General features: G+C 42.4%; 1 protein-coding gene across 5 annotated transcripts; it reads right to left on the reverse strand.

Moving 5' to 3' along the window:
- Nucleotides 1-11,003: 11,003 nt before the first annotated feature.
- On the reverse strand, nucleotides 11,004-57,775 carry hyal6 (hyaluronoglucosaminidase 6). 5 transcript variants are annotated; one of them, XM_072552663.1, is made up of 5 exons: nucleotides 57,756-57,775; nucleotides 48,591-48,675; nucleotides 23,601-24,557; nucleotides 16,999-17,088; nucleotides 11,004-14,417 (listed from the first exon to the last, which is right to left on the reverse strand). In XM_072552663.1, the coding sequence occupies exons 1-5, from the start codon at nucleotides 57,758-57,760 to the stop codon at nucleotides 13,968-13,970; spliced, it is 1,587 nt and encodes a 528-aa protein (XP_072408764.1). In that variant the 5' UTR covers nucleotides 57,761-57,775; the 3' UTR covers nucleotides 11,004-13,967. The 5 variants fall into 5 exon arrangements, with proteins under 5 accessions (XP_072408764.1, XP_072408766.1, XP_072408767.1 ...); XM_072552665.1 differs by having other exon boundaries at nucleotides 23,601-24,561; nucleotides 57,756-57,774; XM_072552666.1 differs by lacking the exon at nucleotides 57,756-57,775 and adding an exon at nucleotides 49,182-49,244.
- Nucleotides 57,776-72,089: the final 14,314 nt, after the last annotated feature.

Consider the following 72,089-nt stretch of genomic DNA (forward strand, 5'->3'; position numbering starts at 1 on the left):
CCGAATCATTTATGTAAATGTCAAAAAGTAGAGGGCCCAGCAGCGATCCTTGTGGCACTCCACTGGTCACAGGCCTCCAGTCTGAAAAACAACCCTCCATCACAATCCTCTGTCTTCTACCTTTGAGCCAGTTCTGTATCCAAATGGATAGTTCTCCCTTTATTCCGTAAGATCTAACCTTGCTAACCAGTCTCCCATGGGGAACCTTGTTGAACACCTTACTGAAGTCCATATAGATCATGTCCACCGCTCTGCCCTCATCAATCCTCTTTGTTACATCTTCAAAAAACTCAATCAAGTTTGTGAGACATGATTTCCCATGCACAAAGCCATGTTGACTATCCCGAATCAATCCTTGCCTTTCCAAATACACGTACATCCTGTCCCTCAGGATTCCCTCCAACAACTTGCCCACCACCGAGGTCAGGCTCATGGGTCTATAGTTCCCTGGCTTGTCTTTACCGCCCTTCGTAAACAGTGGCACCACGTTAGACAACCACCAGTCTTCCGGCACCTCACCTGTGACTATCAATGCTACAAATATCTCAGCAAGAGGCCCAGCAAGCACTTCTCTAGCCTCCCACAGAGTTCTCGGGTACACCTGATCAGGTCGTGGGGATTTATCCACCTTTATGCGTTTCAAGACATCCAGCACTTGCTCCTCCGTAATATGGACATTTTGCAAGGTGTCACCATCTATTTCGATACTTTGTATGTCTTCCATATCCTTATCCACAATAAATACTGATGCAAAATACTCGTTTAGTATCCCCCCTATTTTCTGCGGCTCCACACAAAGGCCGCATTGCTAATCTTTGAGGGACCCTATTCTCTCCCTAGTTATCCTTTTGTCCTTAATGTACTTGTAAAAACTCTTTGGATTCCCCTAAACTCTATTTGCCAAAGCTATCTCATGTCCCCTTTTTACCCTCCTGACTTCCCTCTTGAGTATACTCCGACTGCCTTTATATTCTTCTCAGGATTCACTCGATTTATCCTGTCTATACCTGGCATATGCTTCCTTCTTTTCCTAAACCAAACCCTCAATTTCTTTAGTCATCCAGCATTCCCTATACCTACCAGCCTTCCCTTTCACCCTGACAGGAATATACTTTCTCTGGATTCTCGTTATCTCATTTCTGAAGGCTTCCCATTTTCCAGCCGTCCCTTTACCTGCGAATCAGTTTGCCCCCAATCAGTTTTTGAAAGTTCTTGCCTAATACTGTCAAAATTGGCCTTTCTCCAATTTAGAACTTCAGCTTTTAGATCTGGTCTATCTTTTTCCATCACTATTTTAAATCTAATAGAATTATGGTCGCTGGCCCCAAAGTGCTCCCCCACTGACACCTCAGTCATCTACCCTGCCTTATTTCCCAAGAGTAGGTCAAATTTTGCACCTTCTCCAGTAGGTACATCGACATACTGAATCAGAAAATTTTCTTGTACATACTTAACAAATTCCTCTCCACCTAAACCCTTAACACTATGGCAGTCCCAGTCTATGTTTGGAAAGTTAAAATCCCCTACCGTAATCGCCCTATTATTATCACAGATAGCTGAGATCTCCTTACAAATTTGTTTCTCAATTTCCCTCTGACTATAGGGAGTCTATAATAAAATCCCAATAAGGTGATATTCCCTTTCTTATTTCTCAGTTCCACCCAAATAACTTCCCTGGATATATTTCCGGGAACATCCTCCCTCAGCACAGCTGTAATGTTATCCCTTATCAAAAATGCCACTCCCCTTCCTCTCTTGCCTCCCTTTCTATCCTTCCTGTAGCATTTGTATCCTGGAACATTAAGCTGCCAGTCCTGTCCATCCCTGAGCCATGTTTCTGTAATTGCTATGATACCCCAGTCTCATGTTCTTAACCATGCCCTGAGTTCATCTGCCTTCCCTGTTAGGCCCCTTGCATTGAAATAAATGCAGTTTAATTTATTAGTCCTTCCTTGTCCCTGCCTGCCCTGACTGTTTGACTCGCTTCTGTTCTCAACTGTACCAGTCTCAGATTGATCTCTTTCCTCACTATCCCCCTGGGTCCCAAACCTCCCCTGACCCCCCCCCCCCCCCCCCCCCCCCCACCAATCACCACCACCCCCAGACATCTTACTAATTTAAATCTTCCCTAGCAGCTTGAGCAAATCTCCCTGCCAGTATATTAGTCCCCTTCCAATTTAGGTGCAATCCGTCCTTCATGTTCAGGTCACTTCTACCCCAAAAGAGATGCGAATGGTCCAAAAATGTGAATCCTTCTCCCATACACCAGCTCCTCAGCCATGCATTCATCTGCTCTATCCTCCTATTCCTGCCTTCACTAGCTTGTAGCACCGGGAGTAATCCAGATATTACTACTCTCGAGGACCTCCTTTTTAAACTCCTGCCTAACTCTCTGTAATTTCCCTTCAGAATCTCAACCTTTTCCCTTCTTATGTCATTGGTTCCAATATGGACAATAACCTCTTGCTGGCCCTTCTCCCCCTTGAGTACATTCTGCACCCTCTCTGAGAGATCCTTGATCCTGGCACCAGGGAAGCAACACACCATTCTGCTTTATCGCTGCTGGCCACAGAAACGTCTATCTACACCTTGGACTAGACAGTCTCCAAACACAATTGATCTGTTGGAACCCAACATACCCCTCGTTGCATTAGAGCCAGTCTCAATACCAGAAACTTAGCTGTTTGTGCTATGTTCCCCTGAGAATCCATCATCCCCTACATTTTCCAAAATAGCATACTTTTTTGAAATGGGAATAGCCACAGAAGACTCATGTACTAGCTGCCTACTTCTCTTTCCTTTCCTGGAGTTAACCCACCTATGTGACTGTATCTGAGACTTCCACCCCTTCCTATAACTGCCATCCATCACATACTGTTGCTGTTGCAAATTCTTCAATGCTTCTGTCTCTCCAACCAATCCATTCGATCTGATAAGATTCACAACCAACAGCATTTATTGCAGATATAATTCACAGTAACCCTTGAACTCTCTTTAAACTCCCACATCTGACAAGAAGCACATATCATTGTACTAAAGGCCATTTTTGCTCCTTCACAATCTACAAACCCAGAAATTAACATTGTCTTATTCCTCTACAAAACACTGCCCAGGTTAAATTAATAGTTATGGCTTATATTTTAAGTTTAATCGAGCGACATATCTCAAAACATATAATCAAGAAAGAGCCCACTCTATTCACTACTGCAGACTTCCTGTTTGTCACACTTAAAAACAATACACTTATCTGCTCCTGTGCTGTGAACTTCACCCAACAGTTCTTCCAAAATCAGTTGTGAATTTCACTGTTTGTTAATTTCCCCAGCCGCACTCCGATGTCCAGCGATACATGAATTCAAACAGCGAAGGCAGTAACTGTGCAGGTTCATTGCTGTGTCAGTTTCTTTCTCTCTCTCTCTCTTGCACAGACATCACCATGTGCCTCCTTTGTCTGTTCTTCTCCCTTTTAAAACTGCTGTTGTTTTGACTTTTCTTTGACTTGGGCAGCATGGTGGCACAGTGGTTAGCACTGCTGCCTCACAGTGCCAGAGACCTGGGTTCAATTCCCGCCTCAGGCGACTAACTGTGTGGAGTTTGCACATTCTCCCCATGTCTGTGTGGGTTTCCTCCCACAGCCCAAAGATGTGCAGGTCAGGTAAATTGGCCATGCTAAATTGCCCGTAGTGTTAGGTGAAGGGGTAAATGTAGGGGTGTGGGTGGGTTGCGCTTCGGCGGGTCGGTGTGGACTTGTTGGGCTGAAGGGCCTGTTTCCACACTGTAAGTAATCTAATCTAATGCAACACCATATACAACAGTAATTGCTGCTCCTGGAATTTGAGGAAATCACCTCCAGCACCTAAAATGCCTCAAAAAAGGAGCAGTTGTTACAGCCAGAAATGTTTCCTGTCCTCCATCTTGGATTACATAAACTTTTAAAAAGCATTCAATACAGTGCCACTCAAAGTACAACTGAGAAAAGTCATAGCACATGAAATAAAAGGAAAAGTAGCAATGTTGATGGAAAATTGACAAAGTGATAGGAAACCCAATAATGGTGAATGGACATTTGTTCAGGCTGGAGAAAGGTTTCTAGTGAACTTCTGCATCGTAGCACTTCTGTGATTCTGGCTACACTTACACTTCATATAACTTCAAAAAAGTATTTTCCCCTGATTCCCAATGATTTCATTTTTTGGATTAGTGGTGCTGGAAGAGCAAAGCAGTCTCATTGATTTCAGTTTGACTAGTGCCCCTCATACTGGATTAGTGGTGCTGGAAGAGCACAGCAGTTCAGGCAGCATCCAACGAGCAGCGAAATCGACGTTTCGGGCAAAAGACCTTCATCAGGAATAAAATAGATTAGATTACTTACAGTGTGGAAACAGGCCCCTCAGCCCAACAAGTACACACTGACCCGTCGAAGCGCAACCCACCCACACCCCTACATTTACCCCTTCACCTTTTTATTCCTGATGAAGGGCTTTTGCCCGAAACGTCGATTTCGCTGCTCGTTGGATGCTGCCTGAACTGCTGTGCTCTTCCAGCACCACTAATCCAGTATTTGGTTTTCAGCATCTGCAGTCATTGTTTTTACCTTAGTGCCCCTCATAGCCATCCTCACCCAAATTACTGTACAATGTGATGCTTCTGCCGAATTCTCTCCCTCATTGAATGTGCTGCATCCATTAGGTAATTTTGTGGCTTTTACAAGTCTGGTGGTTTTTTTTATATTTCCAGGAGAAGAAAAGCACAAAATGCCAAGAAAAACAACAGAACCAGAGGTAGCTGTCACAAATAGGCAATTCGCAGATGCAAACAAACACTTTGTGAAAATAAGTGGCACGTTTGTGTCTTTGAATCAAGTGGAGGCAGAAGGAATTTGCAGATAGTTGGTAACATTATTAGAATAACCTCTGATGCTGACTTTATTTCATCAACACATGTTGACTTTATTTCATCAATGATCAAACTATGCAAAGACCAAGTATATCATTTTGCCACAATTAATTCACATTGTTCTTCTCATCTCCCAAGGCCTTTATATGCAGAGAAAAAATTGTTGGTGATTCAAAGGAAGATTTCTCAGGGTTGTGATGTCACAGAAAATCCCTGAACTCATTCAGTAGTAGTGCAATGAAGAGAGGTTAAATAGCTATTTCCATGTTCCCGGAACCTCACTCATTCAACAGTCATGCATCAGCACAAATATTCACACTTGACTGGATCCATTTAGGTAAGTTGGTGTTTTCAACTCAGGAACAGTCAGAAACCCATGACAGAGACAGATGTGGGAGAGTCTGCACTGGGAGGGACAGTGCTCTCCAAGCTGTGATGATTGTAGAGGCACACTGGCAACTTTGTGAGGTATTGGAAGGGGAGCCACACTCAGTCTGGAGAGAATGGAAGTTCCAGGTTCAAACGTATTGAATTGGTGTGTCAAATTGTGCCGGTGTCTGCCATGGAACTTCTAGACTGGCTGTTAAGGGAATCAATACAGATTATGACCATGACCATGCAGTTTGAATAGGAACAGCGGTTGGAGTGGAGCAAACCTGGGGGGTGAAAGGAGCAATGGAGCTTCTCAGTAAAAGACTGAGGGTCGAAGCCTATATTGAGCTCAGACGGAGCAAGTGATGTCAGCTCATAGCAAAGAGCTGTTTAGTTGGCAGTGGGTAGGTTGTTCCAAATTGTCTTCAAAGATGCATGGAATAAAAGTTCTACCTTCTGCATTTTTTTTAAAAAATAGGCAACTTAAATAATTTTCTACTCAGCTTAAATTTTGTTATGTGTATTTTACGTAAAGGTATAGCAGGGGAACTCAGTCCCATATATTGCCTGCAGCATGTGGGAGGTCTTTGACACTCTTGGCAGCCTGGATGACTACATCTGCAGGAAGTGTCATTGTTTCTGCCAGCTTGACCACTGGAGCTTTGGAGTTTGCTCATAAGCTGGAGGCAGAGCAATGCATCCATGAGGCTGTGGTCACCTTGCAACTTAAAGAAGTACAACTAGGGATGGAATAGATGACCACTACTCAGAACAGAAGGGATGCAGGCAGGTGATCAGCAATGCCCCAGAGCACCCCTCACTTCAGAACAGTTAATATCCATTTTAGAAATTAGTGAATGATGGCTCCTTTGGGGATTGCAGCCAGTCACGTTACATATGACAGGGGGAGGAAGAAATGGAGGTAGAACTCTCAATAGTGAAGACAGCTCAATATTCCAAGGTAGAGAAACCTCAGGTGAGATGGGAAGTACAGGCATGTGAAAGAGAAGGTGGTGCTGCAATTTGGATCGAGGAAGTAATTAAATGCAAGATGATATCTTAGAATGTTTCTCAATTGAGGCCACATGGATAGAACTTAAAAGCAAAAATGGAGCATCCCTATTGTTGAGAGTGGACTACAGATGTCAAACATTCAGAGGGGGATGTAAGGACAGACATGGAAGCAATTCTCCGAAACCAATGATAATAATAGTAGAGGATTTCAGCTGGGAGAGACAAATTGTGAAAATCTCAGAGACCGTGGAATTCTTAAAATGTATCCAGAATAGCATTTGAAGTTGGCATGTAAAAGGTCCTATGGGACAGAGAGTGGATGATGCCCTGCATAACTTATAGGGAATTGAAGCCATGTAAGTGGTAAATGTCAGTGGAGGAACAGTTCAGTGACAGTGACCATAAACTCACTGGCAGTTGTGGAAAAAGGGCAAACAATGGACCAGAAATAGAGGTTTGGAATTGGAGAAAGGCCAATTTTAATATGCTAAGATAAAATCTGAATTAAGTTCAAGGGTCAAATTACCAGGGGTAAGCCATGGGGTTCAGGTCTCTGGCACAGAGTCTGTCCCTGTTGTTCAGAAGAGAAGGGGGAAGAGGAGCAGAGCATTAGTCATTGGGGACTCCATAGTTATGGGGACATATTGGAGATTCTGTGAGAACAAGACAGACTCGCGGTTGGTGTGTTGCCTCCCAGGTGCTAGGGTCCCTGATGTCCTGGATCATGTTTTCGGGATCCTTAAGGGGGAGGGGGAGCAACCCCAAATCATGGACCACATAGGCACCAATGGACATAGGTAGGAAGAGAGATGGAGATTTAAGGCAGAAATTCAGGGAGCTAGAGCAGAAGCTTCGAGCTAGAGTAAACAGAGTTGTTATCTCTGGTTTGCTACCTGTGCCACATACTAGCGAGATGAGGAATAAAGAGAGAAAGCAGTTGAACATGTGGCTACAAGGATGTGCAGGAGGAAGAGAATCAGATACTTGGACAATTGGGGTTCATTCAGGGGTAGATGGAACCTTTACAAATGGGATGGTCTACACCTGAACCAGAGGGGTACCAATATCCTAAGGGGAAACTTTGTTAATGCTCTTTTGGAGGGTTTAAACTAATTCCACAGGGGAATGGGAACTTGAATTGGAGTTCCATTGTACAGGAGGTTGAGAGAAGTGAGGTTGTGAATAAGGTTTCAAGTTTGAAGGAGTGTACTGGCAGGCAGCAAGGTGGTTTGAAGTGTATCTACTTCAACGTGAGGAACATCTGGAATAAGGTGGGTGAACTTGCAGCTAGGGTAGGTACATATGACTTTGATGTTGTGGCCATTTCAGAGACGTGGATAAAGCAGGGACAGGAATGATTGTTGCAGTTTTCAGGATTTAGATGTTTCATTAAGATCAGGAAAGGTGGTAAAAGAGGGGGAGATGTGGCATTGTTAGTCAAGGACAGTATTAAGGTGGCAGAAAGTACATTTGAGGAGGACTCATCTACTGAGATAGTTTGGGCTGAGGTTAGAAACAGGAAAGGAGAGGTCACCCTTTTGGAAGTTTTCTATATGCCTCCAAATAGTTCCAGAGATGTAGAGGAATGGATTGCAAAGACGATTCTGGACAGGAGCGGAAGCAAGAGGGTAGTTGCTATGGGGGATTTTGACTTTCTAAATATTAACTGGAAATGCTATTGTTTGAGTACTTTAGATGAGTCAGTTTTTGTCCAATATGCGCAGGAGCGTTTCCTGACACAGTATGTAGATGGACCAACAGGACGCGAAGTCACATTGGGTTTGATATTTGGTAATGAACCAGGTCAGGTGTTAGATTTGGACGTAGTTGAGCACTTTGGTGATAGTGACCACAATTCAGTTACATTTACTTTAGCGATGGAAAGGGATAGGGTATATACCGCAGGGCAAGAGTAAAAGCTGGGGGAAAGGCAAACATGAGGTGATTAGGCAAGACTTAGGATGCGTAAGATGGGGAAGGAAACTGCAGGGGATGGACAGAATTGAAATGTGGAGCTTGTTCAAGGAACAGCTACTGCGTGTCCTTGATATGTATGTACTTGTCAGGCAGGGTGGAAGTGGTTGAGCGAGGGAGCCGTGGTTTACTAAAGAAGTTGAATCTCTTATCAAGAGGAAGAAGGAGGTTTTATTAAGATGAGGAGTGAAGGCTCAGCTAGGCAACTTGAGAGATACATGTTAGCCAGGAAGGACCTAAAGAGAGAGCTAAGAAGAGCCAGAAAGGGACTTGAGAAGTCTTTGGCAGGTAGGATCAAGGAAAATGCTAAAGCTTTCTACAGGTATGTCAGGAATAAAAGAATGACTAGAGTAAGATTAGGGCCAGTCAAGAACGATAGTGGGAAGTTATGCGTGGAGTCCGAAGAGATAGGAGAGGTGCTAAATGAATATTTTTCCATCAGTATTCATACAGGTAAAAGACAATGTTGTCGAGGAGAATACTGAGGAACAGGCTACTGGCCTAGACAGGATTGGGGTGCATAAGGAGGAGGTGTTAGCAATTTTGGAAAGTGTGAAAATAGATTAGTCCCCTGAGCCGAATGGGATTTATCCTAGGATTCTCCAGAAAGCTAGGGAGGAGATTGCTGACCCTTTGGCTTTGATCTTTATGTTGTTGTTGGAGGATAGCAAATATTCCCCTTGTTCAAGAAGGGGGAATGGAGACAATCCGCATAATTATAGACCAGTCAGCCTTCGGTTGTGGGTAAAGTGATGGAAAGGATTATAACTGATAGGATGTATAATCATCTAAAAAGGAATAATTTAATTAGGGATAGTCAACACAGTTTTGTGAAGGGTAAGTCTTGCCTAATTGACTTCTTTGAGAAGGTGACCAAACCAGTGGATGAGGGTAAAGCGGTCGATGTGGTGTATATGGATTTCAGTAAAGCATTTGATAAGGTTCCCTAAGATAGGCTACTGCAGAAGATAAAGAGGTATGGGATTTAGGGTGATTTAGTGGTTTGTATCAGAAATTGGCTAGGTGCAGGAAGACAAAGGGTGGTGGTTGATTGGAAATGTTTATTCTGGAATTCAGTTACTAGTGGTGTACAGCAAAGATCTGTTTTGGGGCCACTGCTGTTTGTCATTTTTATAAATGACCTGGATGAAGGCGTAGAAGGATAGATTAGTAAATTTGCAGATGACTTTAAGGTAGGTGGAGTTGTGCACAGTGTGAAAGGATGTTGCAGGTTAAGAGGGACACAGATAAGCTACAGAGCTTGGCTGAGAGATGGTAAATGGTATTTAATGCAGAAAGTGTTAGCTGATTCACTTTGGAAGGAGTAACAGGAATACAGAGTACTGGCCTCATGGTAAGATTCTTGGTCATGTGGATAAGCAGAGAGATCTCAGTATCCATGTACATAGATCCCTGAAAGTTGCCACCCAGGTTGATAGGATTGTTAAGAAAGCATATGGTGTGTTAGGTTTTATTGGTAGAGGGACTGAGTTTCAGAGCCATGAGGTCATGTTGCAGCTGTACAAAACTCTGATGCGGCCGCACTTGGAGGATTGCGTATAGTTCTGGTTGGCGCATGATAGTAAGGATGTAGAAGCATTGGAAAGGGTGCAGAGGGAGTTTTCCTGATATGGACGGAAGGTCTTATGAGGAAAGGCTGAGGGATTTGAGGAGATTTTCAATAGAGGGAAGATTAAGAGATAACTCAGTAGGAACATACAAGATGCTCAGAGGGTTAGATAGGGTGGACAGTGAGAGCTGTTTTCCTCAGATGGTGATGGCTAGCACAAGAGGACATATCTTTAAATTGACGGGTGATAGATATAGGACAGATGTCAGAGGTTGTTTCTTTACTCAGAGAGTAGTAAGGGCGTGGAATGCCCTGCCTGCAACAGGGGTAGACTCGCCAAACTTAAGGGCATTTAAATGGTCATTGGATAAATATACAGATGATAATGGAATAGTGTAGGTAAGATGGACTTCAGATTGGTTTCATAGGTTGGTGCAACATCGAGGGCCGAAGGGCTTGTACTGCACTGTAATGTTCTATGTTCTATGGTCTAAGATTACTGAGAGCAGCTACTTGTAGGAATACCTACATCATTGCAAGTTATTTTAAAAAAATCATTTTTATCATTGAGGAATGTGGGTATCACAGGGTGGGCCAGCATTTATTGCACACCCCTAGTTGCTGTGGGGAAGGTAGTGAATGAGCTGCCTTTATGAAGCCGACTACTCATTTGGCATTGTGTCACTATAGTCTTATCAGACCATAGGGCTGCTTTCTCTCATTCATCGGAGACAACTGGTGGTGATTTAACTTGAGGGCCACCATACCTCAGACTCTGGGAGAAGTTGAGAAGAAGAGTGCTTCATGTTAACCTCAGCTGGTGATAAGAATTAAACTCATACTGTTGACATCGCACTGCTTCAGAAACCAACCAACCAGCCAACTGAGCTAAACTGACCCCCTCATTTGATATGTGTATACCCACAATGCCATTGGAGGGGGAGTTCCAGGTTTTAGCTCCAGTGATACTGAAGGAATAATGATATGTTTCCAAGTCAGGATGATGAGTGACTTGGAGGGGAACATGCAGCTGGTGGTGTTCTCATGTATCTGCTGCCCTTGTCTTTCTAGATGGTAGTGGTTGTGTGTTTGAAACGTACTGTCTAAGAAGCCTTGGTGAATTTTTGCAGTGCATCTTTTAGATGGTACACCCTGCTACTGAATGCCACTGGTAGAATGAATGTGAATATCCTTTATTGTCACTTGTACTCCAGTGTAGAAGTACAGTGAGAAGTTTCTACAATGGCTGCCTTTAATGGTGCGATCTTAGGTACAAGTATCTTTGAACAAATCTTACTGAGTAAAACAAAAATTGTGGTTATACAAAAGAGGATGAAAAGAAAAGCAGTAGCATTACTTATTGTGTCTAAGAGTAAGTTAGAAATGTGGTAGTTAAAACTTTGTGAAAAAAATTTACATTACGGTCCAGTAAAGGATTCCAAACAGCAGCAGCTCAGCATGTAGCGCCAGGCCCCAGTCCGGTGGCTCAATGGTTAGCACTGCTGCCTCACAGCACCAGGGAGCTGGGTTCAATTCCAACCTCGGGCGACTGACTGTGTGGAGTTTGCACATTCTCCCTGTGTCTGCATGGGTTTCCTCCGGGTGCTCCGGTTTCCTTCCACAATCCAAAGATGTGCAGTTCAGGTGAATTGGCCATGCTAAATTGCCCGTAGTGTTAGGTGCATTAGTCAGGGTAAATATAGGGTAGAAGAATGGTTACTGTTCGGAGGGTTGGTGTGGACACGTTGGGCTGAAGGGCCTGTTTCCACACTGTAGGGATTCTATGATTCCATGAACTGTCCCACACTAGTCCAGCCTCCAGTCCACTCCTCACTGTCACTCAGCTGCAACAAGATAAGACCTGCTGCACTGGGATTCACTTCACCTCACATCACACCGAGACTCAGGTTTCCCCTTGTGCTGCTCCGGGATCGCTCCAGCCTCCAGTCTGCTCCTCACCGACACTCAGCAGCAAAAAGAGTGAATGTTTATGGTTATGATGCCAACTGAGTGAACTATTATGTTCTGGATAGTGAAACGTTTCTTCAGTATTGCTGGAGGTGCACTCATCCAGGTAAGTGGGGACTATTCCATCAGAATCCTGACTTGTGCCTTGTAGATGGCACAAGTTGCTGTCATGTGAGATGCAACTTAAACAGTTATTGCCATGTGTCCTGAAACTCCGCAACAGTTTGCGGAGCAGTTTGTTACTGCCTGCCTCTCCCTCAAACTGTATTGAATGGTGTGACATTGCAGTATTTACACAATATATACAAACTAAATTCAATACAGAATATTAGAGACGATCTGAAATGAGGAAAGAAACAATTTGCAAGCATTCTGAAAATTAATCACTGTAAATGTGGAGAGTCATTCCTTAAGTCTTTCCCATCACTCTCTTCGTCCATGTTGGACTGGGGTATACAAAGTTAAAAATCACAGAACACCAGGTGATAGTCCAACAGATTTATTTGGCAGTGCTCTGAAAGCTAGCGCTTCCAAATAAACCTGTTGATCTATAACCTGGTGTTGTGTGATTTTTAACTTTCTAAATTCAATTCTTCGATTCCTCTTTTTATTACTTGTTAAGTATCTGATTGGTATTGAATTTTTATATTTTAATTTGCACTTCCTTTTCTCTGTTCATTTCTTGAATTGTCAGTCTGATAAAGAAGATAAAGTTGCTTTTACTGTTAACTCAGAATTTTCCTTTCTGTAATTATACCAGCTTGCATTTCAAGCAATATCCCATGCAGAAAAATGTAGAAGCGTCCTTGTGCTTTTAGATGCCCTAATGCAGGAACTTTAGCCCAACGTTATGCCATAGAATATACTTAGGTTTAAATATCATTCATGGAATAAAAGTATATTCAGTTTAGGAAGCACATTTAAGCCAGAAGTTTATAAGAATGAATGTGGTAAGTCATACAAAGCATGCTAAAATGATGACCAAAATGAATGTCAAATTGCATGATTTAATTGGATGGTTTTATTTTCAAGTTCTTGATTATATATCACAATTTAAATTGAAGTATTAGTGACTTCTGCCCCTAAACTCTTTAAGGATTCCCTGCACAAAGCCTGATTTGTAAAAGGCCTTCGGTCTTAGTCAATCTTAAAAACATCGTATTTCTTTAAAAACCTTTTTAAGTTTATAACACCCATTCACTACATATAGGCAGGAAAAGAAATAGACTTTGTTAATTAAAAAATCACCCCAAAAATTCTCCCAATACATTTTGGTTAAGCATATTTGCAATCTAAAGGAATACTTTAATTTATGTCTTTATGTCTTGAATATTAATGACATTTTGTGAACTACTTTAAATATCATATTTTTGAAAACCTTTACATTTTTAGGATTTCTTCTCTCTTCCTAAGCATGTTGATTCATTGTTGGAGACAGCTCTGTAGGTGTTAATTGAGCTCCAGCTCCTCACTGAGGTGAGCATTATTCAATTTTAAATAATACAATTCCAAGTTATTTTACCATACAAAAAAAAAATCCAAGCATGCACATCTACCGCAGAGCTTGCAGAATCCATTCAGTGCAGAAAGCCAGGTTAAGTAAATCCCTCACTCTACTAAATCAGGACACTGAGGCCAATTCCAGTACTCCAACCAATGTCTTGGCTGAGGTCTGTTAACTCACCAGAGACTGGGAACTGAGCCTTGGATCCAATATGATCCAATTGCTCATGATTTAAACTCACTGAGCCACCACAATGTCGCAGTCATATTATGAACATCTACCTGTTTAGAATTACTACCGTGGAGTAGCAGTGATCAAGGACCATAGTCCCTGTTCACTTGTTCTATCAGAACATGGTGTGGAGAACTAATGTGGGAAGAAAACATCCTTGCAGAAACTAATCTTAGAAACTAATTCTCCCAAATTTTCTTGCTCATTAGGTAGGATTTTCAAGCAGACCCTGAATTATTCAGGAATCACCTGATTTGAAATTGCCATATTGGTCGTTGCAAAGAGTGTGCTGGAGCAGATGTGATAGTTACGGTCATGTCTCTGGATGTAAATTGTTCCTAGAACCAAGTCTCTCAGTTGGATCATAGTTCACATTCGTTTGCACATATCTGATAAATCACATCTTTATTACATCATTCATGTGCACGTAGGCTTCTTCTAGTTTTGAAAATAAAAGGTTTGAAAGACCAGCTGAAAGACAACAGGAGTGGCCAATGAAAATGGTAGCAGCGGTGCTGAATTTTTTCTAACTACCGTGCTATGGACATTTTTATCCAAAGAAGGAATCTCAAGAACAGGTACCTCGCAAGATATCCCAATCCAGCCTTCGTAACACTGACATGTGAACTTTTTTTGCATGACTTTGATATCCCTCGTGTTCATTCTCCCTTTCACAGAAAATCTGGGATGCATTCCTTCAGGATTGGCTTGGATTTTGAAACTGTTTGAATCCAGGTGAAGGTAGGTTTTGGAGTTAATGTTCTGCCTCACACACCTGCCATGGCTCTTGCAAAGATGTTTGCTGCACAATTTTGCAGCAGATGTCACGTTAACAATATAATGTCCCAGGGGTCCGTCCACGTATTGTTTCACTTCTAAGCAGTGATTCTGTAAGGGAAGGTTAAAGACATTTCAATCCTAAAAATACATATATGAACTTAAATAACTGCCATCATCAAAAAATCCCAGTCTTCATTTTGATTTCCAAAACCAGCAGCCCATCGAATTGTTAATAAGACCTTACACAATGTCTCCCTGGTTATAAATATACAAAAAACAAATGATCAAATTTCGTCAGCAGAGTAGATTCTATGCTAAGATGCTTGTTGCAAGTAAATGTGATGATTCAAAAATTGAGAGAAATATATGAGCAACAGTAATTACTAAATCTCACTTCCTGCCTTTAATCACGGTAAATGTTGTAGAATACAATTGTACACAGTCAGAAGCTTTTCAACGACAAGTTGATAATTGTTCTTCATGTGTTTAAATCCATTGACATCAGAGAATTGTAAAAAAGTTAGGATCATATGAGAAATATAAACCTCACTTTAAGGATAAGTAACACATGTGAAATCATAGTAGATTGTTTTCAACATTCCATGATTTTTTTTGTTTATTTATTCACAGGATGTGGATATCACTGGATAGGTCAACATTTATTGCTCATCCCTGACTGTCCAGAGGGCAGTTAAGAGTCAACCATATTGCTATGGGTCTGGAGTCACTTGAAGGCCAAAATTATGAGGGGCACAGATAGGGTAAATAGGGTAAATAGGCAAAGCCTTTTCCCTGGGGTCAGGGAGTCCAGAACTAGAGGGCATAGGTTTAAGGTGAGAGGGGAAAGATATAAAAGAGACCTAAGGTGCAACTTTTTCACACAGAGGATGGTACATGTATGGAATGAGCTGCCAGAGGAAGTGGTGGAGGCTGGTACAATTGCAACAGTTAAGAGGCATTTGGGTGGGTATATGAGTAGGAAGGGTTTGGTGGGATATGGGCCGGGTGCTGGCAGGTGGGACTAGATTGGGCTGGGATATCTGGTCGGCGTGGATGGGTTGGACCGAAGGGTCTGTTTCCATGCTGTACATCTCTATGACTCTATGTAGCTTCCTTCCCTAAAAGATATTAGTGAACCACATGGGTTTTTCCGATAATCAACAATAGATCATGGTCATTATTAGACTGTTAATTCCAGATTTTTATAATACCACTAGATCATCACCTCCCACAATGATTGCAATATGCTAAGCTAATTAATAAGAGATCATTAAACTTAAGTTTAGCAAAGCTATTTTAGTTGCGTAAAAATGTCATGCAAATTCATCATATGATTACAATGATCATACTCTGGAGAAATCAATGCAATCATTGATTTTGGATTATTTTAGAATATTTTAGACTTCTCTGAAACAAAAACAGAAATTGCTGGAGAAACTCAATAGGTATGGCAGCATCTGTGCAAAGAAATTTGTTTTATTTTAGATTTCTCTATTGGTTTCCATCTGTGGATCTGAAGAATCCATGCATTTTTACAGAAAAATCTTTAAGATGGTCTCAGGGAAAAGGGGAACAATAAGTTTCTACTTGTATTGAAGGAATGATTGTCATTCCAGTACAAAGCTAAGTGGCAATGTGTGTTGTGAAGAAGATGTAAAGTGGATTTAGGAAGTTTTGGACAGGCTTAGTTCAGAACATGACATATGGAATATAATGTGGAAAAATGTGAGGTTGTCCAGTAGGAGAAATAAATGTGCAAAGTATTTCTTAAATGATAGCAAGTTGGAAAGTGTAGATGTACAAGAGGATCTAGGTCCTTATCAATAAGTCACTGATTGCAGCAAGGCCAGCAAGCTATCACAAATGCTAATGGAATGCTAGCCTTTATCATAAGACGATTTGAGGAGTGAAGTGTTGCTTCAGTTGAGTAGAAGTTTTGCTAGACTGTACCTGGAGTAACTGTGTGTAGTTTTGATCTCCTTACCCTCGGAAAATGATTATTATTGCCATGGAGGGAGTATAACAAATGTTCACCAGACCTGACCCAGGGATGATGGGGCTTTCCTGTGAAGAGAGACTTGGTAAACTGGGCCTGTAGCATTTTGGAGGATGAGGTGATCTAATTGAAACCTATGAAATAGTTAAAGAGCTGCACAGAGTAGATGCAGGTAAGATGTTTCCCTTGCCTGTGGAGTCTAGACCCAGGGAGCACAACTTAAAAATAAGAGAATTTTTTAAACTGGAATTCTCTAACAGAAGACTGTGGAGGCTCAGTCTTTAAAGGTAGGGATTGATAGATTTTCGGTTACCAGTGATATACATGGTTATGGAGATTGGGTTTTTAAAAGACATTAGAGTGTTCGTTCAGCCATGATTGTACTGAATGGTGGGGCAGGCTAGCCCACTCCTATTCCTATGTTCCTTCTTATCACTGAAGGTGAACTTTACAGACTTATGAATCTCTCGTACACTATAGGTAGAGACACTTATTAGGTGATCATTCAGTCAAGGAATTGAGGGAGAAAAGAAACCATCAAACCGAAATTTGAATGTAAATGACTTGGATTTACAACACATTAAGTATGCTGAACACAGAGTCCAGGGTACACCTCAAATCTCTCAGCTAAATAAATATGAAATTGGGCTGCATTTATTGGGATGGGGAAGAATATGATTAAAATAGTTATACCTTTGATCTTGCGTAATTGATGCTTCCCCAAAGAATGATGCCAGCAGTCCCCATGGCAGCACTCTCACCAATTGTATGAACCAAGTCAATCTGGAGGATGAGAAAGTATCATGTCACAGTTATACAAGCAATAAAGGAAAACCATGCTTTGTGGCAACTTTGGATTTTGTATTTAGCCGTGTACATGGGTAAAGCATCCTATAGAACAACCTCCATTCACCAGAGGGGGAAATAAAACAGGCTGAAGCTGTATTTGCGTTTAAGATGTTAATAATGATTATAAGGAAGAGAGACTGTGCAATATTCCCTATTAGTTATTAGCCAGTATACACAAGGGCATTTGCACAACCTGTCGGAAGCAATTAAATATCAGCCAAACAAGTTCCACTTTCCTTATTCAGGTGACCATTTCTCAAGGGTGAATTGAAAGTGGTCGGAGATGGTCACATTTAAGCTCAATCTAGTCCTCAGCTGTCATCTACTTTCCAGTTCACCTCCAGCAATGGGGTCGTGGTTAATTTTTATCCCCCTTTAGCTCTGGGGGCAACAGGATCATTTGAGATACATCACATTCTGCCCTGACGTAGATCAGTTGCCTTAGAGCCGAATTTTCTTTCTGGCTTATGGCAAGTATTTCAGGGTGAATTGGAATTCCAGAGATTAGTCTCCAGTTTTAGATTTTTAAAATTGAGTCTTGCCTAATACAATGCATGGCAACAAATTAGGTGTACACAGTTCATGATTTTCTTTCCCTAACAGTTGCAAAACTGGGGTGGCACGGTGGCCCAGTGGTTAACACTGCTGCCTCATAGCACCAGGGACCCAGGTTTGATTCCAGCCTCGGGCTACTGTCCATGTAAAGTTTGCACATTCCCCCTACATCTGCGTGGGTTTCCTTCGGATGCTGCAGTTCCCTTCTACAATCCAAAGATGTGCAGGGTAAGTGAATTGGCCATGCTCAATTGTCCATGGTGTTTAGGTTAGGTGCATTAGTCAGGGGAAACGTAGATTAATAGGGTAGGAGAATGGGTCTGGATGGGTTCCTGTTCGGACGGTTGGTGTGGACTTGTTGGGAGAAAGTGAGGACTGCAGATGCTGGAGATCAGAGTCGAGACTGTGGTGCTGGAAAAGCACAGCTAGTCAGGCAGCATCCGAGGAACAGGGGAATTTTCAAACATAAGGTCTTCGTCAGGATTGAGGCTTATGAACCAAGGAGGTGAAGAGATAAATGGGAGGGGGAGGGGGAGGGGGAGGAAGGGAGCTGGGATTATGATAGGCGAGGGTGAAGATGATAGCTCAGAGAGGAGGGTGGACCAGATAGATTAGATTAGATTACTTACAGTGTGGAAACAGGCCCTTCGGCCCAACAAGTCCACACCGCCCCCGCCGAAGCGTAACCCACCCATACCCCTACATCTACATCTACATCTACATCTACCCCTTACCTAACACTACGGGCAATTTAGCATGGCCAATTCACTTGACCTGCACATCTTTGGACTGTGGGAGGAAACCGGAGCACCCGGAGGAAACCCACGCAGACACGGGGAGAACGTGCAAACTCCACACAGTCAGTCGCCTGAGGCGGGAATTGAACCCGGGTCTCCGGCGCTGCGAGGCAGCAGTGCTAACCACTGTGCCACCGTGCCGCCCACTAGGTGGGAAGGAAGATGGACAGGTCAAGAGGCCGTTACCGAGTTGGAAGGTTGGATCAGGGATAAGGTTGGGGGAGGGGAAATGAGGAAACCGGTGAAATCCACATTGATCCCATGTGGTTGGAGGGTCCCAAAGCGGAAAATGAGGTGTTCTTCCTTCAGGTGTCGGGTGGTAAGGGTTTGGTGATGGAGGAGGCCCAGGACCTGCATGTCCTTGGGGGAATGGGAGGCAGAGTTAAAATGTTCGGCCACAGGGGGGTGGGGTTGTTTAATAAGTGTGTCCTGGAGATGCACTCTGAAGCATTCCTCAAGTAGGTATCCTGTCTCCCCAGTGTAGAGGAGACCACATTGGGAGCAATGGATACAGTAAATGACGTGCATCAAAGTGCAGGTAAATTTCTGATGGATGTGGAAGGCTCCTTTGGGGCCTTGGACGGAGGTAAAGGGGAGGTGTGGGCACAGGTTTTGCAATTCTTGCGGTGGCAGGGGAAGATGCTGAAAGCAGAGGGTGGGTTGGTGGGGGTCTTGGACCTGACAAGAGAGTCGCAAACGGAATGGTCTTTACGGAATGCAGATAGGGGTGGGGAGGGAAATATATCCGTGGTAGTGGGGTCTGTTTGTAGGTGGTGGAAATGGTCGAGGCAACCTGTTTCCACACTGTGTGGATTCTATGATTCTACTATGAGCTGCGTCTAATTCTTGCCAAAGTATACAAACAGCAGCCTTCATGCTAGGAGTAAGACATTGGGAATTGCATTTTTTTGGTCTGAGATATAATTTTTTTTAGTTTAATGTGTGCTAATGCTATTGGATTTTTAAAAATAGAATCCCTACAGTGTGGAAACAGGCCCTTCGGCTGAACAAGCCCATACTGATCTTCCGAAGAGTAAGCCACCAAGACCCATTCCCCTACCCGACTATCCTATATTTACCCCTGACTAATGTACCTAACCCATACATCCTGAACACTATGGGCAATTTTGCATGGCCAATTCACTTAACCAGCGCATCTTTGGATTGTGGGAGGAAACCGGTGCACCCAGAGGAAACCCATGTAGATACAGGGAGAACATGCAAACTCCACACAGAAAGTTGCCCGAGGTTGGAATTGAATCCAGGTCTCTGGTGCTGTGAGGCAGTAGTGCTAACCACTGAGCCACTGTGCTGCCATTGGTTATTTTTAATTTTAGTTCTTGAAGTAGAATATGCAATAGTAATCAAAATGCTAATATTATCCAAATCTCAAATCGATGTTAGCAAACTTGAAATATTTTGATTGGAATAACTGCATAGTTTAAGGATAAATGGTTAGCTTTAAGGCATGATCTGGAGCGTAACATCACAATGGTTATTAGAAAGATACCAGATTACAACAGAAACACAACAGTATGCATTTTCTACACTAAAGGAAGGAATGTACATGAGATTGATTCATTGTAACTTTTACTTTAATAATTCGTTCAGTAAAACTTTAAATCGGAAGAAGGATTCCAGCCATTTTGAAAAAATTGGGTTTGTTCTGAGGCAGGTATGGATGTGGTAAAAACCTAATAGAGGTGTTCAAATTTACAAGGAATTTTCATGAAGTAAAAAGTGGGAAACTTTCCTCTGATAAATAGGTTAGGACAAGAAGACATGGATTGAAAATGCTTGGAAAAATAATTAGAAGGAAATCAGGAGGTTTTTTTTCACAAGAGAGTTACTCAGATCTGGAATACACCACCTGAAAATATAGGAGAATCAGATTCCACGGAAATTTTTTTCAAAAGGTTAACACAGGTGGGACAGGCCAAATAACTTCCTTCTGTTCTCTCAGATTCTATGAAAGTTTGGTAACATTTAATGAAATATTAACCCAATATTTATACAAGCTACAGCAGTGTGTTAAATCTTATTGTACATGAGTATTGTAGCTTCACATTTCCAAATTCATCATGTATTATTAGAAATGGTACTCCTCAAAATCTATTATTGATTTGTGAATAGCAATTTCTAAACAGGACAGTAACTGAACTGAAATGATGTGCCTGGGCTTTGTTGTGCCTAAAAATATCACTTCTCATTTTAACTGAAATATGCATGCCAAGCACAACAGAGAAAACATTTATTAGGTAGCAACACTAGGACTGAAGAAACCTTGAAAGCAAATCAGTATTAACGGAAGAAACACACTAATTTACTTCTGTGAACAATTTGTAGATATGCCAGAATAAATACACTGAATTTTGTATGATTGCAGCAACAAAGCAGATTTCAATGTAGCTGCTGCTTGGATGGAAAATCACCTCAGAATACATCCTCTGCAAGACTATTCAAAATAGCATTATGGCACCTAATAGCAATGAAAGCCAGGTTACTGGTTCTGAAAGAAGGGGAAACTTTAAATCATTCATTCTCAAAAGGAAAGGAACAATCTGGGTCACTGGAACAGTGAACAGAAGAGAGGGATTGTCACCCGCATTTCCAATTAAAAATACTTTAGAATGCTCTACACCTTTGTTTGAATCATGGTAAGTCACAAATTTGGGCTTGCATGTCCCTGAAGGCAACATCAACTCAATATATCTAAGTACTGATGAGGCCAAGGAATGTCCAAGAAATGGTTTTGTTTTTAGAAACTGTAAACAACATTTTTAGCCAAGAACTACCAAATGCCAACTCACAATCTGCATGCCACTCATTTAGAGTCATACAGATCTACAGCAGAGAAAGAGGGCCTTAGGCCAATCACATCTGGGTTGGTCTAAAACAAGCACTGAACAATTCTAATCCCATTTTCCAGCACTTGGCCCACTGCCTTGTATGTCTTGACTTTGCAAGTGCACATCTAAATATTTCTTAAATATTATGAGGATTTCTGCCTTTTCCATCCTAACAGGCAGTGAGGTCTAGATTCCCACCACCTTGTCCGTGAAAAAGATTTTTCTCACATTTTCTCTAGAACTCCTGCCCTTTACTTTAAATCTACACCCAGGTCATTGATCCCTCCATCAAGTGGAAAAGTTTCTTCCTGTCTACTCTATAGATGTCCCTCATAATTTTGTATGTATCAATCATGCCTCCTTTCAATCTCCTCTGTCCAATCTCTCTTCACAACTGAAGTTTTCCAGCCCATGCAACATCCTGAAAAATCTCCTCTGCACTTTCCCCAGCGCTATCACACCCCTCCGATAATGTGGTTTTGGAATGTGGGGATTTAGGAACTTAGTAGTAACTCTTAGGGAGGATTAATGGCAGGAAAGGGTTCTGGCTGTAATCCCACTTGCCAGTTTCAAATGTTGCATTAAATAAATGGAAATGACACCCATGTTCAGGCTTACCTGTAAGCAATGTGCCGATGCGATGACAAAAAACTCAAAGACAGCAGGAGTTGAAGAGGACTGGGTGACTACTAATAAGAGTTGGTGAAGGGTAACCAATCAGCATTATGGTATTATTAAGTAAAGTGGGAAGTAAAAGCAGGAAATCTTAGATGTGATTTAATAATAGTTCCCTTGTGTTTTAAAATCATAAGACTTGTGGAACTGAAAAAAACAAAACATTTCAAATACTTGAAGTATCAGTGACCCAATAAATCAGTGAAGTTCAGTTGAGGGATCTTCCTGAGAGCTTTTCAGCAGCAGCATTCCCTAACTTATTCTAACTGATGATTTCAAGATTCCCACCCTTTGACAAAGTGAACAATAGCAGATCCATTTTTGACCTAAGAGTAATAAAGTAACATATTGAGGGATTGAATTCAAGAGTCGTGAAGTGATGTTGCAGCTGTACAGGACTTTGGTTAGGCCACAGTTGGAGTACTGTGTGCAGTTCTGGTCGCCTCACTTTAGGAAAGATGTGGAAGCTTTGGAGAGGGTGCAGAGAAGATTTACCAGGATGTTGCCTGGAATGGAGAGTAGGTCGTACGAGGATAGGTTGAGAGTTCTCGGCCTTTTCTTGTTGGAACGGCGAAGGATGAGGGGTGACTTGATAGAGGTTTATAAGATGATCAGAGGAATAGATAGAGTAGACAGTTAGAAACTTTTTCCCCGGGTACAACAGAGTGTTACAAGGGGACATAAATTTAAGGTGAAGGGTGGAAGGTATAGGGGAGATGTCAGGGGTGGGTTCTTTACCCAGAGAGTGGTGGGGGCATGGAATGCGCTGCCCGTGGGAGTGGTAGAGTCAGAATCATTGGCGACCTTTAAGCAGCATTTGGATTGGTACATGGATGGGTGCTTAATCTAGGATAGAAGTTTGGCACAACATCGTGGGCCGAAGGGCCTGTTCTGTGCTGTATTGTTCTATGTTCTATGTTCTATATTCATAATCTTATTAAACGACAGGGCAGGCTCAAGGGGACAAATGGCCTACTCCAGTTATTCATATGTTCATATATTGAAGATATAGATGCATCATATGAGAGTAGAATTAAGTTGTTGCCTTGCTAATTCAAAAGTGAACTTTGAGAGAATCTCTAGCCAAAACCTCTTCTTTAACGTGTTTGTGTACAATACATAATGACAAATTGTATTGTTAATAAAATAAATTATGATTTTGTATTATTTTTGTTGCATATATATCTTTGAGGCATAGATTCACAGGGGCATTATCGCCACACCCATTGGCCACTTGCTTTTTGTGAGCTTAATAACAATAATCTTGCTTGGGTTCGAGTCTTATGCACTCCAGAGGTGTGTGCTAACATCTCTGAACAGGTTGCTTAGAAAATATGTAGATAACGATTGTCAGTAGACTAAATAACTTTAGGAATGGCAGAACTGAACCAATCCCATCAGCATTCCCATGTTCACTGGAATCTTTCCAGCATGAATGGTTGGTTTGCAATCAGGAATGTTAACCTTGCTGGAGTAACCGAACGAGGATCAGCAAATTCATCACAAAGCTAATACAAAAGCTGGGTTTCTCATCCATTTTCAAACACAACATGCATCGTTTCCTACTTACCTGAGTGAGAGGCTCAAACTCATAGGCATAAAATGGACGTCCATATGCGAAGACGGGGAGAGTGTAATCCTTTATGGCTATGGAGGCTAATCTGATAGCTTCTTTCAGTCGGTAATGGACAAATTTCAATGCATTTGGGCTTGACTTCAATTCAAGTGGTAGATAGATGGAAGGATAGAGAGCGCCACTTTCTTCCCATAACCAGAGTAACTTGTCATTACGTTTGTACTCAATTGCAGGGCACTTCCCAGTATATTTCTTTGGGTCTTTCTTATAGTGATGGTTGTAGCAATCTGGGAAGAGATAGAACCCCCAGAGGCCATGCGGTCTAATCTTCTCTGCTAACCCCAGTGTATTATTCATCAATTTCCACCCAGCATTTTCATATTCTTTCCTGGCTTCTAACTTAATTTTTTTTTCTGGCCAGTCAGGGTGAAGCTTTCTTACAATTTGAATGGATTTTTTCCGATAGATATTTTTATGACCCCAGTTTCGGACCCACAGAGGTCTCCAGTCTTCCCAGTCAATCACCCCAAGACCACTGAAGTCATCAACTGGGATGACTTTCTTAATATCAGCCCTGGCCTTCTTCAAGTGTTCCTTAAGACTGATGTTCTGGGGGATTCCTCCATTTACAGGAACTTTATTTTTGGTGAAGTAAGGATATTTGCCTAGATGATCGTGATAAAATATGGTGATGGTTGACCCACTGAGAGTCTCATTGGAGTTGGAAAATATATCAAAAACACTGAGGTCCAAATTCACCTTATACCTGAGCCTGCACTGTTCTGTTGGAGCATTCCACACAGCAATAAATGGGTTGTGTGGAAGTACTGGAGATTTTGCTTGCTTAAAATACTGGCCACTTGTCGTCTGTAATATGAATACAAACACCAGTTGTTTTGTGACCAGCTTCTTGGGAATCACTGCAACAAGCATTGCTCTCAGCTTCCAACTCTACCTGAAACAAGAGAATGACATTGACAATTACTGCAGATTGCCAAACATTGATATATGCATTAATAGTCCATAAATATAGTAATATTTTATCATTAGCTTATTGATATAAATAATCTAGCCATATATATATATATATATATATGAAAAATCAGAAAACCATCACCTTATGATCTTTCTACAAGCTTCCTCGTGAGTTCAAAATCCATCACAACTTTACAGATCATAGTTTTAAAAAAGGCTGAATTGAATTGCTGTCATTTTCAGCTTATATTAATAATTTAATTCCCTGTCTCAAAATTAAGCATAGTATTCATTATGAATTTAAGCAGGAGATTGTTCATGTTAAATAGTCAGTCATTCCAAACTTGCTCAGACTTTTAAAACAATGTAACAACTAGGTAATAACTGGTTCATTTATTTCATCATTTAAAGTTTGTGGTCCCAAGGCTGAAAAGGGAGATTAGGTCATGTTAAACATTATTCCATGTTTTAGAGTCATAGAGATGTACAGCACGGAAACGACCCTTCAGTCCAAGCCGTCCACACGGATCAGATATCCCAACCCAATCTAGTCCAACCTGCCAACATCCAGCCCATATCCCTCCAAACCCTTCCTATTCATCTACTTATCCAAATGTGTTTTAAATGTTGCAATTGTACCAGCCTCCACCACTTCCTCTGGTAGCTCATTCCATACACGTACCACCCTCTGTGTGAAAACGTTGCCGTGTAGGTCTCTTTTATATCTTTCCCCTCTTACCATAAATCTATGCCATCTAGTTCTGGACTCCCCCACCCCATGCCCCTCATAATTTTGTAAACTTCTATAAGGTCACCCCTCAGCCTCCAAGACTCCAGGGAAAACAGCCCCAGCCTGTTCAGCCTTGTAAATCTTTTCTGAACCCTTTCAAGTTTCACAACATCTTTCCATTAGGAAGGAGACCAGAATTGCACGCAGTATTCCAACAGTGGCCTAACCAAAGTCCCGCAACATGACCTCCCAACTCCTGTATTCATTACTCTGACCAATAAAAAAAAGCATACCAAACGCCTTCTTCACTATTCTATCTACCTGCGACTCCACTTTCAAGGAGCTATGAACCTGCACTCCAAGGTCTCTTTGTTCAGCAACACTCCCTAGGTCCTTACCATTAAGTGTATAAGTCCTGCTAAGATTTGCTTTCCCAAATTTATCAAAATTAAACTCCATCTGCCACTTCTCTGCCCATTGGCCCATCTGGTCAAGATCCTGTTGTAATCTGAGGTAAACTTCTTCACTGTCCACATCTCCAATTTTGGTGTCATCAGCAAAATTACTAACTGTACCTGTGATGCTCCCATCCAAATCATTTCTATAAATGATGAAAAGTAGAGGCACCGGCACCGATCCTGTAGTCACAGGCCTCCAGTCTGAAAAACAACCCTCCACTACCACCCTCTGTCTTCTACCTTTGAGCCAGTTCTGTATCCAAATTGCTAGTTCTCCCTGTATTCCGTGAGATCTAACGTTGCTAATCAGTCTCCCATGGGGAACCTTGTCGAACGCCTTACTGATCACATCTACTGCTCTGCCCTCATCAATCTTCTTTGTTACTTCTTCAAAAAACTCAATCAAGTTTGTGAGACACGATTTCCCATGCACAAAGCCATGTGACTATCCCTAATCAGTCCTTGCCTTTCCAAATACATGTACATCCTGTCCCTCAGGTTTATCTCCGACAACTTGCTCACCACCAACATCAGGCTCACTGGTCTATAGTTCCCTGCCTTGACCTTACCACCTTTCTTAAACAGTGGCACCACGTTAGCCAACCACCAGTCTTCCAGCACCTCACCTGTGACTATCGATGATACAAATATCTCAGCAAGAGGCCCAGCAATCACTTCTCTAGCTTCCCACAGAGTTCTAGGGTAAACCTGATCAGGTCCTGGGGATTTATCCAACTTTATGCATTTAAAACATCCAGCACTTTCTCCTCTGTAATATGGACATTTTGCAAGGTGTCACCATCTATTTCCCTAAAGTCTATGTCTTCCATATCCTTTTCCACAGTAAATACTGATGCAAAATACTCATTTAGTATCTCCCCCATTTTCTGTGGCTCCACACAAAGGCCATCTTGCTGATCTTTGAGGGGCCCTATTTTCTCCCTAGTTACCCTTTTGTCCTTAATGTATTTGTAAAAACCCTTTGGATTCTCCTTAATTCTATTTGCCAAAGCTAACCCATGTCCCCTTTTTGCCCTCCTGATTTCCCTCTTAAGTATACTCTACTGTCTTTATACTCTTCTAAGGATTCACTCGATCTATCCTGTCCATACCTTACATTTGCTTCCTTCTTTTTCTCAACCAAACCCTCAATTTCTTTAGTCATCTAGCATTCCCTATACCTACCAGCCTTCCCTTTCACCCTGACCGGAATATACTTTCTCTGGATTCTTGTTATCTCATTTCTGAGGCCTCCCATTTTCCAGCCATCCCTTTATCTGCGAACACTGCCCCAATCAGTTTCCAGTCTATGTTTGGAAAATGAAAATCCCCTACCATAACCACCCTATTATTCTGACAGATAACTGAAATCTCCTTACAAATTTGTTTATCAATTTCTCTTTGACTATTAGGGGGTCTATAATACAATCCCAATAAGGTGATCATCCCTTTCTTATTTCTCAGTTCCACACAAATAACTTCCCTGGATGTATTTCCGGGAATATCCTCCCTCAGCAGAGCTGTAATACTATCCCAAATCAAAAATGCCACTCCCCCTCCTCTCTTGCCTCCCTTTCTATCCTTCCTGTAGCATTTGTATCCTGGAACATTAAGCTGATAGTCCTGCCCATCCCTGAGCCATGTTTCTGTAATTGCTATGATATTCCAGTCCCATGTTCCTAATCATGCCCTGAGTTCATCTGCCTTCCCTGTTAGGCCCCTTGCATTGAAATAAATGCAGTTTAATTTATTAGTCCTACCTTGTCCCTGCCTGCCCTGACTGTTTGACTCACTTCTGTTCTCAGCTGTATCAGTCTCAGATTGACCTCTTTCCTCTATCTCCCTGGGTCTCACCCCCCCCCCCCCCCCAACCTTACTAGTTTAAATCCTCCCGAGCAGCTCCAGCAAATTTCCCTGCCAATATATTAGTCCCCTTCCAATTTAGGTGCAATCCGTCCTTCTTGTACCTGTCACTTCTACCCCAAAAGAGATTCCAGTGATCCAAAAATGTGAATCCTTCTCCTGTACAGCAGTTCCTCAGCCACGCATTCATCTGCTCTATCCTCCTATTCCTACCCTAACTAGCTTGTGAACATACAGTCATATATAAAGAATGGGCAAAAAAATATTAGCAGGGGTCATCACATCCACAACCTGCTCCTGATTGCTGGAGAATGATGACAAATTCCAAACTGTGCTATTTCATTCCACCTCACAGTCATTTAACCTTCCCGGGGAGGCAACAAAGAAACCGATAAAATCCCAGAAAAGAAATAAAATTTCTGGGAAATTCCTGTGTAGCCCTCTCAGGCAATATGAAAATAAATAGGACAAATGAGAACAAGTCAGGATAACTTTAAAACATAGAACACAGAACAGTACAGCACAGGAACAGGACCTTCAGTGCACCATGTCTGCACCAACTGTGATGCCATTCTAAACGAATGCCATTTGCCAGCAGATGGCTTGTATCCCTCTATTCCTGCCTATTCCCTGTCTGTCTAAATCCTTCTGAAACATTGTTTTGCTTCTACCACTTCCCCTGGCAGCACATTTCAGGCACCTACCGCTCTGTGTAAAAGAACATGCCTTGTAAACCTCCTTTAAACTTAACCCCTCTCACCTTAAACCTATGCTCCCAAATATTTGACATTTCCATCCTGGATAAAGACCCCAACTATCCATCCAACTCTCATAATTTTGTACACTTCTATCAGGTCATCCCTCAGCGTGGCGAAAACAATCCAATCTTGTCCAATCTCTACTCAGACCTAATACACTCCAGTCCAGGTAACGTGCTGGTAAACCTCTTTTGCAGCAAAGCTACAAAGTGCTGATTTAGAGACACTTCCTACAAGCAAATTAGTAGGAATATTATAAATACAACTTAGAAGCTGATAAAACAGCAAGAGAACTATAGAAATATTATTAGCTCAATGCTTTGGGGATGGCGGGCAGCTCAATCCCAATATACCTTTTCTCTGAGTAATCAGTTGTAATGCTGTTAGGGAGGGAGTTCCACTGATAGAGCAGCAATAATGATAAAGTTCCAAGTCAGAATGGTATGCGATTTGAAATGTAGGTCGTGGTGCTCCCATAGTTGCTGTCTTTGTTCTCTTTGGTGGTAAAGGTTGCAGGTTTTGAAGAGTCTGTTAAAGAAGCCTTGGCAATGTAGTATGGGTATGCCCACTCACTCTGCTGCATGTGCTTCTGTCATTGTCCTTATAGGTTTAGAGAGATTTATAACACATGAGACCATTCAGCCCTCATGTCCAAACCAGTCAACAATTATCTGACTACAGTAATCCCATTTTCCAGATTTTGGCCTATAGCCTTGGAGGCTATTGCATTGCAAGGGAATATCTATATACTTCTTAAATGATGTGAGAGTTTCTGATTCAGCCAACATTCAGGCAATAAATTCCAGTCACTTGCCACTTCTGGCTGAACCATTTCTCCTCAATTCTCCTCTTAACCTTCTACCTCATACCTTAAATATATGTTCCCAGGTTGTTGGACCCTCTACAAATGGAATATCCGTCCAATCTATGCCCCTCATAATCAAAGGTCCGCTTTGAACCTTTGTTGCTCCAAGGAAAACAACTCCAATGTGTGCTACAACTGCTTCCCACTTCCTGTCAGCCCAAATGCAAATGTTGTCCCAGTCTTGCTTCAAAGGGACACAAACTGCTTCACTCCAACTGACGATAAGAGGAAGACCATTGGTCCATCAAATATGTCCCATTTTGTCATGCTGGATTAAATAAAACCCAGCAAAGGTAGTGCCATTGCTACAGCAGTAAATTTTATACCTTGCCTATCTGCCAATCTGCTCCTTGGGTGGCGAGTGCTGTTGTGAAATTCTGGTTAATTTCTTTGTCTTCCTGATAGCTAATTGGAGGAAATTCCTGCACAAATAGGCTGTTAATTAAACAAACAGCAAAGGGAGTATTTGTCACACAATGCCCTTAGGGAGGGCATTCCAGGATTTTGACCCAGTGACAGTGAAGGATTGGCGATATATTTCTAAGTCAGGATGGTGACAACATTCCAGCAATAGTACTGAAGACCTGTGCTCCAGAATTTGCTGTTCCCCTAGCCAAGCTCTTCCAGTACAGTTACAACACTGTACAGCATAGACACACAATGTGGAAAATTGCCCAGCTATGGTCTACACATGTAAAGCAGGACAAATCCAACCCGACCAATTACTAGCTCATCAATTCACTATCAGTCATCAGTAAAGCCATGGAAGATGTCATCAACAAGACTATCAAGCATCACCTGCTCAGCAATAACCTGCTCAGTGACACGCAGTTGTGGTTCCTGAAGTTTCCTGAAGAAGGACCCATGCCCGAAACATTGATTCTCCTGTTCCTTGGATGCTGCCTGACCTGCTGCGCTTTTCCAGCAAGACATTTTCAGCTCAGTTGCGGTTCCACCAGGGTCACTCAGCTCCTGACCTCATTATAGCCTTGGTTCAGGCTTGGAGAAAAGAGCTGAATTCTAGACATGAGGTGAGACTGACAGCATTTGACATCAAGGCCGCATTCGACTGAGCCTGCCATCAGGGAGCCCTGAATAGCCTCCAAGTTTTATTTCACACTATTATCCATCTACACAGCACTAGATTTATCTTCCAAAAGGAAATAAAGTGAATGATGGTTTTCAAAATAGTGGAACAAGAGAAATCATTTAAAAGCATCCAGATGCTTTTTCTTGGTACAGAGTTACAAAGTCAAACAGTAGTCCAGAAAAACTCTCTCACTTGATCTGTAATTAATATTAATATTTAATCATTAAAGCTTAAGTGCTAAAGTGAGAGAGAACTTGAAAATTAAATACTTCTGGCACTTTGTGCTATCTGTCACCTCTGCCTGTATGTCGTTCAAATCCGGGTAGTTTGAAGTAGGTCACTGCTGTCAGTCAACCTTTCTTGAAACTTCATTTGGGACCTGTTTAATGATCAGTGGTAAAAGATATGCCACCACTGAGTCTTTCCAGAAGAGCCAGTGCTCTTCTTTTAACAATTTATTTATCACATGATTAAAAATAACTACTGCTACATTACAAATCAGACAGATTTACAGCTGTAAAGAGTATCTATTCCTTCCCAAGGTTCGTGCAGACTGTGTGACATCAACACAATGGGTGCAGCTCAATGTAACAACATTAGCTCTTTCAGAACAATTTCTTCAGTAACCTACACAACAGATATTTCCATATGTTAACCAACACTTTACAAAAATCAAAGATGCACAATGTATTATTGTGGCAAAGATGATACAAAGTTCTTGTGACTGCCTCCATTCTAATACATAAAGCTTTATCAAACATTCTTTGCTCTTGAGGAAGTGCTTCTGTGAGACCTTTTTTAAACCCAAGCACGCTCACAACAGCTGCAAGCAGCTAAATTGATTTTGTTATTGATTGCCACGCGTGGTAATTCAGAACTGGGGAGATAATTATCGGGTCATGTTTTGCACCATTTGTCACAGATTAGATGCTTGATAATATATCATTTGAAGCAAATTCATTTCAGCTGCTGCTGAAAATTTTAGATTGATGGCACTGGCACAGATTTTACTGGCGGCATGTTTCTCACCTGAAAAATAGGAAGTTGGCTGTTTGCAATTTGCAGTAGTACAGAACCTCATTTGGTCCATTCATGTCCAAGGCTGGTTAATTCAATTTTCAGTTGAACTTGCCTATTCCAAGTGTAAGGTTGCCTAATTTTGTGAATCACTGTTCTATGCTGATTGCAAATTTCACATAGACTTGTGCATCATGCACGTTTCATCTATTTCCACTAGATGTCGAGTGGCAATAATTGGATGGTAGATTAGTGGCTCTCTGGAGGCCACATGCAAAAGATGATCACGAAACCTTTCATTTTATCTTTGTGACATCAGGAGGAGCATGACTGCTCTTCATGGGCATGTAGGTAAATTTGGATCTCCTGTGCAAGACCCTGACTGGGATCATCTCCCCGATTAGTCCAACCTGCTGCTGCTTCCTACAATCTATAAATGTTATTTCTTGATTTTATGATGATATTTCCAAGTTTTGTGCATCTTGATGCGGCTCTGGGCAGACAGATGGAAATTAAGAAATATCAGACAATAAGAATGAAGAATTGATGGCAATTGAATTGTGGCAAAAGTACTGAAAATTACAAGAAGCATTCAATATACAAACCCGCCCTTCCGTAAGTTAGAATCTTAACATAAACTTACAAAGATCGCACCGGAGTTCATAATTCTGCAGCAAATATAGATTTTTATTTGTTTAGCCTGTTTCCCAGAAATACAATTCTCTCTGCTGGCACTGTGTAACAATATGCATTCCACTGTACTGCTGAAGATCAACCATTCCCATAATAAATACATGGGTAAAGTACCTTTGGGAAATATGATATGATTAAGTGATTTACCAGGCAACCTGAACTATTTTCCTGGAGCCTTACATTTTTTAACTCTGTTAAAGGAAAGTCTATCAATCAAAAAGAAAAATCAATCAAAAAGAAAAATCAATCAAAAGTAATGGAAAAGTATAACCGGCCTAAAACCACTGTCTGGTACAGCCACCCACCTTTCCACATAATTCGACTCAATCTGACCACCCTTGTATAATGCTATCCAAACATCCACAGTTTTGTCTGTAATGTTTGTTACATATCCTATCAACAAAATATTAACTGACTGAACCTGAAGCTAAAGATGTTTTAAAAAAAATTAAATTAAATGTATTTCTTGCTCAACACCTGAATATGTGGCTGAATATTCCTTGCTGATTACTCAGATATTTTAGTAACCTGTTTAATCACTCAAATAAATTAACTTCTCATTTTCATTTCAATCTCTGATTTGACTTATTTAAATTAGCCCTTTCTCATACCTCCCATCTTGATTGATTCGACTAATACATAGCTATACCAAATTATCTTATTATTTTGTTCTGTACCCATTGAACTTAACATTAAATTTGTTTCTCTCTCCACAGGAACAGCCTGATCTGCTTACTATTTAGTACTGAAATTGCTCCTTTCGTTGATCCATCCATCAAGTGAATCTTCAATGACTTATAAATTTGATTTTAAATACTTCAAGAAATTCCATTTTAATTGAAAATGAAACTAAACTAAATATCTGTTGGCATTAATCCAAATAGTGAAAGAAAAATAAATAATAAACAGTAACTGTTTCAATGAGTCAACGACAATTAAGTGGACTTTAACTTAATTGAACAAACTGATCCACAAATATAAACAAAGCATGTGTGATGTGCTCAACCTGAAGACAGATCCTTGGTTCTCTGTCTGCTGATCCTTCATCCCAGCTGTTTGTTTGTGTCACTGTTGGTTTGCCACTGTCATTTATTTCCAAGAATGATGAGGAAGCAGATCGCAAATCTGCCTCACTAAAACAGGAATCAAATCCATGCTGTCGATGTTATGCTAAACCAGATGCTAAATATATAGCCAATTACATTAGCTGGCCTGTAATCCTTTTAATTGGAATGGGATAAAAGTAATAAAAACTTGGTAATAAGGAAAGGTAATTGCTCCTCTGATGTCTAAACTTTACAAATGTAACTCACCTCTGACACTTACCAAATACTCACCGAATAACTAACATCATCTCCTATAGGAGAGTAAGAATCAATTGCCGAGGCTAAAAATGTCTAGTGGAAGCTAAAATAACAGAACACTTCTTCCCCTTCCTCACCTCCATACCCTTGATCACTTAGCAATCTAATTTAGTTTGTTGTTTGTAATTGCTATTAAATCAAAATCTACACTTTAAACCCTTTGGTTGTCAGGCTTAAGCAGGATTTTAACGATTTTTCCACAGAGCATTTTAACTAAAGATGAGGGAAGTAAGGGGGGAGGTGTAAGGATCCCCAAGGGATCCTTCCATATCCGCCACAAATTCACCTGCACCTCCACACACATCATTTATTGCATCCGCTGCACCCGATGTGGCCTCCTCTATATTGGGGAGACAGGCAGTCTACTTGTGGAACGTTTCAGAGAACACCTCTGGGACACCCGGACCAACCAACCCAACCACCCCGTGGCTCAACACTTCAACTCCCCCTCCCACTCCGCCAAGAACATGCAGGTCCTTGGACTCCTTCATCGCCAGACCATAGCAACACGACGGTTGGAGGAAGAGCACCTCATCTTCTGCCTAGGAACCCTCCAACCACAAGGGATGAACTCAGATTTCTCCAGTTTCCTCATTTCCCACCCCCCACCTTATCTCAGTCAAATCCCTCAAACTCAGCACCGCCTTCCTAACCTGCAATCTTCTACCTGACCTCTTCGCCCCCATCCCACTCCGGCCTATCACCCTCACCTTGACCTCCTTCCACCTATCGCATTTCCAATGCCCCTCCCCCAAGTCCCTCCTCCCTACCTTTTATCTTAGCCTGCTTCGCACACTTTCCTCATTCCTGAAGAAGGGCTCATGCCCAAAACGTCGATTCTCCTGCTCCTTGGATGCTGCCTGACCTGCTGTGCTTTTCCAGCAACACATTTTCAGCGCTGTCTACATGTGACACAACTTCAAGAATTATGTACCTGAATTCCTAGGTCCCTCTGTTCTAGAATACTACCCAAGGCCCTACCATTAATTACATAAGCTCTACTCTTGTTTATTATACCAAAATGCAATATCTCACATTTATCCAGATTGAAATTCATCTGCCATTTTTCAGTTCATTGATCTATTTGATCAAGATCCCTTTGTAATCTCAACAAACCTTCAACCATATATTATGCCACATACTTCATAATCATGCCTTCCATTATCTCATCCAAATAATTTATATCAATGACAAACAAAAAACAACTGATCCCTGTAGAACAGACCTCCAGACCAAAAAGCAACCCTCCACCACCACTCTCTGTCATCTACTATTAAGCCATTTATGTATTCAATTGGCAAGCTCACCCTGAATCCCTTTGTGACCTAACTTTACTAATAAGTCAACCTGTGATTCTGCCACAAATCTCATTGTAGTTCACATTGTTCAGGCTTCTATAAGGTTCCACCCCAAACTTTAAATTATTACTATGTCTAATTGACAATCGCGCAGCCAATTGTGATTTATTGGTAACAGTTTCTCTAAGTGAGGAGATTGTGGGTACAATTCTACTGCAGATAGCATATAATGCAAAGTTGGAGTGCAGCACTTTAAAGAAGCTATTTTATCAGATGAGATTATTAAGCTAATGTCCTGTCTTCCATCTAAGATGTACAAGATATTTTCATATTATTTCGAAGAAGAACATGGGTGTTCTGGCCCTTTTATTTATATCACAGCAAAATGTACAACAGCTGCACTGCAGAAATTCACCAAAGATCCTTAGACAGCACTTTCCATACCCATGACCACTTCCATCTAGAAGGACAAGGGCAGCAAATACATGGGAACACTACCACCCACAAGTCCCCCTCCAAGTCACTCACCATTCTAATGTTCACAGTCACTTTGTCAAAATTCTGGAATTCCTACCCTCAGGGCAATGTAAGTCAACTAACAGCAAATGAACTGCAGTGGTTGAAGAAGGCAGCTCACAACCACCTTCCCAAGGGTAATCAGGGACAGGAAATATACGCTGGCCTGCAGCAATCCCCATGTACATAAGTACATTAAAACAAACTATAAGTCTACAACTTATCTGCTGATTAGAACTTAGCCTTTTATGGGAGTTTGCTGCATCACATTTTCTACAAGACATCAGAGACTGCACTTCAAAATCAAATTAACTGACTATAAACTGTTTTAGGTTATGTTTCTTAAGCATATGTATGTCTGCATGGAATTCTAAGAATGGTAACACAGGAGTCATCAAAAGAAAAGGGTAAAGGGAGACAGTCTTGGTCACTGGAGTCATTCCTATGCATTGTTGTTAATATACCTGTGCATCTTGTTTGTTACTGACTCTCTGTTATGCAGGTCAATTTCCAGAAAATACTCATTAGCTACATTTTCTCTTTTTGACTGGAGGATATTTTCCAAATCAAGATTTAAACCAAAAGTTCCTGCCAATATGAAGGCATCATTAACTTGACTTGTGATTGCCAAATAGTAATTACCTGTTGCTGGCTCAGATCCTAACAATTACCAGAATTTAGACAACACGCGGTTTGCAGTTTTACACGCTCTGGAAGCAATGAGCCGAAAAATGTTCCAAATGCCCAATTTTATGATTCTTATATTTTAGGAACGTAAGTTTCAGAATTGAGAATTTTAAATGGAGGATAAATGATAAAAAAAAACTGATTTGAGAAGATGGTTTATGTTTATTTATGAGGGCTCTATGCAAGGAATTGCAAACTAAACTAACAACCTCTCCACGCCTCTGCATGGTGACAGGATGACTAGTTATCTTGTTAAAGAGATTAAATTGTTCACATTGTTTCACAAAAGAATGGGAAGGTTTGGGAGATAGAGATAATAAAAGATGAATTTGTATCTCAAGTCTGCCATATTGTTATGGAAATAGGTGATGTAGGACATTAACTTTACCTCTTTGATTTCTTGTTCCGTTGACAATAAGAAGATGCTGGGACCAGAAGGTAGAAGGCTACAAGCACTTGGTGCTTTATACCAGCTTGAATGTAGCAAAGGGTAGCAGGAACCAAGGGAGTTCCTGATTTGAAGTCACTAACTAGGAATGCAGTGAGGTGCATGCTTGAGTTGGGGAGTCCACAGTCAATATATCTTTGAAGATAAGTTAGACAATTCATCCAAGTCAATGCACATGATCACAGTTTTATTAGCTGGATGTTAGCAGAAGGACCCCAAGATACCTCATATCTTGGAGAATAGCTGGAATACTGAAGAGAATCAAAGGGTGAAATCTCCCCAGTCCCTGAATGATGTGGACCATGGCAAGAAGTTTGGGAAAAGTCTGGTGAGATGTCAAGACCAAAAGTCAAATTTTCCCACAAAGTCCTGGACATCAAAAAGAGATTCTTGCCAGTGAGCAGTAAGAGGCCTACCATAGATTATTGCTCATTATCACCATCATTATTATCATTTCTCATCTCAGCAATAAACAGGTTCCTATGCTCCCACTAGCAAGATAGAAACTGGATGCTGAGAATTTCCAACATGAAAGTCTGAGGGGTTATCTGGCAACTGGACCTCCATCATGGCCAGTCATCATCAACATCTCATGGCACACTCCACGGGCAGTGACTGCCTACACTTGACATTCCCAGACATTGACATAACAATCTCACTGTATCATCATAGCACATGTACAATCCTTTTCTACTTCTACTGTACTTCAATGCTGCACTTTGGAATGCACTGGCACCTTTCATTGCAATGCTGCTGCAAAGAAACTATGTGCACAGGAACAGGCATTGCATATGAACCACCCAAATAGCCCTGGACCAAAACTGATGGAAAGTAGTTACCAGTCAACACAAGGGGTGGTACAGTGGCTCAGTGGTTAGAACTGCTGCCTCACAGCGCCAGGGTCCTGGGTTCGATTCCCGCCTGTCTGTGTGGAGTTTGCACATTCTCCCCGTGTCTGCGTGAGTTTCCTCCGGGTGCTCCGGCTTCCTCCCACAATCCAAAGATGTGCAGGTCAGGTGAATTGGCCATGCTAAATTGCCCACAGTGTTAGGTGCATTAGTCAGAGGGAAATATAGGGTCGGAGAATGGGTTTGGGTTGGTTTCTCTTTGGTGGGGTGGTGTGAACTTCTTGGACCAAAGGGCCTGTTTCCACACTGTATCTAATCTAATCTAAGGGGCTTGTTCCATCTGAAAAATGTGTCGCTGGAAAAGCGCAGCAGGTCAGGCAACATCCAAGGAGCAGGAGAATCGACGTTTCAGGAATGAGGAGGGTGTGCCAAGCAGGCTAAAATAAAAAGTAGGGGGGAGGGGCGTTGGGAATGTCATAGGTGGAAGGAGGTTAAGGTGAGGATGATAGGCTGGAGAGGCGGTGGGGGCGGAGAGGTCGGGAAGAAGATTGCAGGTCAAGAAGGTGGTTTCTGGATTAGTGGTGCTGGAAGAGCACAGCAGTTCATGCAGCATCCAAGTAGCTTCGAAATCGACATTTCGGGTAAAAGCCCTTCATCAGGAATAAAGGCAGTGAGCCTGAAGTGTGGAGAGATAAGCTCGAGGAGGGTGGGGGTGGGGAGAAAGTAGCATAGAGTACAATGGGTGAGTGGGGGAGGGGATGAAGGTGATAGGTCAAGGAGGAGAGGGTGGAGTGGATAGGTGGAAAAGAAGATAGGCAGGTAAGACAAGTCCGGACAAGTCATGGGGACAGTTACTGAGCTGGAAGTTTAGAACTAGGGTAAGGTGGGGGAAGGGGAAATGAGGAAACTGTTGAAGTCCACATTGATGCCCTGGGGTTGAAGTGTTCCGAGGCGGAAGATGAGGCGTTCTTCCTCCAGGCGTCTGGTGGTGAGGGAGCGGCGGTGAAGGAGGCCCAGGACCTCCATGTCCTCGGCAGAGTGGGAGGGGGAGTTGAAATGTTGGGCTACAGGGCGGTGTGGTTGATTGGTGCGGGTGTCCCGGAGATGTTCCCTAAAGCGCTCTGCTAGGAGGTGCCCAGTCTCCCCAATGTAGAGGAGACCACATCGGGAGCAACGGATACAATAAATGATATTAGTGGATGTGCAAGTAAAACGTTGATGGATGTGGAAGGCTCCTTTAGGGCCTTGGATAGAGGTGAGGGAGGAGGTGTGGGCGCAGGTTTTACAGTTCCTGCGGTGGCAGGGGAAAGTGCCAGGATTGGAGGGTGGGTTGTTTGGGGGCGTGGACCTGACCAAGTATTCATGGAGGCCCATTGTACTCTATGCTACTTTCTCCCCACCCCCACCCTCCTCTAGCTTATCTCTCCACGCTTCAGGCTCACTGCCTTTATTCCTGATGAAGGGCTTTTGCCCGAAACGTCGATTTCGAAGCTACTTGGATGCTGCCTGAACTGCTGTGCTTTTCCAGCACTACTAATCCAGAATCTGGTTTCCAGCATCTGCAGTCATTGTTTTTACCGGGTCAAGAAGGCGGCGCTGAGTCCGAGAGTTGGGACTGAGATAAGGAGGGTGGGGGAGGGGAAATTAGAAAGCTTGAGAAAACTGCATTCATCCCTTGTGGTTGGAAGGTTCCTAGGCAGAAGATGAGGCGCTCTTCCTCCAGGTGTTGTATTGCCATGGTCTGGCGATGGAGGAGGCCAAGGACCTGCATGTCCTTGGCGGAGTGGGAGGGGGAGTTAAAGTGTTCAGCCACGGGGGGGTTGGGTTGGTTGGTGTGGGTGTCCCAGAGGTGTTCTCTGAAACGTTCCGCAAGTAGGCGGCCTGTCTCCCCAGTGTAGAGGAGGCCACATCAGGTGCAGCAGATGCAGTAAATGATGTGTGTGCAGGTGCAGGTGGATATGGAAGGATCCCTTGGGGCCTTGGAGGGAAGTGAGGGGGGAGGTGTGTGCATTTCTTGCGGTTGCAGGGGAAGGTGCCGGGAGTGGAGGTTGGGGTGGTGGGGGGTGTGGACCTGACAAGGGAGTCGCGGAGGGAGTGGTCTTTCCGGAATGCCGATAGGGGAGGGGAGGGAAGTAAGTGATGGGGGGGTCTGTTTGGAGGTGGCGGAAATGACGAAGGATGATACGATGTATCTGGAGGTTGGTGGGGTGGTAGGTGAGGACCAGTGGGGTTCTGTCCTGGTGGTGATCGGAGAGGCGGCGTTCAAGGACGGAGGAGCGGGAAGTGGATCTGGCATGGGAGCCCAACACAGTCAGTGAAGGGCAATTTGGGGGCCTGGATATAGTTAGATATCCATTTGGGATGGTCATGGTCAGGGGCTCTGACTCACTACATTTAAGAGAGTTGCACTATGGTCAGCCCAGCAGGCCCAATGTAGGCAGTTGGAGATCTGAATGGAGACCAGTCAGGATCCTGTTTAGTCAGTAGTTACGGCTGTCCATCCAAGTCAGGGGGTTTGATTATGATGGAATTGGATGGAAGAGCAGTTAAAGATGACACAGGAGATGATGTGAGGTGTCCCCAGTGCATGAGCAGAATGAGCAGATGGTGTACTGTTACAGGAGACTGAGATGGCTGACAGTCACTGATGGTCATATTGCATGCAATAGTGAGAGTTGGGAAAATGTATGCACAATGGCAGACTTACAGGGAATGGTGGATCTTTAAGTATAAGGTCGCATAGAGAGGATGGTGGCACTTATTTGATGAGGCACACAGATCATTGACCTTCTTCCTGCTTTGCAGGGCATTCCTTTCAACTCAGCATATTGAAAGAGGATTCTGGGTAATCCAAGATGGAGGACAGGAAAACTTTCTGGCTGTAACAGCTGCTCCTTTATTGAAGTATTTTAGATGCTGGAGGTGATTTCCTTGAATTCCAGGAGCAGTAATTACTGTTTTATATGCTGTAGCATTCTCTTGGAACTTTGGGAAAAAAAAGCCAAAACAACAGCAGTTTTAAAATGGAGAAGAACAGACAAAGGAAGCACATGATGAGGTCAGTGCGGGAGAGAGAGAGAGACAAGGAAAGAAAGAAACTGACACTGCCTTTGCTGTTTGAATTCACGTATCGCTGGACATCAGAGTGCATCTGGGAAAATTAACAAACAGTGAAATTCACAACTGATCTTGGAGAAACTGTTGGGTGAAGTTTACAGCACAAAATCAGATAAATTAATTGTTTTAAATGGACTACAGAAAGTCTGCAGTAGTGAGTAGAGTGGGTTCTTTCTTGAATATATGATTTTGGAGATATGTCTCTTGATTAAACTTTAAATGTAAGCCATAACTATTAATTTAACCTGGGGCAGTGTTTGTGGCGGAATACGATGGCGATATTTTTTGGGTCTGTAGATTGTGAAGGAACAAAAATGACCTTTAGTAGAGTGATATGTGCTTCTTGTCAGATGTGGGAGTTTAAAGAGAGTTTTAGGGTTACTGCGGATTATATCTGCCATAAATGCTGTTGGTTGTGAATCTTATCAGATCGAGTGGATCAGTTGGAGAGACAGTAAGAAGCAATGAGGAATTTGCAACAGCAACAGTATGTGATGGATGGCAGTTATAGGACAGGGAGAAAGTCTCATATATAGTCACACAGATGGGTTGACTCCAGGAAAGGTAAGAGAGGTAGGCAGTTAATGCAGGAGTCTTTTGTGGCTATACCTATTTCAAACAGGTATGCTGTTTTGGAAAATGTAGGGGGTGATGGATTCTCAGGGGCACGGATTGGGTAAATAGACAAAGTCTTTTCCCTGGCGTCAGGGAGTCCAGAACTAGAGGGCATGGGTTTAGGGTGAGAGGGGAAAGATATAAAAAGAGACCTAAGGGGCAACGTTTTCACACAGAGGCTGGTACATGTATGGAATGAGCTGCCACAGGAAGTGGTGGATGCTGGTACAATTGCAACATTTAAGAGGCATTTGGATGAGTATATGAATAGGAAGGGTTTGGAGGGATATGGGCCAGGTGCTGGCAGGTGGGACTAGATTGGGTTGGGATATCTGGTCAGCATGGATGGGTTGGACCGAAGAGTCTGTTTCCATGCTACACATCTCTATGACTCTATAACTGACCCAGGCTCCAAGCCAGGTCCAGGTTGGCTGTTTCCTAATTGGCACTGCCCTAATCTCCACCATATCATCCAACAGAATTTCCAGGCTTCTGTTCATGAAGTGGGGAGCAAGTATTTTTTTATGGTCTCTCTCTTCAATGATAATGGTTCGGTCACTTTTGGAATACTGCATGAAATTCTGGTCTCCCTGCTATAGGAAAGATATTGTGAAACCTGTAATGGTTCAGAAAAGATTTACAAGGATATTGCCAGGGTTTGAGGATTTGAGCTAAACGGAGAAGCTGCATAGGCTGGAGCTGTTTTCCCTGGAGTGTCGGAGGCTAAGGGGTGACCTTATAGACATTTATAAAACTATGAGGGACATGGATAGGGTAAATAGTCAAGGTCTTTTCCCTGGGGTGAGGGGGTCCAGAACTAGAGTGCATAGGTTTAAGATGAGAGGGGAGAGATTTAAAAGAAGTCTATGGGGCAATTTTTTTATACAGAGGGTAGTCCATGTATGGAATGAGTTGCCAGAGGAAGTGGTGGACACAAAAAAAACTGCAGATGCTGGAATCCAAGGTAAACAAGCAGGAGGCTGGAAGCGCACAGCAAGTCAGGGAGCATCAGGAGGTGGAGAAGTTAATGTTTCAGATGTAATCCTTCTTCAGGACTAGGAGTGGGTGTAAGAGGAGCTGCAGATAAAGGGGGTGGGCAGGGCATGGTGGTGATGTGGGAGAGGTGAAGACAGGTAGAGGGTACAACCTGGTTGGTCGATGGGAGGAATGAATCCAGTTGGCGGCTAGAAGGAAGAGTTGATGAGAGGAATGGAATGGAGGGTGAGGGGCTGGGAAGGGAGTCAGGTGATGGGAAGGGAGGTTATTTGAAATTTGAGAACTCAGTGTTGAGTCCTCCAGGCTGTAGGGTGCTCGGGTGGACAATGAGGTGTTGTTCCTCCAATTTACGGTCTGATTTGTTGTGGTAATGGAGGAGGCCGATGATGGTCATGTCAGAAAGGGAGTGGGAGGGGAAATTAAAATAGCTGGTGACTGGGAGGTCAGGCCGGCCCCTGTGGGCCCAGCTGAGATGCTCAATGAAATGTTTCCTAAGTTTGGTCTCCCCAATGGAAAGACCATATCGGGAGCATCAGTTGCAGTAAACTAGGTTGGACGAGAGGCAAGTGAACCTCTGGCTCACCTGGAAAGATTGTTTGGGGCCCTGGATGAAGGTGAGGGCGGTGGTGTGCTGGCAGGTTTTGCATCTTTTTGGTTGCAGGGAATGTAGCTGGGGGTTCCGTAGTGGCAGGAGGGCCTTATGGAATTGGTGGTGAGAGTGGCACGAACATAGAACATAGAATGTTACAGTGCAGTACAGGCCCCTTGGCCCTCGATGTTGCACGGATCTGTGAAATTAATCTGATAGTCATCCAACCTACACCATTCCATTATTATCCATATGTATATCCAATGCCCATTTAAATGCTCTTAACATCAGTGAGTCTACTACTGTTGCAGGCAGGCCATTCTACGCCCCTACTACTCTTAACAACCCTATCAACCTGGATGGAAACTTTCAGGGATTTATGCACCTGGACACCGAGATCTCTCTGTTCATCTACATTGCCAAGAATTTTACCATTAGCCCAGTACTCTTCATTCCTGTTACTTCTTCCGAAGTGAACCACCTTACACTTTTCTGTATTAAACTCCATTTGCCCTTTCTCAGCACAGTTCTGCATCTTATCTATGTCCCTCTGTAACCCACAACAACCTTCAGCACTATCCACAACTCTGCCTATAGTGTCATCCGCAAATTTACTAACCCATCCTTCCACCCCCACATCCAGATCACTTATAAAAATAACAAAAAACAGTGGCCCCAAAACAGATCCTTGCAGCACACCACTGGGAACCAAGCTCTAGATTGAACATTTCCCATCAACCATCACCCTCTGTCTTCTTTCAACTAGCCAATTTCTGATCCAAACAGCCAAATCACCTTCAATCCTGAAACTCTTATTTTGTGCAATAGCCTACCGTGGAGAACCTTATCAAACATCTTACTGAAATACATTGACACCACATCATCATCACCTGTTTTGTCACCCTCTCGAAGAACTCAATAAGGTTAATGAGGCATGACCTATCCTTTACAAAACCATGTTGACTATCCCTACTCAAATTATTCCTTTCCAGATGATTACAAATCCTATCTCTTATAACCTTTTCCAACACCTTACCCAGTAAGGCTCACTGGCCTATAATTACCAGGGTTGTCCAAATTCCCCGTCTTAAACAAGAGAACAACATTTGCTATCCTCCAGTCTTCTGGGACTACTCCTGTTGACAATGACGACATAAACATCAAAGCCAAAGGTACTGCAATTTCCTCCATGGCTTCCCAGAGAATGGGAGGATAAATCCCACCCTGCCCAGGGGTCTTATTTATCTTCCAAAGATGCTAAAACCTCCTCTTTGTCAAACGCAATTCCATTTAATCTAGCAGCCTACATCTCATTAGTCTCAATAACATTGCCCTTTTCCAATGTGAATACTGATGAAAAGTATTCGTTAAGCACTCCCCTATGTCCCCAGATTCCAGGTACAACTTCCCACTACTATCTTTGATTGGCCCTAATCTTAGTATACTCATTCTTTTATTCATGATATACCTATAGAGGGCCTTAAGGTTTTCCTTGATGCTATCCACCAACAATTTCTCATGTCCCCTCCTGGCTCTTCTTAGCCCTCTTTTTAGATCTTTTCTGGCTAAATTATAACTCTCAAGCTCTCAAACTAAAGCCTTCACACCTCATACTCACATAAGCCTTCTTCTTCCTCTTGACAAGAGCTTCAACTTCTTTAGTAAACCATGGCTCCCTCTCTCGACAACTACCTCCCTGCTTGTTGGGAATATACTTATCAAGGACCCTCAGTAGCTGTTCCTTGAATAAACTCCACATTTCAAGTGTCCATCTCCTGCAGTTTCCTTCCTCATCCTATGCATCCTAAATCATGCCTAATCGCATCATAATTGCCTTTCCCCCAGTTATGCATCTTTCCCTGCGGAATATACCTATCTCTGCCCATTGCTATTGAAAACATAACCAAATTGTGGTCACTATTGCCAAAGTGCTCACCTACCTCTGGGCAGGTTCATTCCCCAGTACGAAATGCAATATGGCATCACCCCTTGTTGGCCTGTCTGCATATTGTCTAGATTAGAGTGGTGCTGAAAAGTACAGCAGGTCAGGCAGCATCCGAGGATCAGGAAAATCGATGTTTTGGGCAAAAGCCCTTCATCAGGAATAAAGGCAGGGAGCCTCCGGGGTGGCGAGATAAATGGGAAGGGGGTGGGGCTCAGGAGAAGATAGCAAAGAGTCCAATAGATGGATGGGGGTGGGCATGAAGGCGATAGGACGGAGAGGAGGGTGGAGCGGATAGGTGGGATGGAAGATTAGCAGGTAAGACAGGTCATGAGGATGGTGTAGAGCTGGAAGGATGGAACTGGGGTAAGGTGGGGGGAGGGGAAATGAGGAAACTGGTGAAGTCCACATTGATGCCCTGGGGTTGAAATGTTCTAAGACGGAAGATGAGGCGATCTTCGTCCAGGCATCGGGTGGTGAGGGAGCGACAGTGGAGGAGGCCCAGGACCTGCATGTGGGAGAGGGAGTTGAAATGTTGGACCACGGGGTGGTGGGGTTGATAGATGCGGGTGTCCTGGAGATGTTCCCTAAAGCGCTATGCGAGAAGGCGTCCAGTCTCCCCAATATAGAGGAGACCTCATCGGGAGCAACGGGTACACCTACCTGGTAGGTGTAAATTGGCGGAAGTGTTTAAGGATGACGGATTGGATGCAAAGACTGGTGGAGTGGTAGATGAAGACAAGGGGGACCCTGTCTTTATTGCATTTGGGGGGGAGAGGGTTAGAGCAGTGGAATGGGGAATGGAGGTGGTGTAGTGGAGGGCTGTCTGGATGACCCAGGGGGGGAAAGCACGCTGTTCAAAATAGGTGGAAAACCGGGAAGCTTAGGAGTGGAATGTCTCCTCATCTGAGCAGATGCAATTGAAGCGGAGGAATTGGGAGAATGGGATAGAGTTCTTGAAGGATACTGGTGCAAGGAGGTCTAATCCAGGTAGGTGTGAGTCTGTGGGTTTGTAATAAACATCCATCTGGAGACTGTTGCCGGAGATCGAAATGGAGAGATCAAGAAAGGGGACAGAGGTGTGGAGATGGACCAAGTGAATTTGACGGCAGAGTCAAAGTTGTGGACAAAGTCGATGAACTGCTCCAGTTTAGCCTGGGCGCAGGATGCTGCACTGATGTAGTCAATGACGTAATGGTAGAAGAGTTGGGGCACAGTGCCTGTGTAGGTACTGAAGACAGACTGTTTGACGTAGCCAACAAAGAGACAGGCATAGCTGGGGCCCATCTGAGTGCCTCTGGCCATCGCCTGGTGGAGTCTGGTACAATTACAACATTTTGAAATATGAATTTTGTGTTTATGAGTAGGAAGGGGTTAGAGGGATATGAGCCAAATTCTGGCAAACGAGACTCGATTTATTTGGAATATCTGATCGGCACGAGCAAGTTGGACTGAAGGGTCTGTTTACATGCTGTACAGCGCTGACTTTATAACACTAAATGACAGGTAGTTCTTGCTTTGCAGTAGCATCCAATTGTATGGCAAATATGGTGTCAGTGGCTAGAATGTCAAGGTCCCCGCAGTAGGGAACACTTCCATGCTTTCTGTTGCACAAATTTAAATAAAAAGCACCAAAGCGCCCATTTGGATAATGAATGTAGTGAAGAGAGAAGATTGCATATGAAAAATTGCTGCAAGCAATGGCAAACTGGGAGCTATGTAACTCACTCAACAAAACACTAACTGAAAATAGGACAATTTGATTCTATTATTTCTTCGAATACCAAAATATATTGCAAATGGATACAATTAGATGGGGGCAAGGCAGTGGTGGGGTAAAATGTGGGAGATGGAGATCAATGCCAGCATAATGTGATAGAATAAAATTACTGTTCTTTTTTTAACAAAATCTATTAAAACTTATTGTAGTGAAAGAACAGTACAGGAAGTATAGTAAAGTTTTACAATAGGGTCAGGTTTCATTACCATGATATATGCAATAAGGATATAGAAGTGAGAAGACAGTCTTGTAAATCTGTGATGTTTTCTTTACTGGGACAGGGTGCCTGGAACTAGATTGGTTTTGGTTGTTGAAGCGCCATAGGAAGAAGAATAAAAATAAGAGATTTATAATAGAGAGATGAGAGAATTTTTTCACACAGAAAGTTATGAGGCTACAGAACTCAATTCTAGTATGTATCTAAAGCAAAATCAAATCCAATGATCAGGACTTTTTATTGTTTCACAAGACATAAAGATTTCAGGTCAGGTTAGCATTTATTACACATTCCTAATTTCCTTTGAAAAGGTGTTGATGAGCCACCAAGTTAAAAACAATTGAATGGTTGGTTTGTTATGAAATTTCAGAGGGCACTTAATATTCAAGTATGTTGCTGTGGATCTTCAGGATTTAGTTGGATAGATTAATTAAACTAAATTAAATAACTGCAAGAGGTAACAGAGCGGGTAAATTTAATTAGGAGTATTTGCTTGCATGAAAATCCTATACCAACATGGACTGATCAGGCTGAATGGCTTGTTTCCATACTGACCTGAGGCAAATATACATTTTAACATTTTGGCCACTTCTGAGCACTGGAATCCATGAACACTACTATTACTTTTGCCTCTTCATATATAGCTTGAATGGGCATGGGGTATAAAATTTCCTAGAGCTATGAGTTGGGGCTTTGAAGACAAAGCCAACAATATTGCTCATCTCAACTGCTTTGGAGGAGGTGGTGAGCCACATTCTTGAGTGTTGCAATCCATAAATGTATCTAAGAGTTCAAACGTACCTGAATGTCCAACGAAATAATGACACTTTTTGAAATTGAACATATACTTACAATGAGTAATATTTTAACTGTTAAATAAACCTGTACAATTTTACTGGTCAAGACCACTGGTATACTACAACAACTGGGTCCACTGCATTTCGTCATTTGTATAAATGATTTGAATCTGAACACAAGAGGTATTGTTAGTAAGTTTGCAGATGACACCGAAATTGGAGGTATAGTGGACAGTGAAGAAGGATACCTCAGAGAACAATGGGATCTTGATCAGATGGGCCAATAGCCAAGGAGTGACAGATGGAGTTGAATTTGGATTAATGTTTTTGGTATGCTTTCCTTTATTGGTCAGAGCATTGAGTATAGGAGGTCATGTTGTGGCTGTACAGGACATTAGTTCAGCCACCTTTGAAGTACTGCATGCAATTCTGATCTCCTTGCAATAGGAAGAATGTTGTGAAACTTGAAAAGGTTCAGAAAAGATTTACAAGGATGTTGGCCTGGTTGGAGGATTTGAGCTACAGGGAAAGGCTGAATAGCCTGGTGCTGTTTTCCCTGGAGCATCGGAGATGGGTGAGGGACCTTATAGAGGTTTATAAAATCAAGAGGCACATGGACAGGGTAAATAGACAAAGTATTTTCCCTGGGATAGGGGAATCCAGAATTAGAGGGCACAGATTGAGGATGAGAGGGGTAAGATTTAAAAGGCACCTAAGGGGCAACCTTTTCACGTAAAAGGTAGTGCGAGCTTGGAATGAGCTGCCAGAAGTGGTGGAGACTCGTGCAATTGCAACATTTAAAAGACATCTGGATGGACATATGAATAGGAAGGGTTTAAAGGGTTATGAGCCATGTACTAACAAGTGGGACTAGGTTTGTTTAGGATATCTGGTCAGCATGAACGGGTTGAACCGCAGGGTCTGTTTCTGTGCTGTACATCTCTATGATTCTGTGTACGTGTCCAGGTTTCGTTCCTGAATATTATCGTTACACTAAAAACTCTACCAATTTTTTAAAGAATTGTTTTTAATGGATAGCCACTTGGCTCTGTTATGGCATTACAATGATAAGGATTGGTTTTATAATGTTTGAAATTACCTTGTAGTTAACACAAACCTCTACTACTTGATCTCACCATCAAAACCAAATTTGAAACTCATGTCAATTCAAATGGAGGTACGATGAACACTTCACAGAAAATGAAAACAAAACCACTTGACAATGCAAAATTTGCTTTTCTGTATGGTCTGTTGATTAAGTCAAGATCACAGATTAAGTTTAAATCTATACTAATACAACTCAAAAGTTTTAAGATCTTACCTTTGTTTTCAAACAACCAAAGTTGAGGGGTTCTTCTCTTAAAGGAGAATTCCTGAAGATCTGCTCAGAGACTTCCTTGTTTTCCCTGACAAATTGATAAAAAAAATGCATTTAGATAAAAACTCAAAGAAATGTAATTAAGCCAACCCAGTGAATCATTTATTTACTTCAAATAAAATATTCCCATAACAAACTATAAAATGATAGCTTCCTTATCTCTCATTTTATAATCCTGTTGTGGGAATGCTTTATGTGAAATAAATAAATGACTCACTGGATTGGCTTAACTTCATTCCTGAAGGGCTTTTTTTTAAATGCAAATTTTATTAATTTGTTAACTGGAAAACAGAAAATCTATGATTAGATAACTATTTAACAGTGCATTCCATGACAATTTGACTATAGTTAAACTGAATGCTTTGCAATAATGAAAGTAAAATCAATTCATAAAAATTCAAAACGTGCCGTCTGTTCTAGAAGTCTTATATACTTTTCTGTATAATTTGTTGAACAAAAGGAGAGCAATCACAATCTAACATTATTGTCTAAATTGAGTTTAATAGAAACAATGCAAAGATTTACAGATCTTACTTTTGTCTTCAGACAGCAGCTAGGGGCCCGTCTCTGAAAGAAATGTTCGTGCAAGTCTGAGGCTGTTGTTTTAATACATTGTTACACTCCACCTTATTTATGGGAGTGTTTTACGTGGAGTAAGTGGACGGCATAAAGGTTTACATAACTGCATTCCCCCAAGGGCTTTTAAAAGTAAATGAGACTGTTTTGTCAACTGTAAGACATTGTAGTTAAAAATACAACGAATAGATGGTCATTTGTTTTAAAGCCTAGGGAGTTTGGATTTATAGTTGATGGCCCTGCAGTGAGAATGATATTTTACTGGAGAGGCAGCAAAAACCACAACCAAATAAACTCTACATGGAGGGAGGGAAAATAATATCAGGAACCATTCCAACATAACTGATGACTATCATCTGGTTCAAGGACAGCATGCCTGAACTGAGCCATTTCACTGCCAATCGGTTAGTGTTCCAAAGACAATTAAAGAACCTCAAGTGGTGAAGTCAGTGAAACTAAAACAGAGGAAACATAAATACCACTTTTTAAGTAATGGCACAGGCACAAATGGAGTTTATAAAGGTAAGTTGACAAAATGAACAAAAAAACAAATCATAGTTATTTCTTGAAAAATGTTCATCAATAACCCAGTTGCTTCTGTGCGTGAAGCAAGCTGCACTTCATCCGATTTGGATCTCTTAGTCAATGAGAAAACAGATATTCTAACCAGAAAGCCCAAAATCATTTTCTTCTCAGCCATCCAGCCTATTATGGTTTCCAAACGAGAATATATCATATTTAAAATTTTTAAAATGAAACAAATAGAAAGTACTAGAGAATCTCAGCAGGTCTGGCAGCATTTGTGGAGGGAAAACAGAGTTAACGATTCAGGTCTGCTGATTCTTTTTTAGCACTGAAGAACTCCTTTGTTTTATTTAAATATTAGAATGCTTCAGTTCAATCAGCAACAGGGAAGAAAATTACTTGAGGTGAAGTCTCTTTTCTTAGCTTGTGCTGACCTGTTCTCCAGTTCCAATACTCTCTTTTTACTTATTTTTTTCAATATTTGTTCTCTCCTATTTTTAATTCTGTTTTAAAACATTGTGCTTCTCTACATTTGAGTCTCACTCTCCCTCATTATACACCATATGACGTTTTTTTCGGTTAGCTTGTCAAATATATTGATTTTCACAAAGGTTTCACAATAATCGTATTTTTCAGAAACTAAAATTATAATTCCATGCTCAATACTCTGAATTAGGTACTATATAAGATAATGGTCAGCATTAGTTTCTCTTGCAATCATTCCATGTAAGAAAGACAGCAAACAGAAGACAAATACTTAAGTCTGGCAAAGAAGAAAGAAAATTGCTGTTTTTTAATTTCAAAAATGTACTTTATTCATTAAAAAAGTCTTTATATATTATACACACATAGTCACAAACATAGTTCTGTTCTATACAGTAGCATATTGAGGAAACAAACAATGCAGTTTGACTCTATCCAAACAAATTAAAGACATCTCTTACTTATACAATAGAGTCGTAGAGATGTACAGAATGGAAACAGACCCTTCGGTCCAACTCGTCCATGCCGACCAGCTATCCCAACCCAATCTAGTCCCACCTGCCAGCATCTGGCCCATATCCCTCCAAATCCTTCCTAATCACATACCCATCCAGACGCCATTTAAATGTTGCAAATGTACTAGCCTCCAGCACTTCCTCTGGCAGCCCACTCCACACATGCACCACCCTCTGCATGAAAAAAATGCCCCTTAGTCTCCTTTATATCTTTCCCCCTCACCATAAATCTATGCCCTCTAGTTCTGGACTCCCCCACACGAGGTCTATTTATCCTATTGATGCCCCTCATGAATTCATAAACCTCTATCAGGTCACCCCCCCCCCCCCCGTCTCTGACACTCCAAGAAAAACAGCCCTAGCCTATTCAACATCTCCCTACAGCTCAAATCCGCCAACCCTGGCAACAGTTTGTAAATCTTTTCTGAACCCTTTCAAGTTTCACAACATCTTTCCAATAGGCCTAACCAATGTCCTGTACAGCTGCAACATGACCTCCCAACTCCTGTACTCAATACTCTGACCAACAAAGGAAACCATACCAAACCCTTTCTTCACTATCCTATCTACCTGCAACTCTACTTTCAAGGAGCTATGAACCTGCACTCTGAGGTCTCTTTGTTCAGCAACATTCCTAGAATCTTACCAATAAGTGTATAAGTCCTGCTCTGATTTGGTTTTCCAAAATGCAGTGCCTCACATTTATCTAAATTAAACTCCATCTGCCACTCCTCAGCCCATTGGCTCATCTGATCAAGATCCCGTTGTAATCCAAGGTAACCTTCTTCACTGTCCACTACGCATCCAATTTTGATGTCATCTGCAAACTTACTAACTATACTTCTTAAGCTCACATCCAAATCATTTATATAAATGATGAGAAGTAGTGGACCCAGCACCGATCTTTGTGGCACTCAATGGTCACAGGCACCGATCCTTGTAGCACTCCATTGGGCACAGGCCTCCAATCCGAAAAACAACCCTCCACCACCACCCTCTGTTTTGTACCTTTGAGCCAGTTCTGTATCCAAATGGCTAGTTCTCCCTGTATTCCATGAGAGCTAACCTTGCTAACCAGTCTCTCATGGGGAACCTTGTCGAACGCCTTACTGAAGTCCATATAGATCACGTTTACCGCTCTGCCCTCATCAATCCTCTTTGCTCCTTCTCAGATTATATTCATATGTGTTTGAGGAAGGTCCGATGACTGAACGGACCCCCAATTTAACTTTGGCAGAAAGACCTTGGATCTTTCCCCACTGCCCCTTAATGTCAGCTGCTCAGGGAAAACTACTGCCAGCTGCACATTAAAACAGGTAAGAACAAGCCCTGAAGAAATGCTGCTTGTTCTCCATGTCCCCTGAATAGAGAATATTTTGTAAGTACATTGGATTAAAAAATTAAAAACAGAAGAACAGAATAATTATTGTGTTTTTACATCAATTCTGGGTCTTGCTAGGGTAATCTTACAAAGTGCATAAAATAATAAGTCAAACGGCATCTTGAGTAAGTTAGTGAATTTGAAGGGGTTAATTGGTTCTTCTCATTCTGCTGACGTTACATACAGTTGAGTTGAACGTAAAGGGTTTTAGGAGACAGTGACATCTACGGATGCTGGAGATCAAAGTTAAGAGTGTGTTGCTGGAAAACACAGCGGGTAGGCATTATCTGAGGAGCAGGAAAATTAACGTTTTGGGCTGGAGCCCTTCATCAGGCCTGAAACGTCAAATTTCCCGCTCCTCGGATACTGCCTGACCTGCTGTGCTTTTCCAGCAACACACTCACAACTATAAGGGGTTTTAACCGACTTTGAGAGGGAACAGATGTATCTTACTAGCTCCCTAATTATCCCATGAAGTAAACCTTCTTGTTATTTAAGAATATGGCTCTTCCATAGATATTCTGCAGCAGTGGTCTCCAAACTGTCTAACTAAGCACTTTTTAAATTTAAATATCACCTAGAATCTGCACTAAAGAAATATAGAAGAAACAGTTTATTTTTAATTTTATATAAATGTAAAATCAAGTATGTATAAATATTGATTTTTGTCCTTTACTTGCGAAGCCTCAGTGAGACACATTATCTGCAAGTGCCTTGAAGTCTGAGTAGTAGTTTGAGATTGTTGGTCACATACAGTCCACCAAATGAGTACCTGTGAGGGTGCCATGAAACTTGGACTGGGTTATCTTAATTTGTTGAGAGTACACTGTCTCACAGAGGTATGAGAAGTATAAAGCTCTCCCTTTAAAAGCGCAGTATGATAGAATTTGTGTCTCTGTTTATGAATTTCCAAAAATCACTACCCTTTGGTGTAAGTTGCAGCTCAACATCAACTTGCAGAGTAATTATTGCTATATGACGCCATCAGATTGCAAATCAAATACCTGATAGAATTTGGGTTGAGAGTGTGGTGTTGGAAAAGCACAGCCAGTCAGGCGGCATCCATGCAGCAAAAGAATCAATGTTTCAGGCATAAGCCTTTCATCAGGAATCATGTCATTCCTAATGAAGGGCTTACGCGTGAAATGTCGATTCTCCTGCTCCTCAGATGCTGCCTGACCAGCTGTGCTTTTCCAACACCACACTCGCGAAGCTGATGGAATTTGGTAGCCAATGACCTACTTGAAGTAATGGATTTGAGACAACGACGAAGATTTGTTCCATCACATCTAATTCCTGAAGTCGCTTGTTGAATTCCTTTGCTAATTTCCTCAGGTAAGTGCTTTCTAGGTGGAATCAATTTTCTTTATCTTTGACATTTTTAGAGTATTTTCTTTTGACTTGAGAAATACTGCAGCTTTTTTTTTAACTGGAGGGACCACAGACCAATGTTTCAATTTGAAGCATTCAAATATCTACTAAGTTTCTGTCTTTTCCCTGTAACTCACAGTTCAGCTTGTTCAGTTTTGACACTAGTTCTGTGTGGAACCTGAAGCCAAACCACAAACCCTCCAAAAATCACAAAGTAAATCAGACTTATCCAAAAAAATGCAAGATTCAGCCCATTGACTCTGTGATTGATCTGTCTAACATGATCAAAGGATTGGAGACTTTGGTTCTGCAGTCATTTATTATTTACCAATAATCACTAGGTAGGATCAAGGCAAAGTAAGGACAAATGAGCATTGATGGAAAATAACTATTTAAACAAAAAAAAAGGCATTTTAATTTATGGATTCAGCTGATAGGAGGACAAAAGAAAAAAACTGCCTAAGCAATCCCTAACAAGTACATTCATGGTAGCAGTGGAAAATACCTCAAGGTACTAGAAGTAGACAGTTGGGGAAATACTAATGTTAAAGAGAAAACATCTTATAGGTTGGAAGAAATATTTACTGGTGGTAAATCGAAGTGTTGAATTTAAGGATATAACATGCCCAGGCAAGATCTAGAAAGAAGAAAATCAGTAAAATGAGAGAAGGTGAAAGATAACATGCTTTAGGTTGGAGGCTCCTTTGAAGATGATACCTTTCACCTGCTTGTAAAAGCAATACATTCCTGTGTTCAATTATTGCAGTAAAAAAAATCGTGGAATGTTGGTTGAAAAGGCAGATGGTGGATGTTTCGAGCTATTCTGAGCAAATCTGGTAGCAAAACCTTGCAAGTAAGAAAGTGTCAATATAAATATTTTGGGAGGAGGGTTAGAGTTCAACATTAAGGAATGTACACAGCATTCTACACTATAGTAATATTGAAAGTGCACTTCCTTATTATTCTGTTTGACCTGCCACAGGTTGAGGAAAAGTAATAGTGCAAAGAATTATTTTGTCTAGCAGTAGTAAAGTCACCATTATCTTAGCAGACCATAGAGCTGCTCTCTCATTAGAGGGAGACGACTAGCAGAGGTTTAACCTGAGGGTCACCTCAGGCGACAGGAGAGATTGAGAAAGAGGGACCTGCATAAAACCAGAAGACCAAGAAGCATAATTAGGCCATTCAGCCCATCAGGTCTACTTTGCCACTCAATCAGAGCTGATATACTTCTCAACCCCAATTATTCTGCCTTCTCCCCATAATACTTGATTCCATTCCCAGTCAAGAACCTATCTAACTCTGTCCTCCACAGTAACCTCAGCCAGTATCAGGAATTAAATCCACACTGTTAGTGTCACTGTGGGGCGACTTCAACATTGGTGGGTGCAGCACAGGTGGAGGTCTCTCTTGAGGGTAGGTGCTGGCATGGATGGGGTCAGAAACACTGATATTCTGAACCTTTTATTTCTTTGTTTTTCTAATTCATTCCTATCACCCATAATGCTGGACTATTTTTCTAATGTTTTCGTTTTCTACGAATTTGATCTTAAGTATCTGTACCTAAGTATCTTAGTATCTAAGATGTTGCTGTTAACTTTTCACTGTACTCATTTGAGTACATATGACAATGAAGCTAATTGAATTCAACTCTGCATTTGCAAACCACCCATCCAGCCAACTGAGCTATCCATGTAATTGCTAAGCAAGGGAGTGCTAAGTGAGCAGCCCATTCTTATCTTTGCAGTCACAGAGATCACAGTTCAATCAGTTTTGACTTGCTTCTTTCCTTTTGAAGGGTTTAGAAAGGTTTGAAATTTGCTTTATACCTTTTGGTGTAACACTCTATGATACTCTCTTTCTACGGAAAGCCACCTGTAGCCATTTTTGTCCGTATCAGCCTTCTCTTAGAAAATATGTTTTGGAATTACAAGTTAAAATCCTATGACACCATAGTGATGAGAAGCTGGAGGCAATTGTAAGCAACTGAAATATGTAATTGATGAATGAAATTTCTTGGTTTTATGCATGAGAAGCTGGACGCAATTGTAGGCAACTGAAATATGTAATTGATGAATGAAATTTCTTGGTTTTATGCATATAATGTAGAAATAACATTAATAACAGTGCATTGTAGGCTAAACAGACAACTTTCCTAATGAATAGCTCTGCAGTGCAAGTTGCCGATGGAGGTGAGTTGCAGGCACCACTGTTGATACAATATGCGCAGCAACGAACTATAATAATTGTAATTATTAGCCCAACCTAACCATACCATCTTGCAATGCTGTATAAGGAGAAGTAAAAGCCTCCTCAACATGGGTGAATGCTTTATTCTTTGAAAAAATATATCTTGCAACATAGGAACAATACTCAGTTTGCTGGTTTTCTGCTGGAGCCCCACTGGCCTAATGTTCCAGTGCTAGACTGTTAAACGTTTTGACATGAAGATCATGCAATCAGTTATAGTCTATTAGCTGCCAGAAGGATTATTACGGGAAGAGAACAGCAGATACCTATATTGTTCTGCTTTAAGGCCTTTAAATGTCAGCATTAGATTAAGATTTTTGCTTATCCTCTTCTTGTTGACTCATCAGTATCCACTAGTGCCTAAGTAACATTCTCTACAGTGTGGAAACAGGACATTCATCCCAACAAGTCCACACCAACCCTCTGAAGAGCATTCCACTCAGTAACCCAACATTTCCAATGGCTAATCCACCCGAACTACACAGCACCTAATCTACACATACCTGCACTATGGGGCAATTTAGCACAGCCAATCCACCTAATTTGCACATCTTTAGACCATGGGAAGAAACCAGAACACCTTGTGGAAACCCATGCAGACATGGGGGGAATGTGCAAACTCCACAAAGATAACTGCCCAAGGGAATTGAATCAGAGTCCCTGGCACTGCAGGGCCGCAGTGCTAACTACTGAGCCACTGTGCAACACCATTGGATACTTCCCAACATTAAAAGTGCTAAATCAATGTATGTTAAAGAGTCACAGAGTCATACAACATAGAAACAGACCAGTGAAGAGAAATCAATGTTAACGTTTTGGATTCGGTACCCATCCTCAGAATCAGTCGAAACATTAACTTTGGTTTCTCTTCACAGATGCTGCCAGAGCTTTTCCAGTAACTTCTGTTTTTGTTTCTGATTTACAGCAGCTGCAGTTCTTTCAGGTTTTGTTGAAACAGACCCTTCAGCCCAACCAGTCCATGCCATCTTTGTTCCCAAACTAAACTGGGTTCACCTGCCCACACATGGCATATCCCTTTCATATCCATTTCTTCCATATCCCTCCAAACCTTTCCTTTCCATGAAAATATCCATTAAACATTGTAACTGTATCCACATCCATCACTTTCTCTGGCAGTTCATTCCACACATTAACCACTTTTTGTGAAAAACGTTGCCTTCAAGTCCTTTTTCAAATCTTGCTCCTCTCATCTTAAAAGTATGTTCCCTAGTTTTGAACGTCCCCACCCTAGGAAAAAGACCCTTGTCATTCATCTTATCTATGCTCCTCATGATTTTATAAACCTCATTAAGGTCATCCTTATTTTCTGAATGAGTCTACCATGGGGAACCTTATCAAACGCCTTGCTAAAATCCATGTACACCATATCCACTGCTCTACCTTTATCATATCCTCAAAGAATTCAATAAGGTTTGTGAGGCATGACCTGCTCGTTGGATGCCGCCTGAACTGCTGTGCTCTTCCAGCACCACTAATCCACAGAAAGACATGCTGACTATCTCAAATCAAACTACAGTTTTCCATGTACACAATATCCACTGCTATACCTTCATCCATGTGTTTTGTCACATCCTCAAAGAATTCAATAAGGCTTGTGAGGCATGGCCTGCCCCTTGCAAAGCCATGCTGACTATCACCAATTTGTATTACCAAATGCAATACCTCACATTTATCCAATTATACTCCATCTGTCATGCCTCAACCTACTAAGCCAATTGATCAAAATCCTTTTGTAATCTTAGATAACCTTCTTCACTCTGCACTATACCACCAATTTTGGTGTCACCTGCAAATTTACTAACCATGCCTTCTATATTCATCTATATTATATATAAATGGCAAACAAAAGTGTACCCAGCACTGATCCCTGTGGAACACTGCTGGTGACAGGTCGCCAGTCTGAAAAGCAATCCTCTGCCACTACCCTCTGTCTCCTAACATAAAGCCAATTTTCTTATTTTAGACTTTTAGTTCTTTCAGACTCACCCCATCGTGTGGTCCACCTGCAAACCACTCATAGAGTCCCCACAGTTTAGAAGCAGCCCATTTGGTTCATCGAGTCCACATCGACCCTCCAAAGACCATTCCACCCCGACCCACACTCCCTACTCCAGCACTGTAATGCTGGATTACCCATGGCTAATCCACCTTGCCTGCACATCCGTGGATACTATGGGCAATTTAACATTGCAAATCCACATAACCTGCACATCTTTGTACTGTGGTAGGAAACTGGAGCACCTGGAGAAACCCATGCAGATCCAGGGAGGAATGTGCAAACACCAGACAGACAGTCACCTGAGGGGGATATTGTAATTACAAGTTCCAAACTTCCTCAAATATCTTGGTGTCACCAATGAGCAGGATCATTTATCTTACATCTTTATTCAGATTACTAATATAGATTCTAAAGAGTATTGACATGATATTCTGAGAGACCGAACGAGCGACCATTCTCTCCTCAAGCCACTGCCGTAACTATGCAAGCAAATGTAACCAATTTTCTATCCAACCCAAGATTTTTACTTAGCTCACTTTAATCACTTTGATGGTTGGAATATTTAACTTCAGGAATTCCCTCATCTAACCAGGCAGGATATTACTGGCCTGTGATATCACTGACTCTATCTGCACATGTGTAGAATGTGGTAGCTAGTATTGTAGTGTCAATCGATGCAGACCAAATGTTGTAGCAATGTCAGCTAATTAGTTTCTTGTGATAAATGTCTGGGAACACAAAACATGAGTGCAAATCATCACTGCTCATGCCTTGTAAATGAACCTTCTTTCTTTCATCATAGAACATAGAACAGTACAGCACAATCAAGACCCTTCGGTCCTCAATGCTGTGCCAACCTTCTATCCTACTTTAAGATCAGACTAACCTAATACCCTTTATTTTACTAACTTCCATGTGCCTATCCAAGAATCACTTAAATGTCCCTAATGTATCTGAATCTACTACAACTGCTGGCAGTGCAGTCTGTGCACCCACCACTCTCTGGCATCCCCCCAAACCTTCCTCTAATTACTTTAAAATTATGCCCTCATGTGATAGACATTGCCACCATGGGAAAATGTTCTGGCTATTCACACTATCTATGGTTCTCAACAGTTTGTATACCTCTATAAAGTCATCTTTCATCTTCCAATGAGAAAAGCCCTCATTCCCTCAACCTTTCCTCATAAGACATGCCCTCCAGTCCAGGCAGCACCCTGGCAAATCTCCTCTGCGTCCTCTGTAAAGCTTCCATACCTTTCCTATAATGAGGCAGAGGAGCTGGTGCATGGGAGAAGGATTCACATTTTTGGAACATTGGAAGCTGTTTCGGGGTAGAAGTGACATGTACAAGAAGGATGGATTGCACCTAAATTGGAAGGGGACTAATATACTGGCAGGGAAATTTGCTAGAGCTGCTCAATAGGATTTAAACTAGTAAGGTTGTGGCGTGGGGGGAGGAGGGAGTGGGGCATGGATCCAGGGAGATAGTGAGGAAAGATTTCAATCTGACACTGGTACAACTGAGAACAAAGGCAAGTCAAACAGTCAGGGCAAGCAGGGACAAAGCTGAGAACAAGGTTGAGCTGATAAATTAAACTGCATTTATTTCAATGCAAGAGGCCTAACAGGGAAGACAGATGAACTCAGGGCACGGTTAGGAACATGGGACTGCGATATCATAGCAATTACAGAGATGTGGCTCAGGGATGGACACGACTGGCAGCTTAATGTTCCAGGACACAAATGCCACAGGAAGACCAGAAAGGGAGGCAAGAGAGCAGGGGGAGTGGAAATTTTGATAAGGGACAGCATTACAGCTGTACTAAGGGAGGGTATTCTTGGAAATACATCCAGGGAAGTTATTTGGGTGGAACTGAGAAATAAGAAAGGGAATATCATCTTATTGGGATTGTATTATAGACTCCCTAATAGTCAGAGTGAAATTGATAAACAAATTTGTAAGGAGACCTCAGTTATCTGTAAGAATAATAGACTGGTTATAGTAGGAGATTTTAAATTTCCAAACATAGACTGGGACTGCTATAGGCTTGAGGGTTTGAATGGACAGGAATTTGTTAAGCGTATACGAGAAAATTTTCTGATTCAGTATGTGGATGTACCTACTCTAGGGAAATAAGGCAGGACAAGTGACTGAGGTGTCAGTGGGGGAACACTTTGGGGCCAGCAACCATAATTATATTAGTGTTAAAATAGTGATGGAAAAGGATAGACAAGATCTAAAAGTTGAAGTTCTAAATTGGAGGAAGGCAAATTTTGGTGGGATTAGGCAAGAACTTTCAAAAGCTGATTGGGCACAGATGTTCACAGGTAAAGAGACGCCTGGAAAATGGGAAGCCTTCAGAAATGAGATGATGAGAGTCCAGAGAAAGTATATTGCTGTTAGGGTGAAAGGAAAGGCTGGTAGGTATAGGGAATGCTGGATGTCTAAAGAAATTGAGGGATTAGTGGTGCTGGAAGAGCACAGCAGTTCAGGCAGCATCCAACGAGCAGCGAAATCGACGTTTCGGGCAAAAGCCCTTCATCAGGAGTAAAGGCAGTGAGCCTGAAGCATGGAGAGATAAGCTAGAGGAGGGTGGGGGTGGGGAGAGAGTAGCATAGAGTACAATGGGTGAGTGGGGGAGGGGATGAAGGTGATAGGTCAAGGAGGAGAGGGTGGAGTGGATAGGTGGAAAAGAAGATAGGCAGGTAGGACAAGTCCGGACAAGTCAAGGAGACAGTTACTGAGCTGGAAGTTTGAAACTAGGATGAGGTGGGGGAAGGGGAAATGAGGAAGCTGTTGAAGTCCACATTGATGCCCTGGGGTTGAAGTGTTGGGTTTGGTTCAGAAAAGGAAGGAAGCACATGTCAGGTATAGACAGGATAGATTGAGTGAATCCTTAGAAGACTACAAAGGCAGTGGGAGTATACTTAAGAGAGAAATCAGGAGGGCAAAAATGTGACATGAGATAGCTTTGGCAAATAGAGTTAAGGAGAATTCTAAAGGTCTTTACAAATACATGAAGGACAAAAGGGTAATGAGGGACAGAATAGGGCCCCTCAAAGATTACTGGATTAGTGGTGCTGGAAGAGCACAGCAGTACAGGCAGCATCCAACGAGCAGCGAAATCAACGTTTCGGGCAAAAGCCCTTCATCAGGAATAAAGGCAGTGAGCCTGAAGCATGGAGAGATAAGCTAGAGGAGGGTGGGGGTGGGGAGAGAGTAGCATAGAGTACCTGGGAGTTGCAGTGGGAGAAGGACTCCCTGAGATTCTTGTAGAGAGAGGAGGAAAACTTCTTCAAGGCAGGCATCCTTGCAAGAGGATTCGCAGTAGGGTTAAAATCAACAAGGTAAAAACAATGACTGCAGATTCAGCATCTGCAGTCATTGTTTTTACCCCTCAAAGATTAGTAAGGCGGCCTTTGTGTGGAGCGCAGGAGATGGGGAAGATACTAAATGAGTATTTTGCATGTGTATTTACGGTGGAAAAGGTCGTGGAAGATATAGAATGTAGGGAAATAGATGGTGACATCTTGAAAAATGTCCATATTACAGAGGAGCAAGTGTTGGATGTCTTGAAAAACACAAAAATGGATAAATCCCCAGGACCTGATCAGGTGTACCCTAGTACTCTGTGGGAAGCTAGAGAAGTGATTGCTGGGCCTCCTGCTGAGATACTTGTATCATCGATAGTCACAGGGGAGGTGCTGGAAGACTGGAGGTTGGCTAAGGTGGTGCCACTGTTTAAGGAAGGTGGTAAGAACAAGCCAGGGAACTACAGACCAGTGAGCCTGATGTTGGTGGTGGGCAAGTTGTTGGAGGGAATCCTGAGGGACAGAATGTACATGTATTTGGAAGGGCAAGGACTGATTCGGGATAGTCAACATGGCTTTGTGCGTGGGAAATCATGTCTCAAAAACTTGATTGAGTTTTTTGAAGAAGTAACAAAGTGGATTGATGAGGGCAGAGCAGTAGATGTGATCTACATGGACTTCAGTAAAGCATTTGACAAGGTTCCCTACGGGAGACTGGCTAGCAAGGTTAGATCTCATGGAATACAAGGAGAACTCGCCATTTGGATGCAGAACTGGCTCAAAGGTAGAAGACAGAGGGTGACGTTGCAGGGTTGTTTTTCAGACTGGAGGCCTATGACCAGTGAAGTGCCACAAGGATCGGTGCTGGGTCCACTACTTTTTGTCATTTATATAAATGATTTGGATGGGAGCATAACAGGTATAGTTAGTAAATTTACTGATGACACCAAAATTGGAGGTGTAGTGGACAGCAAAGAAGGTTACCTCAGATTACAACAGGATCTTGATCAGATGGGCCAATGAGCTGAGACAAGGCAGATGGAGTTTAATTTAGAAAAATGTGAGGTGCTGTATTTTGAGAAAGCAAATCTTAGCAGGACTTAATAGTAAGGTCCTAGGGAGTATTGCTGAACAAAGAGACCTTGGAGTGCAGGTTCATAGCTCCTTGAAAGTGGAGTTGCAGGTAGATAGGATAGTGAAGAAGGCGTTTGGTATGCTTTCCTTTATTGGTCAGAGTACTGAGTACAGGAGTTGGGAGGCCATGTTGGAACATTGCGTGCAATTCTGATCTCCTTCCTATCACAAAGATGTTCTGAAATTTGAAAGGGTTCAGAAAAGATTTACAAGGTCGTTGCCAGGGTTGGAGCATTTGAGCTATAGGGAGAGGTTGAATAGGTTAGGGCTGTTTTCCCTGGAACGTCGGAGGATGAAGGGTGACCGTATAAAGGTTTATAAAATCATGAGGGCATGGATAGGATAAATAGACAAAGTCTTTTTCCTGGGGTGCGGGAGTCCAGAACTAGTGAGCATAGGTTTAGCGTGAGAGGGGAAAGATATAAAAAAGACCTCAGGGGCACATTTTTCACTCAGAGGATGGTACCTGTATGGAATGAGCTTCCAGAGGAAGTGGTGGAGGCTGGTACAATTACAATATTTAAAAGGGAACTGTCAAAGTCAAAGCTTTGACAAAGGGTCAGTTAGACGTGAAATATCAGCTCTTTGCTCTCCTTACAGATGCTGCCAGGCCTGCTGAGATTTTCCAACATTTTCTCTTTTGATAACATTTACCAACGTCCATTCACCTGGTACCACTCCAGTGGACAGTGAGGATGCAAAGATCATCACCAAAGGCGTAGCAATCTCTTTCTTCACTTCCTGGAAGAACAAAGGGTATATCCCATCCGGCCCGGGGATTTCTCCAATTTTATTATTTTCAAAATTTTCAGCACATCCTCCTTCCTAATATCAACCTGTTCTACCATATCAGTCTGTTTCATGTTGTCTTTAGAAATGTCAATGTCTCTCTCAATAGAGTCATAGAGTCGTAGAGATGTACAGCATGGAAACAGACTCTTCGGTCCAACCTGTCCATGCTGACCAGATATCCCAACCCAACCTAGTCCCACCTGCCAGCACCCAGCCCATATACCTCCAAACCCTTCCTAATCATATACCCATCCAAATGCCTCTTAAATGTTGCAATTGTACCAGCCTCCACCACTTCCTCTGGCAGCTCATTCCATACACGTTCCACCCTCTGCGTGAAAAGGTTGCCCCTTAGGTCTCTTTTATATCTTTCCCCTCTCACCCTAAACCTATGCCCTCTAGTTCTGGACTCCCCGACCCCAGGGAAATGACTTTGTCTATTCACCCTCTCCATGCCCCTCATAATTTTGTAAATCTCTGTAAGGTCACCCCTCAGCCTCCGATGCTCCAGGGAAAACAGCCCCAGCCTGTTCAGACTCTCCCTGTAGCTCAGATCCTCCAACCCTGGCAACATCCTTGTAAATCTTTTCTGAAACCTTTCAAGTTTCACAACATCTTTCCGACAGGAAGGAGATCAGAATTGCAAGCAGTATTCCAACAGTGGCCTAACCAATGTCCTGTACATTTGCAACATGACCTCCCAACTCCTATACTCAATGCTCTGACCAATAAATAAAAGCATACCAAACACCTTCTGCACTATCCTGTCTACTTGCGACTCCATTTTCAAGGAGCTATGAACCTGCACTCCAAGGTCTCTTTGTTCAGCAACACTCCCTAGGACCTTACCATTATGTGTATAAGTCCTGCGAAGATTTGCTTTCCCAAAATTCAGTACCTCGCATTTATCTGAATTAAACTCCATCTGCCACTTCTCAGCCCATTGGCCCATCTGGTCAAGAACCTGTTATAATCTGAGGTAACCCTCTTCGCTGTCCACTACACGTCCAATTCTGGTGTCACCTGCAAACTTACTAACTGTACCTCTTATGCTTGCATGCAATCATTTATGTAAATGACAAAAAGTAGAGGGCCCAGCACCGATCCTTATGGCACTCCACTGGTCACAGACCTCCAGTCTGAAAAACAACCCTCCACCACCACCCTCTGTCTTCTACCTTTGAGCCAGTTCTGTATCCAAATGGCTAGCTCTCCCTGTATTCCATGAGATCTAACGTTGCTAATCAGTCTCCCATAGGGAACCTTGTCGAGCGCCTTACTGAAGTCCATATAGATCACATCTACTGCTCTGCCCTCATCAATCTTCTTTGTTACTTCTTCAAAAAACTCAATCAAGTTTGTGAGACATGATTTCCTGAATACTGAATACCGAAGCAAAGTATTCATTAATGACCTCTCCACTTCCTCTGACTCCAGGCACAAGTTTCCTGCAATATCCCTGTGAGGCTCCACCCTCACTTTGGCCATGCTGTTGTTGTTCACATAAGTGTAGAAAGCCTTCCAGTTTTCCTTAATGCTGCCTGCTAAATCTTTTTAATACTCCCTTCTAGCTCTCCTAAGTCCATTCTTCAGTTCCTTCCTGGCTATCTTGTAACCCCCTAGGGCCTGTCTGATTCCTGGCTTCTCAACCTTAACTAAGCTTCCTTCTTCTCCTTCCTTCCACATCCCTTGTCTCCCAAGGTTCTTTCAACCTACCATCCCTTCTTTGCCTCAATGGGACAAATCTGTTCAGCATTATCAGCAGGTGCTTCCTAAACAACCTCCACATTTCTGTTGGGCGATTCTTTGAGAGCATCTGTTCCCAATCTAGGTGCCCCAGTTCCTGCCTAATAGTATTGTAATTCCCTCTCCCACAATTAAATACTTTCTCATAGCATCTGCTCCTATCCCTGTCCATGACTATAGTAAAATTCTTGGAGTTGTGATCACTATCGCCAAAATGCTCTCTCACCGAGACATCTGACACCAGACCTAGTTCATTGCCAAGCATCAAATCCAATATGGCCTCCCTCTCTTCAGCCTATCTACATATAGCATCAGGAATCTTTCCTGGATACACCTGACAAAAACTGCTCCATCCAAACTATTTGAACTAAATAAGTGCCAAATAATATTAGGGAAATTAAATAACGTGACTGCTCCTTTCCTGTTACTGGCTTCTACTCATACTGACTCCATAGACAAACCCTCCTCGACAATCTCCCTTTCTGCGGCTGTTATACTATCCCTGATTAGCAATGCCACTCTTCCACATATTTTACCTTCCCCCCTATTCCTTTTGAAACATCTAAACGTTGGAACATCCAACAACCATTCCTGCCCATGATATCCAAATCTCTGTAATGGTCACAAGTACTGATCCATACTCTGAGTTTATCACCCTTATTCCTAATGCTTCTTGCTTTAAAATAGACACAGTTCAACTCATCACACTGACTGCATCTTTGCCCTATCAAGTGCATCTGCATTCTGTATCTGGCTGTTCACTACTTATACCATCATCTGATGCATAGCACAGGTTCCCACACCCTGCCAATCTAGGTTATACCCTCCCAAAGAACTCTAGCAAATCTCCCACCCAGGATATTGGTTTCCATCCAGGTCAGGTGCAACCTGTCCTTCTTTTACAGGTCCCTCCTTCCCCAGAAGGTATTCCAATGATCCAAATATCTGAAGCCCTTCCTGCTATACCAGTCCTGCAGCCATGTGTTCATCTGCACTTGCTCTCTATTCCTAGCCTCACTAGCATGTGGCACCAGTAGCAATCCTGAGATTACTACTTTGCTCGTCCTGCCTTCTAGCTTTCAAACTATCTCCGTATATTCTCTTTTCAGATCCTCCTCCCTTTGCCTACCGATGTCATTTGAACCGATGTGTACCACAACTTTTGCCAGTTCTCCCTTCACCTTAAGAATCCTGTAGATACAGTAAAAGACATCCCTGACTCTGGCACCCGGGAGGCAACACACCATCGCTCACAACTACAGAATCTCCTGTCTGTTCCTCTCCTATCACTATTGCTCTCCTATTCATCGCCCTTCCCTTCTGAGCCACAAAGCCAGACTCAGTGCCAGAAACCTGGCCACTGTGGCTTTCCCCTGGTAGGTTCCACCCCCTAATAGTATCCCATTATTATTGAGGGGAATGGCCACAGGGGCTCCCTGCACTGTCTTGCTATTCCCTTTCGCTCTCCTGACAGTCACCCAGCTACCTTTCTCCTGTAACTTAGGTGTGACTATCTCCTTATAACTCCTCCCAATCATCCCCTCAGCCTCCCAAATGATCCAAAGTTCACTCAGCTCCAGCTTCAGTTCCCTAACGCAGTCTGTGCACTTCTCGCAGGTGAAGTCAGCAGGAACACAAATGGTGACCCTTATCTCCCACACCCTGCAAGAGGAGCATGCAACTGTTCTTATACTTTATTTTTATCTAGTGTATCTGAACCCAATCAGAATTGAGGCTTCAAAAACCAACTGGTATGAGACCCTCTTCAAGAGGGCATTGCAGATACTGTGGAGGTTTACGGCAGCTGACGTAAATTTTGAGAATCGCCCAAGCAGCGTGTTTGACCTCCTGGGAGCTTTAAAATTTACAAGACACTTATGTGTCATTATCCTGACATTAAAAGGTAGTTGCTGGGATTCATAGCATTTGAAACATGCATGGAAGAGGCCCAAATCTCAGGGCACTTTGATTAGTATACAAAATAATATGGGTCTTCTGATTATGTATTACCGATAAGCTTGCTACTTAAGTCTGCAACACCTGTACAGGTAAATGTGCAAATGATACGGAGGTGCTTTAAGTTCTGTTGTTTTTAGGTTGAGAAACAGTGATGGAAATAAGAGCATATAGTTGTACAAACTTGGATATACAAGTGCTCATTACTTCCAGTCAGTATCTAAAATGCAAAGAATCCTATTTCCCAAAATAAACAATTATCCAAGGTGACAATTTGCCCAAAAAAATACAAAACCAAAAAACTGTCTGACACTTTAGTTTGAAGGAAAGTAATCACTTGAGACATTAATCTGTGCTTAAGTGAAAATAAAAGGATGCTGAAATCCTACAAAAGTACATAAAGATATACAGAAGAAATTAGTTTGTAAAATTAACAAAGAAAGAGATTGATAATTCAGCATGTCTCAGATAATTTTTGAAGGAATGAATGCTAAAAATAATCCAAATGTTCATGCTGAAAAGCTTGAAGAAATCTCACAGTAAAATGATGAAACCAAATGATGACTATATTTATATTAGTTTCAAAGTATATTTTCCCACACATGGACTATAATCATAAATAAACACTGTAGTCTACTATGAGTTGCTGTCAAAAGTGGAAACCTTGCTATGCTGACCAAAGATCATGTTTTATTATGAACAAAAAAATTTTTCCCGACGTAATAAAGCAAGATTCTGACATAGAGGACCTGATAATTGGCTGACTGAAATGAGTTTTCTGGAACAATATTGACTGGCTCCTTGTTTCCCACACAGTAGGAGAGATGGCTATTTGGGAATAAAAAGACATTGAAGTATGGCAGTCGCTTCAGTTTGTCAACCCCTATGCCAAATGTAATAAAAATATTCCCTTCCCCCTTCCCATGCCTCCAACAAAACACTTGGATTATGTACACAAATCTTTACTTGCAAACGTTTTGTACTCATAAAAAATGTCAATATCGTTTTAGGATATTGGGAGGGACTTTCCAGTCCCTAACATGACAAGAAAATGCTAGATAGGACAACTATGGACAAAAGACAAAATATCAGATTCTCACCATTGAGATGAACCTCAGTGCTCAAGTTCTGACCCTATTAGGGGGCAGATCAAGTAAGAATAGGCACAGCATCTGTGATCCCATCAACAGATGATGCAGGTGAAAACTCATTAACCATGGAGCTGATTTAATGCTTTTATTCTGGAATATTCCTAGGTAATGGGTCTTTCAAAGACTGTACCATTACAATGGCTGTACATTCTCAGCAAATGAGTTTCCATTACTTCCCAATGATTGCCAACTAAGGGATGGTAAGACTCACTTCTCAGGTCTGCATTGCCTGGTATACTGAGCCATGTATACTGAGATTGCCTGGCCATGGAAACACCTGCCAGGGAAAAGCCCTTTGCATCCTGCACCCTATAAATGCCATCACTTTGCTGAATTGCCATTTTGTGACTTACAATGCGACATCCTAGGGCCAACATCCTGCCATTGATGGGATAAGGTATGTGTCCCTGATTGCTAGCTACCTCTGTAACCTTGACTGAGCTTATGAAAGGGAGCACAGGCATATGCAATACTGATGCAGTGAGATGTTCAAAGATGTTCCAATAGAAGAGCATCTCTATACAATAGGGACTGATGGTCCAGTGTTTTCACTTCAGACACATGTAACTGCATAGAGGGGCAAGTACAGCAAATGCTAATACATGTAAGCGATTATATATTTATAAGTTTTCTATATATTAATGAAACACACATGGTATTGAGATGCCCTCAAAAGAGTTTCTCCTTCCTGTGCTTACCATTACCTCGAGGTGCAGGCCGGACCTCCGTATGCTGGAGTCACTATAATAGGCAGCAGGTGGATGGACTTCTCCCTCATATCAAGTGAGGAACTGTTCAATGTTCTCCTCCTTTCTCTGCACTTTGACCATATCAGTTATAGCAAGTCAACAGGCAAGTCTGTGCTTTGAGTGAAGCAGGTGCCTGGTATCCGGCAGTCCTTAGTTGGTGCAGGTATGAGAGGCACTGGTATCACTGAGCTAGCAATCCAGAGTCCAGTCTAATGTTCTACAGACATGGGTTCCACTTGCACCACAGCAGATGGTGAAATTTGACCTCACCAAAAAGAACCTGGAATTAAAAGCGAATTTATTAGCAACCATGTAACCACTATCAATTGTCATAAATATCCATTTAGTTCATTTATGTTCTTTAAGGAATGGAATATGCCATCCTTATCTGGTCTGGGTTACATGTATTTCCGACCACACTATTGTAACTGACTCTTAATTGCCTTTTGAAATGGCCTAGCAAACCACTCTGATCAACACCAGTTTGGCATAGACAATAAGTAAGTACCCTGTAACACCCACATCCCATCAATGAATAGAAAAAAAACATAATGTAAAGGAATATGTGAGAGTGGCTGCACGTCTGAAAAGAGCAGACTGCAATGTTCCTCACTGGCTTCTGCTGTCATGCCATTCTCTAATCATTCTGGAGGGCACTAGTTTAGTCCTTACCCATTAGCCTGACTACATCTTCCTCAAAGAGGCTGAGGATGCAGAGTTCAGGAAGACGGTCACCAATCTAGCCCTTCTCTTTTATTATATACCAGCATGTCCTGCAATGAGAGAAAGAAAAAAATTGAATATGATCGAAATGAATACAAGAACACTTGATGTGCATGCAGAGCCAGTGGTGACGCCCCAGCCTCCCTCAGTTAGTAAGAAGCACAGTAAGTGTTAGAGGATTGGTAGCTTGAGATAGGTATGAATCCTGAAGCACACATCATCCATGTGAGAGTGAAATGGGCATGCTTATGTGACATGCCTATGCAGTGGTAGGGTTAGATTGAATGATGACAATATGAACATTTGCTTGCAGTAAGAAGATAGGAGCACTTACTCTGACTATGCTCGATTTTAAAATACGCATTTTTGTTTTACAAATTTCTCCATGTTTTCTAACTCCGTTTATCTGTAACCTCTTCTAGCTCTATAACCTTCCAATATCTCTGCTCCTTTCCAATTCTGGCCACTTTAACTGCTATCCATTGCAGTTACCACAACTTCAGCTGCACAGGCCCTAAGCTCTAGAATTGCCTAACCCTCCCCATCTCTTATTTCCTTCCTCAGCTCTTATAATTTGTTGATCAAACTTTTGGTCAACTGACGTCACTTCCACCCCTGTGGACACCGCCTCAAGCCCCACTTGTGCTCCCTTTGTGAGCGTCACTTCTGTTGGTGATGTCACTCCTGACCCTATAATTATGCCCATTCAAGCAACTGTCTCCACCATAATCTCCAGCTCCACTCCAGGCCCGAGCTCCCAGCCCTACTGTGTGTTCACCATTCTCCCAGACCTCCCCCACACAGAGGATGAACCTTAAGTCCTCAGCAAATGCCTCATGTTTATCCCTGTACGCTCCCAGATTAATGAATTCGACACACACTGTGACCTCGAACGTTTCTTCTGCAGCCTCTGCCTCCGAGCCCACGTTTTCAACCAATACACCCGCCCACCCACTGAGGGCCCCTTCTCCTGCCTCCAACACATCCCATCCGCCTGGACACTCCATGCCGGCCTATTACCTGCTCATGACCCCTTCATTTCAGACAGTCACGTGACATCAACCGCCTCAACCTGTCTACCCCCTCACGCACTCCAACCTCTTACCCACACAACGTGCAGCTCTCCACGCCCTCCGCTACAACCCCAACCTTACCATCAAAACCACAGACAAGAGGGGGCGTAACAGTAGTGTGGTGCACCAACCTCTACACCATTGAAGCCAGGCACCAACTCGCAGACATCTCTTCCAACTGCCCCCTTGATCATGACCTCACCTCCCATCACCAAACCATCATCTCCCAGACCATCAACAACTTCATCACCTCTGGGGATCTCCCATCCACAGCCTCCAACCTTAGTGCCCAATTCTACCTCCTACTGAAGATTCACAAACCTGACTGCCCCGCTCGACCCATTGTCTCAGCTTGCGCCTGTCCCACTGAACTCATCTCTTCCTACCTCAACACCGTCCTGTCCCCCATAGTCCACGAATTCCCCACCTACGTTTGTGACACCACCCACGCCCTTCACCTCCTCCAAGATTTTCGTTTCTCCAGCCCCCAATACCTCATCTTCACCATGGACATCCAGTCCCTGTACACATCGATCTGCCATGACGAAGGTCTCCAAGCCCTCCATTTCTCCCTCTCACACTGTCCCAACCAGTACCCTTCCACTGACACCCTATCTGCCTTGTTGAACTGGTCCTCACCCTCAACAACCTCTCCTTCCAATCCTCCCACTTCCTCCAAACTAAACAAGTAGCCATGAGCACCCCATGGGACCCAGCTATATCTGCCTGTTTGTCGGGTATGTGGAACAGTCCATCTTCTGCAGTTAGACCAGCACCACCTGTTCCTCCACTACATTGTTGACTGTATCAATGCCAACTCACGCTCCCACAAGGAGATTGAACAGTTCGCCAACTTTACCAACACCTTCCAACCCATCTCAAATTCATCTGGACCATCTCGGACACCTCCCTCCCCTTCCTGGACTTCTCTATCACCATCTCCAGCGACCGACTAACCACAGACAGCTATTACAAGCCCACCAACTCCCACAGCTACCTAGATGACACCTCCTCCCACCCTACCTCATGTAAAAATGCCATCTCTTATTCCTAGCTCCTCCACCTCCACCGCATCTGTTCCCAGAATGATCAATTCCACCTCAGAAAATCCCAGATGGCCTCCTTCTTCCAAGATCGTAACTTCCCTTCCCACATGGTTGATGAAGTCCTCCAGCACATCTCCTCCACTTCATGCATCACCACCCTTGAACCCCACCCCCCCAATGCAACAAGGACAGAACCCCCTGGTCCTCAGCTTCCACCCCACCAACCTCCACATACATCGTATCATCGTCCACCACTTCCGCCACCTCCAAACAGACCCTACCATCAAAGACATATTTCCCTCCCCACCCCATTAGCATTCTGAAGAGACCATTCCCTCAGCGAGTCTCTCGTCAGGTCCACACCCCGCACCAGCCCACACCCCACTAATGACACCTTGCCCTGCCACCTCAGGAAGTGCAAAACCTGTGCCCACACCACTCCCCTCACCTCTGTCCAAAGCCCTAAGCGATCCTTCTATATCTGTCAGAAATTTACCTGTACCTCTACAATGATATCTACTGCATCCGTTGCATCCGATGTGGTCTCCTCTACAACGAGGAAACAGGAGACCTTCTTGCACGTGATTTCAGGACACTCGCACCCACCAACCCCACTGCCCCTTGGCTGAACACTTC

Source organism: Chiloscyllium punctatum, chromosome 32, assembly GCF_047496795.1.
Source record: "Chiloscyllium punctatum isolate Juve2018m chromosome 32, sChiPun1.3, whole genome shotgun sequence".
NCBI lineage: Eukaryota > Metazoa > Chordata > Chondrichthyes > Orectolobiformes > Hemiscylliidae > Chiloscyllium > Chiloscyllium punctatum.

Excerpts from the sequence above, each read along its gene's own strand:
- hyal6 (XM_072552663.1), bottom strand. Across the intron at positions 24,558-48,590 it reads TTGGTTGTTTGAAAACAAAG|AGTTGGAAGCTGAGAGCAAT; the intron begins GTAAGATCTTAA and ends TGTTTCAGGTAG. Across the intron at positions 14,418-16,998 it reads TCAATTACGCAAGATCAAAG|AATCACTGCTTAGAAGTGAA; the intron begins GTATAACTATTT and ends CTTCCCTTACAG.